Raw genomic sequence first — 70,614 nt, 5'->3', positions numbered from 1 at the left:
AAGAACAGTTATATTCCCTCCTGAGTCATCCCGTTTCTTGAACAATACTATTTGTCGAAAATTGAATTTAGGAATTTGAAGAGATGAATGGAACAGAATTATGGCAAATGTTTCTTCTTAGATTTTTGTATGTAATTAATTGATCTCTCTGTATAAATTGGATTCTTGATTCAATTTCTGATCAGGGATGTATTGTTTCTGATTTTTTGACAGTGGAGTGTTTTTTAGTCTAAGAAAAGAAAGAAAGGAAAAAAGGAAGAGTGGATTTGCATCATCTTAGTGAGGAAATTGCTACTCCTTTTGGGGGTTTGCATCTAAAGATATGCTGGAAGACCGGGCTTGTTGGGTGTCGAGGGACTATTCACGTAGTTGTGAGCGAAAAGGCAGGTGGCCTTACGTGAATTTGGGGTTGGAGAATGCCGGTATTCTGCAGATGAAGCGGCCATTAGAGGGTATAAATAGAGGTGAAGATATTGAAATTTGTGTCAGAAAGGTGCCTAAGCGACCCGTTGATCAAATGGATACCGTTTCTCCAATCGGTGGCATAGTAAATGCGGCCTTGGCCCAATCCGCCATGCAGTCTAGGAGTAGGCGGCACGCGGGTGAAAATTCTAATACGACTTCGTTAATTGGTGGCATTGGTTGCGACCTCTCCATTAGTTGTCTGATCAAGTGCTCTAGAGCTGATTATGGGGCGATTGCATCCTTGAATCGGAGCTTCCAGTCTCTTATTAGGACCGGGGAGCTGTACAGATTGAGACGGCAAAATAAGGTGGCCGAGCATTGGGTCTACCTGTCGTGCCAACTGTTGGAATGGGAGGCGTTCGACCCTAGCCGTCGCAGGTGGATGCGCTTGCCAAGAATGAACCCTGACGATTGTTTCGTGTTTGCAGATAAGGAATCCCTCGCGGTTGGAACTGAGCTTCTTGTTTTTGGTAGGGATCTCATGTCCCACGTGATTTACCGTTACAGCTTGCTAACCAACACATGGACTAAGGGGATGAGGATGAATGCGCCCCGGTGTTTGTTCGGGTCTGCAAGCCTCGGGGAGATCGCCATCTTGGCCGGCGGTTGTGACTTAAACGGCAGCATTCTTAGCTCGGTAGAGCTCTACAACTCCGAGTCGGGGACATGGACGACACTCCCGAGCATGAAAAAATCAAGGAAGATGTGCTCCGCCGTGTTCCTCGACGGGAAATTTTACGTCGTCGGAGGGATTGGAGGGGCCGACAACGTGCTTCTCACGTGCGGAGAGGAGTACAACTTGGATACTCAAACTTGGACTGAAATACCTAACATGTCCCCGGTGCGTACTGGTGCAGCACGGGACAACGAGCCACCTGCTACATCCGAGGCACCCCCGTTGATCGCTGTCGTAAATAATCAGCTATACGCTGCGGACTATGCGGATATGGAGATTCGGAGCTACGAGAAAGATAACAGGGTGTGGGTGATGGTAGGGAGGTTGCCCGAACGCGCTGATTCAATGTACGGCTGGGGTTTGGCGTTTAGGGCATGCGGTGATCGGCTCATGGTTATTGGGGGGCCTCGTAATGCCGGTGAAGGATTCATCGAGGTCAATTCGTGGGTCCCGAGCGAAGGTCCGCCGCAGTGGCATTTGCTTGATAGAAAGAGGTCTGGCAATTTTGTGTATAATTGTGCTGTGATGGGCTGCTGATTGGTTACAACAAACTCCTACCGGTTCCTGCAGAACGGCATTGCATCCATGGCTAATGGGGTAATTTATCAAAAAGTTTAAATTTTTATCTTTTTTTATTTTTTTATGTTGAATGGGGAGAGATTGAATTGAATTGAATGTTTTCCTTGAATAGTCCTTGATTACAGTTTTTCTTCATCGTTTTTTCCATTTTGTTAGAATTTTTTCCTTTGTATGATCTTCTCCCATCAAATAACATGACTGTTCATACTAGGTTTCACATATATCAAAAGAGAACGGAAACAATATGTGCTAGATTTTTCTATATGTCTTCCTATGTCTATTCTTGTAGCTATATAGAAGTTCTCTGCGATTCTCTCTTTTTTTCTCTTCTCGTGTTTGATCGAACTTTTCCATTTTGGACAGCATCATCGAATAACTTGTCTCGAATTTGCTTTTACCTATCCTATTTCTATATGTGAGACATCTATGTGATCAAATGCTGGTACATTGTTACAATTGGTGATATTTTGGATACTTCCTTCTTGGTATGATGGAATGGAATGAAGGCAGGAATGACAATTTCTTGGCATTTTCATTCCATTCCCTGGTTCATTCCATTATACCTAGCAAATGAATAAAATGGAATTAGGAAACATTGTTCCATTCCACCATTCCGTTCCATCATACCAAGAAGGGCATTAGAGGGGTAGGGCTAGATTTGCGATGACCATGGACACAATTTGGGAAGTAGCTATGCTTATGACCCCCTAAAGGAGCAATGTTTCCAAATGTGATTAACTGGTTAAAGATTTAAGGGTGTTTCATACTTTGCCTTTGGACCTTTATTTTGTTTTGCTTTTCATGATGAATGCATTGTTGCTATATATGTTCAGACACTCGTTCCTTGAGGTTTTGACATGTTCTTGCAATCGTGTTGTGCATCTTTTTTATTGTGTTTCATGGAAAGATACCCATTGGATTCAAGTTGGGGATTGTGGTTTGTTGGTGATGTCTTAACTGCAGAAATGATACTCTCTCCGTCCCACTGTAAGTGAGATTTCTTTTGGACACGGGCATTAAGAAAATGAAATATATTGAGTTAAAATGGAGAGAGTAAAGTATGAGAGAGGAAAAAGTAAGAGAGATAAAGAGAAAGTAAGAGACATGGAATAAAGTAAGAGATAGTTGAAATTTTGTTTTTAGCTAAAAAATAAATTGATCACTTGTGGTGGGACAACTCAAAATAGAATGTTGATCACTTGTGGTTGGACGGAGGGAGTATATTTTTTAAAAAAAAACTATAATTAGCATGCATTACAGTTGCAGGTGGTGGAGTATAATCACCTATTGAGGGCAAGGCTATGACATATATATGAAATATTTCCATCTTTATTTTAGATAGAATATAGCAGCATATTTTAGGGATAAGATTCATGAAAACTGGAGTATGCATTTGGATTCTGTGTTTATCTTAGTTTTGGCATTGGATTGTTGGTTTTGTAGGCTTATCTCTAAGCAACAATGTTCTTATATCTAAACATGACATGTGATGTTTCCCTTGTTATATGTTTGTAACTGTTGGAAAGAAATCATGGAATTAAGGTGATTGATTGAAATCATGGAAGTATAAATGGATATTTTCTGTTTTTTAGTGTGAGAAGGGCCTGCTTTTGTTATAGATTAAGTGTATTTATTGTTGATTAAGACATCCACTATCAAAATAATGAAGAAAGTACCAGAGAAGTGTAGTATTAATACTAAACTTAATACAATTAATTGGAGGTTAAACTATATATACAATGAATGAATACAATATAAAATTTGTCTTTGGGTCAATCTAATAATATGTATCCTGTTTTAAACAGTGTGCAGATATTTGCATCAATCATTTGTGGAGAAGAGAGATGGCGTGAATAAGAAGAAAACTTCATTTATGTATAGTAATTAGTATATATGTATTGTGTGTTATGAAATCATTTAATTCATAATTAGTGCGGAAGAATGGTGGGTGAAGTAATAGAAAGGAAACTCTACGATTCAACATCAAAGGGGGATGTAACAACACTTGTACACCTACTTCAAGAAGATCCATATCTTGTTCACGGAGTCTCATTTCCTTGTTCAAGAAATCTTCTACACATAGCGGCAATGCATGGACAAACAGCTATTGTTGATGAAGTGTTGAAGCTTAATCCGAGGTTAGCGCAGATTTCAGACACCCAAAAGTCGTCGCCTCTTCACATTGCAGCAGAAGAAGGGCACATCGAGATATGCCAAAAGTTGTTATCAGTATCCCCCGAGGCTTGCTGGTGGCGAGACTGTCATGATATGAACCCTCTTCATGTTACAGTCATGAAAGGCCATGTTGAGATCGTACTTCTTCTTCTTCAAGTGTCTATTTCTCCTGCGATGGAGAAGCTGCGTTGGGGAGAGACCGTGTTACACTTGTGTGTAAAACACGGCCAGCATACAGTGTTGAAGGTTTTGGTGGAGAGGCTGGGAACGGAGCTTGTGTATGCAGCTGATGAGAATGGGGAGACAATAGTGCATTTTGCTGTGAGGTGCAATCAACTTGAGGTAAGCACCAACTCCATCTTATGTGAGGTGCAATCAACTTGAGGTAAGCACCAACTCCATCTTATGATCTTATCCCCTCCGGTCCTCATTAAATGTCCAATATTTTTTTATTTGGATGATCCTCAATAAATGTTCCATTCACTTTTACAATTTTGGTAGTGGACCTTGCATCCCACTAATTCATTCTCTCACATTTTATTATAAACTAAATAAAAGTAGGATATTCAAATTATACTAACTTTTTTCACTCACTTTTACTAACAAATTAGGTCAAATAATTTTTTAAAACTCACGCCAGTCAAATATGAGACATTTAATGGGGACAATAAGAAGTATATCTCTCTTCATTGTTTGAATTAGTTTGATTTAGTCCAATATGATCAAATTAAATCACACACTTTACTATATTTGGTGGAAAGCAAAAATATAGAGAAGCGAACACCTAACTCCATGGCCAAAACACCAATAGAAATCTTGGATGAGAGCCCTCCGGACACAACTAGCAACTATTTGGAATTTAGAAGAATCTTGTCATGTATGTCAGGATGACGACCATCAATTACCAATATCCTCTCTCGTCTCTCACTTCCCATGTTGACCGAATCGACAATGGTGGTGGTTGTCCTGATAGCAACAATGGCACCGCCAACCCACTCGGGGGCGTGTGGCAGGATGACACGCCACAAAACAAGGCTGGTGATGAAGGAACTGGCAGCGGAAGCGTTCGATCATGATTTAATAATTAATCGAACAAATAAATCACATAATAATCAGATCTATTTAGCAGATTATTTAAACAAATTCTATTAGCGTAATTCTCACGTGTATCATGCTCATAACTTGAATTGATCATGTTTTAAGTATAATTGAAACCTAAAACATGCTTTTCTATACGGAGCAGAAATAATACCTTATTAATTCTCCAAAGAATTGACGATGGCTAGCGACTTCTCCACGTGACGCTTTGAATACTAGACCACGGATCTTCTCTTTGGTTCCCCAACTGTACTCCAATATCAGTATGGGCTGATCTCACCGGAATACTATGACTTAAATAAAAGAGACAGAACAAATCCTACTCCTAAAAGGAGAAAATTTCGAGCTCCTCAAGGACAGAGGGGGACGAAAATTTGAGTAATAAAAAAAATATTTTCTATCTCCTTTATTCTCCTATTTATATTAAGTTCCTTTTGGGTCCAGACAGTGAACTATGGAAGGTTTTGGATATGGGCTCACCCAATTTACTTTATACTAATTAAATAGAACCCACAATTTAATATAAGCTTTAATTGGAATATTACGAGCAACCACTGCATAAGTAATATTGAACTCTCCCCATCCAAATCCGAAATTATAAATAATCCGGGTTTCCGTTTTAACTTTCATTTCCCGCGCTTAAGATAAAAATGTCCATTAATTAATTAATGTCTGCTATTGACTTAATTAATTAACTTCCTATTAATTCCAAGAGTGGACTTAGCATGAAACGTTTATTTATTATTCTTAGAGTAATCAAACTCCAACTAGCTAGGTTCCGAATAATAAAACCTTGTTTCGCGCTCCTCTTGAGGACATTATCAAACGAGACTCACCTCACGCACGATTCAATATAATAGCAATCCTAGCACCGCTAGATATTAATCACCACTACCCAATATATCAGGATTATTGGGTTACGAAAAACCCGCACCATTTGATAAATCAAAGTAATGCATAATTAATATCGTATGCTCAATGCTAACCTACATTGATTAAGAAACAAATATTTATCAAGACCTCATCTTTCAGTAGATAGCACAAAGACACGTCTTGTTGTTAGATCCGTTCAGTGCTTTGCCACACCAATGTCATCTTATTTCAGTAAGGCTTAGAAATATGTGGACTGACATTGCAACCTTTCACGATGGATAGTCTAATTCCATCTAGGTCGTGAAATTCTTCTTTTTCTTTGTTTAGGACTGACCGTGTTACCTTAAAGTGGACGTCGCCCACAACCGGTCTATTAAAACAAAGACTTAGACTTTGTTAAGTTAACTTATACATTTAAACATGCAATTAACATCCATTAAATGTAAAACATAACAACATTATGACAAAAATAATTTGTTTTATTCCTTGGAAAATAAAATAAGAGTCTTACAATATTCAATCACTCGAAACGTAATTTCTAGTATACAAACTCTAACAGGTGATGTCGTAAAGGCTTATACTCGTCCCAATGAATTCCGTAGATTGATAACATATAACACCATAGCATTCGTGTCATCCCTAGGCACAATCATCTCCATCGTCGTTGGATTGCCATTACTAAACAGTTTTTGTTTGGCTATGACCTTGTGTGCTGCGGGTTTTTCGATTATTTACCTGCAGATTAGTTTTGAAACATCCAAATGGCTGATCAATCCAAATACAGAAGGCGAAACAATCGACTTCACAACTTTGACAGTGTTCACTGTGATCAGTGTAACCATAGTCGTTGGAATGGCCTTTAAAAAGGTAATATGGTTGTACGTTAACTGGGAGAGATTACGAAGGCATGAGGCGGATCTTGCAATTGATCATCTACCCAAACGTATCCTTTATAGGATTTTCCAATGTTTGGAGAGCTAGGGATGAAATATATATGATGTTTCAAATAATATTTGTCACTTTAACAAAATACACAAGACTCACTTTATCATGTATTCCCTCAGTCGTATTTTATTTTGGGTTGTCCTATCGTAGTTGAGTCTTTTTTTTTATGGGGCAAAAAATAACCTAATTTTTATCTCTTACTTTATTCTCTTTTCATATCTTACCTTTTTCTTTTCTTACTTTATTCTTCATTCACTTCACTCACTTTTAACACAATTTCTTAAATCTCATGCCGAAAAGAAACGTCTCTACTACATAGAGACAAAGAGAGTATAATTATATATTTCAAATAGTATTTGTCAATTAAATAAAATAATAAGCAAAGAAAATCTTAGATTAATATGGTTTTGCATCTTTATTTAGGCCTCCAGGTAGCCTAATGTTAGAGTTCTAGAGGTGGCAGAAAAGATTTTATTTCTGTTCAATTCTCTTCATATAATACGGGAAAGAATTGATAAAGAAATCCGAGAAGATAAATATATTCTAATCTATTATGACTCAAAAAATATCTTGCAAATAAAGCAAGATATCACCCAAAATAAACCATAAATATGAAAAAATAATACTCTCTTTATCTTAAGGTAGTTGAGTCGTATTCCTTTTACTTTATCTCAAAGTAGTTGAGTTATTTCCCTTTTTGGTAAAAACTTTATTCCTTCTCTTATTTTAGTCTTTCTTCATCTCTCTTATATTATTCTTTCTTATTTTACAACCTCTACTTTAATCTTTAACAAATTAGTTTCTTAAATCGTGTGTTCAAACGAAATGCTCCAACTACCTTAGGACGGAGGGAGTAAGATATTAAAAAGATCATATGTATATCTGGAGCTATAATTTTTGTGTCGAGCATTCCTTGATATTGTTCTCTTTAGGCGTGCACGAGCTGCTGCTGTCCAGGCAGCTTGACTTGCTAGTCGTACATGTGTCTCGGGCTCGGCCAATTAGGTTTGCTGGACTGGGCTCAGAGGTCGTAGTCATATCATATCATAACTGTTTTTCAGTTGAATAATGAAATATGCATTTCATACCGGTCATGTTACGTTACCTTAGGTTAACCTATTTAGTCAGTAATTCCCCTTAATTCAACATTGCCAGGCGCCTGTATTAACATTAATTTATACTAACTCTGACATTTATGATGTAATTTTGTAGTAATACAAGAAGTGGGCTTATCTATAATTAAATTGTACGATCGAACAAAAACACACAAGACAACAATTTTGTTACTCAATAAAAATATATTTTCTCTATCCCATCTCAAATGTATCTCTTAATACTTCATTTTCTCTTCATTTATTTGATACTATATATATATTATTTTTCTCTAACAACTGGCTAGATATTTTCTTCGCCCTAAAGAAGATGACCCCTTGAACGGCTCGCGATTTATCACTATTTGATTTGGTTTGGATTTTAAGAAATGTAATAAAATGTGAATTTAAAAAGTTAATGTAATATGAGTTCTACTTTTATATATTAACTATAACAAAATGTGAATGGAAATGAATTAATAGAAAAAGAAGTCACTATCGAAAATAGAAAAGTGAAAGGTGATAAATTTTTAGAGACTGATGAAAATGAAAATAAGCGTTAAATTTTTAAGGACGGAGAGAGTAATTTCTTGTGTCTCTCGGCTTCTAGACATTGATGAGACATTACTTCAATATTACAGTACGATCTATTCTTTTGACTTATGTATTGAATAATACTCCCTCCGTCCCGGATAATTCGGGTCATTTTGACCGGGCACGGGTTTTAAAAACTGTAATGAAAAGTGGGTTGAAAAAGTTGATGGAACGTTGGTCCTACCTTTATATATTAGTTTTATAATAAAATGTGAGTAGGAATGAGTTAGTGGAATATGGGGTTCACTACCAAAAATGGTAAAATTGAAATGGGACAAATTATGTGGGACGTACCGAAATAGAAAACTGGGACGAATTATCCGGGATTGAGGAAGTATTATTAGTCAAATCAATTGCAAAATAAGTCAAACCAAATTATAAATGCTAAAAGAGCTTCATTGTCTTGCGCAGGTCCAATTAATTATCTTATTTACACATTCATAAGTCAACAATAGTATTTATCATAATGTAAATGGTTTTGTAATTTTATCAGTAATGTGTGACAACAAAGAAAAGGAATGATTGGTTTGGATAGGTGGATAACAGGCCGTCAAATTATAGCCCAGCTTATGAGTAACTGGCTTGGAATGGTGGACAACGAGTATGGTTCTCCATTTACCATCGAGATAATTCAAATTTCCAACCTATTAAACTAAAAGGAAACGACATATGAATAGAGCTATACTTCATCATCACCTACATTGTTGTAACTCTACTAGGTCAAATTCCAATTCGGACACTTTTAAATAATACTCCCTCCGTTTCACTATAGTTGAGGCGGAACTTTTGGATACGGAGTCTGAGAAAGGGATGTTGGATGTGTTAAATAAATAGATAAAAAAGTAAGAGAGAAGAAAAGATAGAGAGAATAAAGTATAAAGTGAATAAAGTAGAAAAGAATAAAGTAAGAGAGAGTAAAGTACGAAAGAGAAAAAAAGTTATCATATATGGAAATGACTCAACTATGAAGAAACTTCTCGAAATGGAAAAATGACTCAACTATAATGAAACGGAGGGAGTAGTAATAGTAAACCTAGCTTGGTCTATTTCGTTAAAATTAAATTTTCACTTACATATTTTTACAAATACTACTTTGTTAGCTACAGTAGCATAAGTTCACCCAAGTCAAATTTGTTAAAATGTCTATATTTTGTCACACTTTGGAATCGAGTTTTGCAAGTCAATCCAAGCCAAAATGAATTCCAAAGATTGATATTTGGAGTCCAGTGCTCAAAATGTCCGGCCGCACGTTTCAATATGAATGTGCAATTTTCGTAAAACGGTCATAACTTTTTCATCCGAACTCTGATTGAGGGATGCAAGGTTAGCATGCCGGAGCTTATACAAGATATGGTGTGGCTCAAGGCCAGCTATGCCGATAAATCTCCGGATGCTAAGATGAAATTTATTCTCTTATTTGTACTCCAGTTAACTAGAAGAAAGTTTGATCTTCTGATGATGGAATTTGTTTTGCTCATTCAAATTCCATTTTTTTTTGGGAATTCCCTTGAGAGAGTAGTTTGTTTTTTCACATTTTGCAATAATATCACTGTCGTTTTATCTACTCCAGAGAAAAAAATACTGCATGCTCATTTGCCTATGATGAGTCTATGAAATAATTTTAGTTTGTCCTGAGATTCAAACTATCCAACATAGCAACATTCAAATACATATACAATCAATACATATATAAGCGTAACCTCTGGGGTTTAGTAAGTAGGAGTATAAGAATTTTTTTTTGCAAGTGTCTAAATAACAAAATCGTGAGAGTTCTATTTCTATATGTGAGACATCCATGCGATCCAATGTTGGTACATTGTTACGATTGATGATATTTTGGAGACTTCCTTCTTGGTATGATGGAATGAAATGACAATTTCTTTGCATTTTCATTTCATTACCTCATTCGTTCCATTGTGCCAAGCAAATGAATAAAGTGGAAGTAGGAAACAATGTTCCATTCCACCATTCCGTTCTATCATATCAAGAAGGGCATTAGAGGGGTAGGGCTAGATTGGGGATGACTGTGGACACAATTTGGGAAGTAGCTACGCACGACACCCTAAAGGAGCAATGTTTCCAAATGTGAACTGGCTAAAGATTTAGAGTGTTTCATACTTTGTCTTTGGACCTGATTTGCTTTTCATGATGAATGCATTGTTGCCTATTTATATGTCGAGGCTCTCGTTCCTTGAGGTTTTGACATGTTCTTGCAATCGTGTTGTGCATTATTTTCATGGATAGAAACCCGTTGGATTGAAGTTGGGGATTATGGTCTTGTTGTCCATGTCTTAACTGCTAGCCTACCTTCCTGCTCGATGTCTATGTGGTCACCATAAGCCGAGCAAAGTAGGGGAATGCCCTGAATCAGATTCGGATTGGCGAGAGAGACCATTCCATAAACTCTAGGAATATGATTTTGAAAGTCATGACGCAAAAATCTACGAACAAGCTGCTTTTTGGTCAGGCACAACATGACTTTGTGAGTTTTCTCTTCGGTTTGCTCAGCATTCCTTTAGGAAAGGTAGAGTGAGCAACTCTGGGGTTAGGGTAATAGATAATTACAGTAGACGGCATCGTTTAACTCAATGTGCATGTATGATGTCATTACAGTAGACGGCATTGTGTAACTAAATGTGCACGTATTATATTCGGACTCGAGATACAATTTCACATATTTGTGTTGGCATGAGATAATTGCCAGCAAATTTGAAATCCAAAGGTTTTCCGATTGATTTTTATTTTTGTTGGACAAAATAGAATTAGAATTGATCTAACTTGATGATTTATATTTTTTTTTCAATGTATAACTCTTTCTTAGAGCTTATTCATACAAACTTTGTACTACAATTACAATCAAAGTAGAGTGAATTACATATTTAGGACCTATACTTATCACGACGCACGTTTGCGGTCCCTATACTTGCAAAATATCATTTGCGGTCCCTATACTTGCAAAATATCATTTGCGGTCCCTATACTTGTATTTATGCACGTTTTAAGGTTCTTTTTCTTTTTTTTGACATTTTTAGGACTAAAATACCCCCAAATAAATGAAGGACAAATTTATATACTATTTTCTCTCCTTTTTCTTTCTTCTTCATTTTTTCTCTTTCTTCTTTCTGTAAATGACTTGTATAATTAAAAGAAAAATTGAGATGAGACATATTTGAAGAAGGAAATTAGACAAATCAAAAGTTCAGCTAAGAATTTATTTTACATTATTTTGTTAGAATTGCGAAGAGAAATTTTTGATGTGAGAAAAGGAAATAAGATTAACAAATCCATAATTTTAGTTCTAATTTTATTATAGACAAAGGAAAAAGAAAGAAGGAGGATGAAAGAGAGAAAATAGTGTACAAATTTTTTCTTTGGGGGTATTTTCGTCCAAAAAAAGATCAAAAAGCGAAAAGAACCTTAAAACGTGCATAAGTACAAGTATAAGGACCGCAAATGATATTTTGCAAGTATAGGGACCGCAAAAACGTTCGTTGTGATAAGTATAGGTCCTAAATATGTAATTCACTCATAAAAGTAAATGTAAGGTGTATTCTCACACAGCTTACCAATGGAAAAAGTTGTGGAAATGGTTATATTTTTTGTTGTAAAATATGTTAAATATAGTAAATATTACATCCGTCCACAAAATACAGACAAAGTTATGAATGACACTAGTTTTAATGCGCAATTGATAAAGTAAGAGAGAGAGGAAAAAAGGTTTAGAAGTAATATTAGTGGATTGTAGGGTCCACATATAGAATAACATGTAGGGTTAGTATTTTGTTTAAAACTTTTCATATTTGGAATAATGTGTATAGTTAGTATTTGTTTAAAACATTGGCGTAGAGGCTATTGACAATCTGCACAGGAGTATAGCAAATGAGCGTAAGAAGGTCCAAGTGAAGAGTACAAAGACAAGAGTCTATGTTAAACCTCAGCCAATCTAACGAGTTTTCCCGTCTCAATTTCGACCCTGATGTGAGAAACCATCATGTCAAGGAAGAAAGGATGCAAATGGTGACCAATAATTTGACTGTTTCACCGTTGTCTATGACCGCATGCTTCTCTGTGCTCAATGAGCTGAAGACTAGACGTGCATGTTGGGCTCAATGAGGTTTTGAATCAAGAATTTGGTACTGTTATACAAGTGTTGCGTGATGGGCAAGGGTGATGTCGGAAAGTTTTTATGAAGGGACTTATTTTACACATGAAATAAACACATGTAGGATAGGAGAAGCTTCGAGTGCGTCTAAACTCTAGAAAATTGGGTCGAGGGGAAAGGAAAGAGCCGTCAACAACGTTTCTAGGGAAAGAGATCGGAGAGAGAGTTAATTCCAAATCACATTGCCTTAGGTGATGAAATGTGTTCGGTTTGTGAAACCGAGCACATATTTTTTTTGTTTTCCAAATCTATCTTAAATAGTTGACTTTCACCAATTAATATACAAATCTACAAGAAACCATGCAAATTTATTTTGAAACTTTTCGATACCTGGAGGCTGTTTAAGAATCATCTCGAATTTGATAAACATGCCATCTGGCATTTACATTTCATGAGTCAGATCGGCTAGAAAACTGTTAAGGACCTTCTCCTTTAACTGCGATCTGCAGCGTGTTTGCGGCGATCAAAAAGTGTTCCGACGCCCTTCGTCAGGTCGGCGGAAATAATAGTTTCGAGTTGTGCGCGGGTTCCTCCCGTCGGGCAACGCGATAACTAGGCGGCTGATAGAATACTCCGGCTTCCAATCAGGATCGGCGGAGGGAATCCAAATTAGGATTGGAAAACATACGTTATCTTGGTTGGATGATCCCATTATGAAAATAGTCCCACATATTTATAATATGGGGAGATAAAAAAGATATCCTATCATCTCCTAAAATAAATGCATCAAATCTAATCTAATCTTAACCTATATATTATAAAGATACTAAGTAATAATAAAGAGAAATAAAGAAGATATATGTCTCCTATCAAAAACACATTCCATAAACTCCTAAAAGATGATTTTGAAAGCCATGATGCAAAAATATACTAGCAATACATTGCTCTTTCATTTTGAAAGTTGCATGATAAACTATAATTTGATCTAAATTTATGGTTTTTAATACACCCAAATAAGTTTATACATAAATCTAATAAGCCTCTTTTGAAGTTCAAGGGACTGTTCATACAAACTTTTGTAATTTACAATTATATTTAAAGTTTTAAGTTTTAACTACATGGGAGTATGAATTTTAGATGTTAATTGTTTTTATTTCATTCTCACTCAACTCAACGCCTCAACCTTACCGGACTTACATACCATGTATAACAAATGGTAAAATTTGTGGAAATGGTTAAATATCTTTTTATTTGTAAACTATGTTAAATCGTTATTTAAGATTTTTTTATATATAGTTGAAAGGTTCTTAAACATTTTATTAGAACAACTAATTAAATAAAGAAAAAAAACAATAAATTTTGAGATATACGGTTTTAATTTTTATTCGGTATTTTGTATTTACATAAATGAATTGAAATTAGTGCTAGTACTTTTTTTGGTTGCAAAATTGGCCATTTACTTTTCTCTCATTTTAAACTTGTCACTCAATTAACTTGCCACCGTCTGCAGCTGCGCCGCCCCCGCCCTCCCTCCGCCGCTTTCACCGAGTGCCGCTACTTGTTTATTCCTCCAGGAACTAGTTTAATCGTGCTCTCTTCCATTCTCAGTGAACACTTCAAAAGAATCTAAATTTTTTTTTAACTAACTAAATTTTACATTAATAAATACTATATAAATAATAGTATTAAACTAAAACAAAACAAAAAAAATTTTTGCAGCGCTGCGTTTTATTCAGTAAAAATTGCGTTTAACCCAGCTGTATTTGCTGTGATTTACAGCACTGCAGAGAATCCCATTCCGGATAGAATTTTCCTATTTAGGGAAACGATTTGAAATTTCATCTCAGTAGAGCTTATTTATGCTTCTTTTTACCTCACACGACTAAAAAGGCCATTTACTTCTCTCTCATTTTGAACAATTCACTCAATCTTCTTGCCACATTTTACGAGTTATCAACCAGGTAATTCTTAATCTCGATCTGAATATTTATAATTGGCTCTGATTTTGATTATCTATCAGCGTCGATGCTCGAATTTTTGAACTGAAAATCTTGTCTTGCTATTTGCTGTTTTTTTACTGAAGTGATGTTGAAAGGGATATAAATTTTTAATTTATTGAGCTTCTTGTTTGTTTAGACCGAAAACAACTTTAATTTATTTATTCTGATTAATGTACTGCTTTGATTTGCTATTTTCTTCGTCTACAGTATAAATTGTTAGATTGTCAACTAAATTTTAAAATTGCGCCTTGAAAGAAACGAAGATTTGAAGGGTTCTTTTTCCATTATGACCAGTTAAAAATAAAAAACATTTTCAAGTATTTCGGAAACTTATACTGGGGCTCTTTTGGTTTGCTTGACTTGACATTGCAAGTTACTCCCTCCGTTCCCTCATAGTTGAGGCGAAACTTTTCGGCACGGAGTTTAAGAAATGAATATTGAGTATGTTAAATAAATAGATATAAAAGTAAGAAAGAGAAAAAGGTAGAGAGAAAAAAGTAAAAAGTGAATAAAGTAGAGAGAATAAAGTAAGAGAGAGTAAAGTAAGAAAGAGAAAAAAGTTACTATAAATGGAAATGACTCAACTATAAGGAAACTTCTCGAAATGGAAAAATGACTCAACTATGAAGGAACGGAGGGAGTATGATATTATGTAGATTTAATAACTATGCTTTGAGATTATTATAAGGATTTTATTATTGACAATAGGAAACCAAACAAGTCCTAGTTAATCTTGCTCGATTTTTTATTGTTATTTCCTATCAAGGAATATTATAGCTAACTATTTTTGGCTTAATAAAAGGTGTTGCATAAAACCATGATGTGATCAGCCTGGTTTCGCCACTGCTTCGAGCAATAGAATGTCATGTTGAAAAGTACTAATTTGCATACTGAAGTTTGTTAAAACATTCATGCATCTGTCAATTCATGTACTCAATGAAGAGTCGCGTATCTCATTTATGTTTGATTCATGTATTGGACGAAGAATTGAAGTTCGGTAGTACAGGATCTTCACTTCCCATAGCCACATGTCGAAGGGCGAGGAATTGAAGTTGCATATCAAGGTTGTGGTGAACAAGCAGAGAACTAAGGTCCTGTTTGCAGAAGCTGGCAGCGATTTCACGGACGTTTTGCTAAGCTTCCTACTGCTGCCACTGGGAACGATCTTGAAGGTCCTTGAGAAGCAAAATGTAGACGATGCGCCTGCTATTGGAAGCTTGAGCACGCTGTACAGGGGCGTAGTGAATCTTGACATTGGTCATTTCCAGACAGAGGTTGCCAAGCAGAAGCTCCTCGCTCCAGCAAGTTGCTACGATGCTGAGTTGCGTAAACTGAGGCTCAACGTCTATAATGTTGTTCCTGCAAGTCCCAATTCTATCAATAGATACGACGGGGTCTTCACTGAAAGTGCAGCTTCTTTCATAATCGGTGATGATCTGAAGGTGATGCCTAATGTGATGGGTTCGTTCATGGAAACTCTCAGGGGTCTCGACATTGATGGGACCAATATTGATGGTGCCGAGACGATGAATGTGGCTTTTGGATCGAAAGAGGTACTCTGTTTTTTCTCTTAATTCTTATATATTTCTTGAGAATGTTACCTAAAAAAGAGTATTGTTTATGGTTTGTTTTTTATCAGATCGTGGACTTGTTGAGGCTATCATTGGTTTCCCGGAATCCACTGACGGCCTTCGTGCTGAGTGGTGGCCAAATAAGGTTGGCGTCGAAGAAATCCAGCGAGCAGGGGAATGCTTGGTTGCAATGCATCAACGAGAAAGTTGCATCTACCAACATCAAGAAGATGATTGTGAAGGCCACTATACAGAAATCGACTAACAAGTTCCTATTTGCTCAAGCAGATAACGATTTCATCAATTTCCTTTTTGGCATGCTCACGGTTCCTTTGGGATGTGTCATGTCGTATTTGGGGAGTAACAGTGGCCTAGTGGCTATTGCTAATCTGCACCTGAGTGTAGCAGACGAGTCTAAGAAGGTCCAATTGAAGAGTGCAAAGACAAGAGTCTATCTAACCATGTCAAACCTCAGCCAATCCAACGAGTTTTCCCGTCTCAATTTCGACCCTGATGTGAGAAACCATCATGTTAAAGGAGAGAGGATGCACATGGTGACCAATAATTTGACTGTTTCACCGTTGGCTATGACATCATGCATCTCCGTGCTCAATGAGCTGAAGATCTCCGTGTCTGATATTGAAGAGGTGGACGTGCAAGTTGGGCTCGAAGAGGTAAGATTTCACTATTTGTTTTGAATCAAGAATTTGGTATAATATACAAGTGTTGTGTTGTGGGCACGGGTAATGTAAGAAAAATTTTAGGGGAGAGGGTATTTTACGCATAAAATAAACACACGTAAGATATGGAACGCGGGGAGAGGAAAGAGCTGTCAACGTTATTTCTAGGAAAGAGATTGAGAGAGGGAGAGATAGAGTTGGAGACACAGTGGTGGGTTGGGAGTAGATTGCATGATTCTTCGTGCTTAATTCCCTTTTCATGTGTCTACCATTGGTCGTGGGACATGTTACTGATAACGTGATGCGAAAAATTGCAACTGAGAATCTCATACTCGATATTGCTGCTACAGGGTTTACGCATAGTGAAAGAGGCTCTTACATCGACGACGGCATTGGAAGATGGCCTCATCAAACCCATCTTGAAGGCGTCTCTGGCTGCTTCAAAACCCGTGAAACGGCCAAAGCTTGAATGCTGAATATGGATTCATCTCTCTTTGACTCTCTAATAGGAGTATTAGGACAAGATTGTGGCCGTTCAGAACTAGCAACATGCTAACTAAGTAACTTGATAGGAGTAAGTGAAGTCATGTTAGAACTTTTGTGTTCGCCATTTTTAACATATTTGTTTTGAAGCTTTGAAATGGCAGCACCACTTGTTGTAAGTCAAAAATATCAATCTACAGTTTACATTGAAATTGGGTTTGAATACTAAACTAAATTGGGCAAGAAATAATACACTTACGTTGCATTTTGTGGTTTGTGATTTGTTTTAATTTAATTTAATACTTCGTCACTACTTTTCCTAAGCAAACGAATTCAAATAAAACTAGGGGTGAGCATTCGGATTTTGGTTTTTTTTTGCCCAAACTGCACCAAAACCGAAAAACCGAATTTAGTCTAAAACTCAAACCGAAACCCAAATCGAAAAACCAAACTTCAAAAACCGAATAAACCCAAAAACCCAAAAAATAAAAAATAAAAATATATATATATATATATAGAATATATATATTTTTAACATATAAAATTGATATTAGTTATTAGTTATTACTGTAAATTAGTTAGTATTTGATCACACGCCTATATATTTATATATGTGTGATCAAATACTTATATAATTTATTTATTTTATATATACTAATAGAATATATATATATATAGGGGTGCACTAGGGTGCCACCATAGTTAGGATAACACCATACCACCAATATAGTCCGTTAGATCTCATTTATGGACGCCTAGGATTAAGTTTCGTGAAAAAACACGGGTTTGCAGTCTACTGTATTAGATATTGCAGTTGTGGTAAACTGCAATATTGTTGTGGTAAGACTGCAATGTTCAATGAACAAGCACTGCAATCTGGTAACGTAAAATTAGAAATTTCTTATTTTACCCCTCCGTGTTTTTACACGTGGCAGCATGACAAGACAAGATTTGAAATGGAATAAAGTGAAAAATGGGGAATAAAGTAAGAGAGAATTAAAGTTATTGTTTTTTTTAATATATATATGTATATATATACTCCCTCTGTCACGTCAGAAGTGATGAATTTCTTTTGGCACATGATTTTTGAAAATGATATATATTGAGTAAAAGTAAATCGAAAAAGTATGAGCAAAGCAAAAGTAAGAAAGATATGAAAGAATAAAGTGAAAAATGGGGAATAAAGTAAGAGAGAATTAAAGTTATTGTTTTTTTTAATATATATATGTATATATATACTCCCTCTGTCACGTCAGAAGTGATGAATTTCTTTTGGCACATGATTTTTGAAAATGATATATATTGAGTAAAAGTAAATAGAAAAAGTATGAGCGAAGCAAAAGTAAGAAAGATATGAAAGAATAAAGTGAAAAATGGGGAATAAAGTAAGAGAGAGTTAAAGTTATTGTTTTTTTATAATTATAATTAGAGGAGACTTTTGATTAAATGATTATGCTCTCAAGATTATAGCATCATCAGCGTCCAATATCAATCTCGGACCCCTCAGCTAAGAGTCAAAAATCCAAATATACATACCAATCCCACTTATTTTTTCTACCATTTTCATTTATAAAGTTAAATAATTTCGTAAACAAATGGGATTTCTAATGAGGACCGAATGGAGCATAAATTATGGATTGATATCCACTTCCACTATTTTGGACATTAAACCCGAATTTCTGATCTTTGTTGCTATGTGTTTGGTTGTTACCATTTTAAATTTCCACAGATATTTCGTCGACCCAATCTCTTGCGGGATGGTCTCCAAATGTGGACAATTCTTAATTTCTAGTTACTCAAGCATAGTCTTTGCACCTTCTTGTACTTGTACATTTCTCAGGTTCCACAACTCATTGATGAGTAGTACTGGAGCTGGGCAAACCCGTCGAACTGTATAGACATTTTTCTAGCCATGGAAGATTATTTAGTAATGGCATGGGATCTTCGTCAAGACAAGTATTTACCAAAGCCAAATATCTAATCCGTTGAGGGAAACTATTGTCACCCGGCAGCCTAGACAAAGGCCCATCCAGTTTGAGTGTCCAGAGTGTATCTAGAATACAATGTTGTCCAAACATGGTATTGTTTTGAAACGACACCCTTTGAAGATAAGGTGATGAAGGTGTTTCAATTCAGCTAGTGATGCAAAGAACTTGCCTACATCCAAATTTTCATCAACTTCTTCAACACCCAATTTTCGGAGAGAAACCATCTTTTCCAAACTCGAGACCTCATACATCCAATCATAAATCGAGATGTAGGTTAGGGTCTCAAGATTCTCTATCGCATCTACATTCAAAGGTTCCTTGCAAATCACATTAGACATGTAGATATGATGAAGGCTACCCATTTCCCATATTACTTGCAATCTCCACCATAAAGTTTAGAGCTACATCGAGAACCTCAAGCATTTTCAAGTTCCCAAATGAGTGTGGGATCTCTTGAAAATAATTGTTTCTCAATCCCAAATACCTTAACTCAATCAATGTGCCCATAGTTTCTGACAAAGTCTTCACCCCAAAATCTTCCAATAAGAGCGACCACCTCCATGGAAGATGAGAGAAACAAGATATTTGTCTTGATTCATGGACTGATTAAATTTTTCTAAGCATATTTCCTCCTCCGCTTTTTTGACTGATAACTTGTGCAGGAGAGGATTCATGCGACACCTTTTCATTTCACCGTTGACTTCGATTATGGATTCAGCAAATAACTTGTATGCCCATATGTTTATTCCCAATGTAGAATTGTTTAATCCACTTACAACCCAAATATGTACCAACTTTTCATTCCTCATTATTGCATTTTCCTTAAAAAAGGACATTTGCAAGAAACATGTCTTCATTTCTTCATCCAATACATCATACATCTGCTCCAATAACTTCAATGTTTCACCCAAATCAATTGTATCAAAAACCTTTTCCCATCCAAGGTTGTAAAGTATTTCATTTGCTTTCTGTCTTCCAGCATCTATTATAGCTATCGGCAAACCGCCACAATTTTTAGCCTCCAAGTCCACGCCTTGTAAATTTATCAATTGTTTCCAAAAACAATTTCCAGCTCTGATTTGAATCCAAGGCTTTCATCTCATGATATAATAGATATGTAGATCTGTAATCTCACGACGACTGATTATCCATTGCCTGATTTAAAACTTGTTAAGAACAGTTAATGACTAAAGGGAAAGTAAATGCTATTGAACTTTGAGATTTTGGATTATTAGACTATACTATTTGATATAGTCAGTTGATTTTTCGACCTTCCAAACTTACTCTTGCACATTTGCTTTTTTCCATTTTAGGTTCAACTAACCTCCAATCCATTAGTTACACTCTTATTCTATTATAAAACAAATGGTACATACTATATAAAAGTGAAGCACAAGCTCAAACAATTTCTAAAAATCCGTGGCAAGTTAAAATGGGAATATAAATGGCGAACGGAGGGAGTATTATGTATAAGCATTTAGATAGTTTAAGGCAATCTAATATGATGAATTTGTATTTCTAGTTAAAATTAATTCTAAGATAAGAAATAAAGACGAACATACCTAATAAAACGTAGAAAGAAAGATTCAGAGCTAAATTGTTGTCGAGAACTATGAAACATGGAAATCGTCGCAGGTGGTCGTAAATAACCTCCATGAGACTCTCGTTTTTCATATTCTTCGTCAACGAGGGATTTCCATCAAGTTCAATCAACTGTTGTATCAGTTCCAAAAACATCTCACCTCTACATTTGTCACTAGAAAGTGCTTGAATTTTCACACCAAGCATGCCTTTGATACACGATGTCACAAGGCCGGGCTCCTCGTTAAGAATCACTCTACCAAGCTGTTGGACGTTCTTATCCACGGAATCTTCTCCAACACTTTGTGGTCTGATTACCTTCTCACCATCTCCGAGCTCCCTCACACGCTTCCCTAACATCCTCAGCGGACCTAGGTCATATTCCATTTCATCAATGTTTCCCTACCATGATGATGAGGTCAGCTAACTGTCGAGCTGCATTGACATAGTCAGCTACCAAATGATTTAACAAGCTCCTCTCTCCCGAACTTTTGTCTGATCTCAACACATCCAACATTATTCTCAGCTCATTTATTACATTCCGATGGCAGCGTGCAGGATTTTTCCTCGTCTCTATTTCTCGTATTGCCTCTAAGATGATGGACTCCGACATGTATTGGGAGTTGGGACAAACTGTTCGTATGAAAATTGTTAGAATTTGCATAGAAATGAATGAAGAATCGGTATATGTAGACAAATGGATTGATAGGAATGATCTAATCTAATCCCACTATGTTTACTCCGATACTAGAATTAATCAATTTTGGGCTTTCACCACCTTATCATTTAACTACTCAATCTTACTCTTTCCGTCCCTCAATATATATCCCACTTTGACTCATCACGGGTTTTAAGAAATGTAAAGGAATGTATATTGAAAAAATTAATGGTATGTGAATCCTACTTTTATACTTTCTCCGTCCCCCATTATAGCTTTAAACAAAAATCATGAAAACCAAAAGTTCCAACTTCATTATAAATGGCAAAATTTAACATGTCAAAGGAACAAGTTCATCTAACTCTTAATATCTCAACAAAACCACTGATGATGTAAAGACAATTCATTGCTACAATGGAAAAGATGAATCAACCTGCTCCAACCAGTAAAACTATAAACTAAATGAACCTACACTTCACTCTTCATCATCCTCATCTCCATCACCACCAGAAGCCTTCTTTGAAGCTGCCTTTTGGTTCCTTCGCTTCACTCTTCCAGGGCGACCACCGCCAAATGGACTAGTGAGAGAGAAATCAATGTGTTTCTGGGAGTCAACTCTAACAAGGAAAGAAGGGACATTGACAACCTGCCTCCCAATCCTGGAGATGCATATAATTAGTTAATCCTAGTACTGGGCTAACACATAAAGGCAGTGTACACATAAATTTCTAGATATAAACATGAAAATGGATAATCTAGAATCAAATACATGTATGCAATTAAGCAAACTCCACAGAAACAAGATCAATCATTCGCACATTATTTGGAGCAGCTTCACTTAATGCTGAGGCTGGTGTTTTCGGATGTGTAAACAAAATATGGCAGTTACAAGGTTCTTCAAGACTAGGTATCAGTCATCTATTCTTACGATTTATGTTCCTACCTATTACCTAGTTATACCAAAGACAGATATATGGCACAATGAGGCTACTACAAAATATCTACAAATGAGTGGTGAAAGCTGGATGGTTTCTGATGGCCATATGGCTTAAGTATGAGTGCGCGAAAATAACATATGCAGATAGAACTTATGTGATGAGTTTGCATTGAAATGCTATGACGATGAGGTCTTAAATCATATACACACCCGAGCGACATAGAAAAGGCTTAACTAATGTCCTTTATAAAATTGGACACAGGCGAAATAATTGTTCAATATAGGAAGGATTAAAACAGGATTCAAATGATTCACCATCCATGCTAAGATCCAATTAACAAAAAATCTGGATTGCAAGGCAAGAAAAGGAAAAGACACATCATGACACACCAGATATAGCTAATAAACTTTTAGTAAAATTTAACTTTTGCAGGTATCCTCAACTGCCACCAGCTACAATCCAATACCTCAAAATATGCATGATGTAAAGGTGAAACAGAAGTGCATAAACTACAGTCCTAGTTCGCTGGAAGATTGCAAACAACTGTAAGTTGAAGCAAAGGGACACAAGTTTAAATATGACAATAACACCAGCACTGACACTAATTCAAAACACAAGCATATAGATAGTCAATACCTGATGTGCCTTTGCCTGATAAGCACTCTAGCATGGTGAATAGACTTGGCCATGCCTGCCTTGAAGACTAAAGTTTGGAGACGGCGCTCAAGAAAGTTCTCCACAGTGAGGGACAGGACATAATCAAGCTTGTTCTGGCTCTCATCCAGCAGGCCATACCTGTTCATCCTCCTCAATAGGGCCTCACCCTCGAAAATACGACGGGGATCCTTTTCATCAAGGGTCAAAAGATTTCTAGCATTGTTCCTGATACGACTCAAAGCGTACTGAACCCTCCATAGCTCCCTTTTGCACCTCAAACCATACTCTCCAACAAGCTTTAACTCAGCATCAAGTCTCTCCTTCTCATAAGGACGACGAGGCTTCTTAAATGTCTTCCCATCTGTTACAGGGTCATGTTAATTAAGTTTTGCTTAATCTTATTCACTGTCTGCTTCTTTTCCATATTGTAACTACATTAATTTGATCAATGCTCTTCTTAATCAGAACAAGTCGTTACTAAATTTCATTGAGGCTCAGAAAATATCCCAATTAACACGCATGAAAGATAGAAAAAGTAAAATCAGGTGAAGGCATAAAATACTGAGTTTGATCCTACAGTTTAGCAACTATTGAGATAACCGAATCTACAAATAAAAGAGAAATCTGCAAATTAGTCTCTTTCTAATCTATCAACGGAATCATCCATCAAGACACGCATATTTTGCTCACACTCTCAATTGAATTTACCAAACACGTCGTCGCTACTCGTCGATAAATAACGGACATACAAAGTGGCAACACACAAACACACAGAAATACAAGCACAGAAAAAATTGAGTGTGTATCGTGCAGGCATACAACGATAGAACCACAAAGAAGAGGTAGAGATGCTTACAATTGCGGTAAAACGAGACGTGCACCATGATCTGTGGCCTCCTACGCCGCCTGCTCTCTGCTGCAGCTGATCGTCGGTTGTATTGGGGAAAAGAGTGTTCAAAATTATTTGTGAGTGCTATTTATTATGAGGCCAAAACTCTAATGGGTAAGTGATTGGCTACTAGCAATATTGGGCTTCAATTCTCTACGGCGGCCCAAATTAAATAAGTTGTAACTTAATTTAGGAACGAGAGATTTCGGATAAAGGGTCAAATTTCGCAGGCCTTTCGAAATTAAGGATTTAATTAGTTTACCTTTCGAAATATGGATCATGGCATGCGAATTTTTCAGAATAAGGGATTTTCGAATTTTTATATACTTAATCATTTTTGTTATCAATATTTTTTGCACAATATTTATGAATGAACCAAATTATCCTTAATATTTTCACTTTAATTCTTTTTTCTCTAATTTTATTTTCACCTAAGTTGTAGATCACAGCTCATCACCGCCGCCTCCACCCTCATTCTCATCGTCCATTAGCTGCCGTCCACCCCTTTCTCTCTCACTTCCGATCCATATGGAAAAAATCAATTACAAAAACTCAAATTCCCCCACCCTCTTAACGCGATTGCGTCCTCTGTCCAGCAAGCTAGATTCTCAACATCCCTCTCGATCTCCTCTCTTAAAGGAAGATCTCGCCGCCTCTTCTTCTTCGCTACAGGTCACCTGCTGCTGTCCGGCGAGGGTAGCCGCTATTGCTAGCCGCGGTCAAACTGCCGTCGTCGCAGGTCGCCGCTTCCCGGTGCCATTCCAGCTCGGGCTACCCCATTTTTCCCAATAAGTTCTTAATTCAATTCCACATTCTTTAAGGTTTGACTCTAATTTTGGGTTGTTCGATTAATTCAATTCAGTTTACGGATTACATGGATGCAAGTACATGAAAGAAAATTGGAATTGGATGGTGGGAGAGATAAAGATATACCTTTGCAGTTCGATTACCAATTGAGTGGTTTATGCAATTGTGAAGAAATTTGGCCTTAGTGTGCAGAGGAATCGGACAGGGAGAGAGAGGGATTAAGAAATGGAGCTTTGGAGCTTTCAGTAGTTCGCTGGCGATGAAGTTGGAATTAAGAAAATAAATTGGAATAAAAAATACTCCATTAAAATTGAGGTGAGAATTTAGGGATAATATTGTCCATTCATATATATTGTGAAAGCAATAATAAGAAAAAATAAAACAAAACACATAAAAATTCGAAAATCCCTTATTGCGAAAAATTCGCATGCCACGACCCCATATTTCGAAAGGTCAGCGAATTTAATCCTAAATTTCGAAAGGCATGCGAATTGAGACCCTTTTTCCGAAATCTCTCTTTAGGAACAAACTTTGTTGTTGAAATTGTGAACCAACAAAACAATTCCCATCTACTTTATGTTCTATCATACATTCATAATTATGATTTTTGTAAGAATTATTTGTAGAAAAACTTTAATAGATTTTTAAATAGCCTCCTTGAAAGTGTTCAACCCTCCCCTTTTGGATTTGGTTTACTTTGTATTCCGTTGTCATGGTTATTGGTTGTTTTGTAGCTTAGCCACTAGGTAGAAGTGTGTCTCTAATGTGGTGTAGCTAGTGATGGAGCTTTTTACATGTTTTTTTTTTTAATGTTTCCATGAGTTAGCCTCGTGTTTTTGTAAAGTTTTTTTTTTTTCCATTGAAGGTCGTCAATTCAAACACTCCTCTTCTCATAGCGTCTTTCATTAAATTCTATGTTTGTTTCACTTTTCTATTAAGGGCTCGTTTGGTAGCTCATACAAAGTGATACAACCCCATAAAATCCTAAACAAGCTGCCTTTATTTCATCTTGTCAGGTATTTGGTAGCTAGAGAAATTCATCCCACAACCCGGTAAAAGAAGTTCGGATCTCCTACAAACCCAGAAACTAATCAGTGATGTTCGCATAACATTATCGGAGGAAGTTAGTGGTATAACCTTTTCTCCACTTCACCGACTTCAAGTTCGACCGATTTATGCCCAAATTGCCCCCGTTTTTTTCAAATCTACCCGTCACAAAGCGTATTTTGGCGGAGGAGGATTCGACGTCCGTTGTTGACTAGGTAAGCCGCTTCATGAAGCTGGAATGAAACCCGCAATTTGATTTTTTTTGGCTGTAAACATTTGGGTAATAGCCGATTATTCAGATCCACTCAAATTGAAGAAATTTATTTGATCTCTGACTGGAATTTGTTTGTTCAATTCCAGTTTTGTGAAAGGATTTGCATCGGCAGGCGTAGTACCGACTTCACCGACTGTAACAGGGGGAGACTTTGGAATCTCGAGCTCATAGTTGTTCTTTGAAATCTTTGGTGGAGACTCTGCCCTGATAAATGTCATCAATTTTATCCTTGAATGCATGGGGCATGTTGTTCAAGATCAAATCTTGGAAGGTTTTCTGCTGCAACATAGTGCTGGGATGTTTTCCAGGTTGCTTTCTAACTCAAATTCTGCAAATTATTTTTTTGGGGGAGCTTCTGTTTATGCTTATTCTTGAATTTTAAATAATGATTTGATGAGGCTTTTTGATTTTGTTACTCATATGTTATGGGAGATTTGGGGCTGATTTCTTGCAATTCATGATTAAGAATTAGCATTTCGTGATTTAAGGGTGAGTTTGTGAATGTGTGATTTGGGATTGGTACTAATTGATCAGTTATTTTGGTGTTTGTTGATGCTGTAGTTGGTTGCTGTGAAGATTGAGGTGTAAGTTAGAATAGTAGTATGAGTGATGTGTATAGATTTGCAAGTGCTAGTGCGAGCCCGAGTTCGAGTTTAATTAGTACAGTAGCACAAATGATACAGAGGATGATCGCACCATTGCTGAGATATTGGCTAAGGTGGGAAATGATCCAATGAGGTGGGAACCTTGATATGAGGTGGGAAATGATCCAATGGAGGGAGTTCTGCAGCTTTCTAAGTAACTTCATGTGGGAAAGTTTCTCCAAGCGTGAAAACGGCTTTAAATTAAGGCATAAAGGGTTCCCAGCATCATCTTTGGATCGCAACCTCAATGATTGGAGATCAGATAAGCTCGGAAATCCACTCCACCAAAGGATCTTGACATCTATCATGATCATCACCGAGCTTGATGCAACGGAAAGAAATGTCTAGCTCTCTTAGGTGTTTCAGCTTGCTCAGGCCATTCTTTATTGGGGTCTCGTGGCTGACTGATAACCCCATGAGAGTTAGGTGATTGGGCAAGGACTTGTGGAAGTGCAGAGGTGTGTCCTTGTCTAGATGAACTTCGTTGAAATTGAGAAGCTGGAGATTTCCGCGCCAATTTGATAAGATCTCCGCGCCATCCAGCAGATTTGCAAGGACTGCAGAGGGCAGTGGTGACATTTCATGTGAAAAAGCAAGGGCATATTTGTCAACTCAATGTGTAATAGCATTTTCAAGTATAAAGCCAAATCCCTACCAAATGATGTTATTACCTTTAATAAGATTTCTACCAAACAGCATATAAAATAATCGAAAAAGTCAAATATGTGGAAACTTAATAAAAGCAAGTCAAATATATGGAAACTTAATAAAAGCCATGAAAAGCTACCAAACATACCCTAAGTTGAAACTTATATCCTTATATTGTTTTTGTTGTTCCTTACAATAACAACTCTTTTGTATATTAAATCAACAATCGAACCATCACGAATACATAACCGCAAACTTTAAATGATGGCAAGTGTGAATGTGCACACAGAAATAATTTTATACCCACTATTTAATAAATTGATCATGCTAAACAACGATAATTGGGCCACTTAACCGTTTGGATATTCAATTTTTGAATTTTTGCTCACTTTCAATATATAACTGTGTTAAAGCAAATTAAAAATTATGACGCATAGTCAGACACCCCTCCTCCCTCCGGTAGGTAAAGTTTATTCTATCATTTTCAAAAAAGTGTGGTGCAGTGTTATGTCTAGTTAGTGTTGAGTGTTGTGTGCTGCAAAAGTGAGTGTTTGTGAATACGTGGAGTGTGTTAGGGTTTAAGTCCAAATTGTGTGTTGGTGAATATGTGGGATTTATTCTTTTTAGTTTTTTGGGGTGTGTGTTTTGCTTTGTAGTATGAATCGTTTGGTGCTGGGGACAAGAAAATTGGTGGGCACTAATAGTTTATTCACATTGCTCTTTGTAAGTGTTAAGGACTGATATGATATGTTTCAATACAGATGAGACCTTCACAACAAGACTGCAATACTCCTGTGTGATGGTAGAATCATGTGGAAAGTAGTACGTTGGTGGGGAGATACAGTACATAGACTATTGTGACTCAGATAGGTGGTTTAAACTAGAAGTGGATGATGTTATGGAGAAGCTTGGTGTTAATGTAAGTAGGTTAAAGTATTATTACTTTAAGCCCGGTATAAGCTTAGATGAAAGGTTAGTGAGATACGTGTAGTGTGTTAGAGTTTAAGTCCAGATTGTGTGTTGGTGAACATGTGGGGTTTATTCTTTTTGGTTTTTTGAGTATGTGTGTTCTGCTTTGTAGTGTGAATCGTTGGGGACAAGAAAGTTGGTGGGCACTAATGGTTTATTAATATTGCTCTTTGTAAGTGTTAAGGACCGATATGATATGTTTTCAGTACAGATGAGACCTTCACAACAAGACCACAATACTCCTGTGTGATGGTAGAATAATGTGGAAAGCAGTGCGTTGGTGGGAAGATGATGTACATAAACAATTGTGACCCAGATAGGTGGTTTAAACTGGAAGTGGATGATGTTCTGGAGAACCTTGGTGTTGATGTAAGTAGGTTAGAGTATTATTACTTGAAGCTCGGTATAGACTTAGATGAAAGGTTAGTGAGATTGTTTGACAACATCTCATCAACAGAGATAGCTGAAATAGTTGTAGAGAAAGGGGTAGTGGATGTGTATGTATTAGAAATGGGTCACTCACCCCTTAAAAGGCCTCATAAGGGGGAGGGTTATCCACACTTATATAGAGAAGTTAGGATCAACCAAGTCGATGTGGGACAGGGATTTGGAGAATTTAACAGTATGCGGTAGAAGCAGATGAGGTGTGTGTTAATCAACTAACACAAGAGAATATCATTGGTGGTGTGGGTACAGTAGATAATGTCGGTGTGGGTGCTTCAAGTACTGTGGGTGGCGATGTGGGTAGTGTGGATGCTTCAAGTGTTGGTGAATTTAGGGATGGAGATGGAGCAATGGCTTCTGGATGGTGAAATTAGAGTTGGAGATAGACAAGTTGGTACTTCTTTTGAGAATGGAAATGGCAAGGGTAAAGGCAAAGGTTGGTATAAACTCAAATGGAAAGGCAGTGAGTAGAATACTGAGAAGGGGACCGAGTAGGTGAATGACAAGGTCATCGGGAAGGGTAAGGCTGAAGAAGAAGGGTAAGCTTGGTGCGGCTGATGGAGTACGGTCTGGGCAGCAATCCGGGCAGCATTGTTGTCTTATAAGTCGCACCAAGCTTATCCTTCCCGTTTCCAGTAGCCTTACCCTTCTCAGTCACCTACTCGGTCCTCTTCTTAGTATTCCTACTCATTGCCTTCCCCTTTGAGTTACCACCAACCTCTGTCTTTTGGCCCTTACTCTTAAGAAAATGTACTTCCTCTGTTATATGAGCAATTTCTATTTCACACAGATTAAGAAGAAATAAATACCGTGTTAAGTGAAGGGACAAAAAGTAGAAGAGAATAAAATTAGAGCGACGAATAGAAAATAAAGTAGGAGAGAGAGTATTAATATTGCCAAAAATAAAAAGGACTAAATTATCGTAGAACTTTCCAAAATGGAAATATAATAGTTAATGGATGCCCTCACATGACCCATAAGTAAATGCTCATCAACAACAAAATCTAGTGATTTAGGTGATGGTTTCATTGCACTTGAAGAACGAAGAAGACATTCCCTTTTCTTTACAGAGTTTCAAGTTCGGAATCAGGACCTGATCAAAGAATCAATTCCAGCATGAGGCTACAACAAAACGACATTCTTCTACTTGGCTAACTGCACAACCACTACAGCTAAAGCTTGAGCCAAATATGCAAAATGGTCGCCTTTTGTGTGCTGCATATCACGAATACCTTTTTAGACTGCATATTCAACCCGTTGATGGGAAAGGAATTATAAATCAAGAAATTTTTCACCTTTACATCAACCTAACGTTGGTCAAATCTCTACATCTCTGCTCTATGATGAAACAACTTTGTGATTCCTCTGCGTTCACAATCCTGAAAAGTAACTTTCAGAATCATCAGATAAATATGACCAGGGAGGGAACTGAAGCGCAGCAGGTTTTGATGCACTGAACTTAAGTAGAAATTTTGGGAAAGTAACTACTCTATCTACCTATCGATTGCCTTAACTGACCTTGAACATATTCAAATACAAGGGTTTGTCAGGATTCAGCCTTCTCAACTTCAAGTAAGTATAAGCAAAGCTCAGCTGATCACGTGATGTAAATCGATCAACTTCATTGAACCAAAGGCATGAAAACAAGTTTGACATTGCTGTATGTGCCCTGACAATGAATGATCCTTCAGGAACAACTACAGAAGAATGAAAGTAAAAACAGTGAGATTGCAAAAACGAGCAAAAAAAGAGGCACTAATAGGGAGAAAAAGAATTCACTAATCAAACTCACAGCTTGGAAGATGAATATCCGGGTCTGACAAGTCATACTTGGTTAGACCATCAGACTGATAAAAATGGAACTGCTCATCAATAACAGAGTGATTGTACTTATTTAGCCGTTTATTTTGGAGCACCTCCTCCCAAACACAATGACGAGTATAATGATTTGAAATAGCATATTCTGAGCCCGCTCGCCACAAAAAGTACTCGATGATCAGCATTGGATCGGCATTAAGGCGCAACTTACTATCAACCCAAATAGAATACCTAACCATGAAAATGCCACAATCAAGATTTCAAATTAGTTATTCAAATTAACAAGATATTATCAGAAATGAAAATGAATCATGGATATTTCATGGCTAGAGGACCACCTAGAAGACGGGAAAAGGCGATGCGACAAAAATTTTGGCACCTTTCCAGTTTTCCGCATATCTTCATATGGTAAGTTCTTCACAACAACTATCCTCCATAACCCAATGTTACCTCTTTCGTCAGGGATATTTCCTTCGGATGAGAGCTTAGCTAGAGTTTGCGCATCAACAAACATAACAAAGCAAACATTTTTCTTGGAGTACTCACTTATCTGCAATTAGTATGCCAATGTCAGTCCAAGAAAGTTTGTATAGTTTAAGCAACCATATTGTCATGTAAAGGCATAACCAACCTACATAGTGCCAAGCAGGAAACGGCATATGCAACCTACAGCAAAAAAGATGCCTGAGATCTATAGAGTTTTATGCCTTAATTCTATAATGACAAACTCCATCTTAGATGATGTAGGGAATAATAACTAGTAACATTTTGCGGTGATGGTGAGCTCACCCTTTCCCCATTATATAACTTTTCCCCCTCGGAAATGGACAACCGATATACAGAAAAATTTCCTTCAATTTGTGAGAATGCACTCAGCTCCATAGGATTTGGAACAGCATGAACTAAAAAATACTACATTGTACAGTACTTACAGTTCCACATAAAACATAAAGTAACAAACTAACAAGACAACAATTTTTCAGAAAGGTATCAGTCCTTACCAATTTGCTAGTTGGTCTTCTCAAAAAGTCAAAGCTCCCAAAGATGCACGAGGATACAACAATTTTACAAGCATTCATAAACTTTTTATCCTCCTCATCCAAATCAAAACCAGTGCTTGGAAATCCATCAGGTCCTCTCACAAAGCCACAATGAATAGTTTGATTAGTTGCACGGAAGGATTTCTCTCTATCCATAAATTTCTGATGTCCTCCAAATCGTGCTTCACTAGGAAGGATCCCCTGCTCTCTTTCAAGATACCTCAAGGAAAAACGAGCGAGCTTCACATTATCCTCAGGCTCTTGGAGGTAAGTAACGGAATCAAGAAAAGGTACCTCACAAGGAGAGTAGCCTGAAATTTTAAATGAGGTTAAACAAAAGGATCAGCATAGTACCTCCCTGATTTAATGACCTTATTGACTATAATTAACATTTGAGAAACACTGGCTCAAAAATCAATATTCTTATTCAGGAACTATATAGACACCTCACAAGCAAAAACTTCCCTGTATAATCTGTTCTTAAATGAACATGAGCTGAACCTACTACACCTCAATATATCCATAAGTAACTGCTATGAAAGAAATCGCTAAATACTTACGCTGCCTATGCGGTTTTTTTGGTTGCTTTGTTACATAATTTGATACATTCTTCCATTGCTCTGGAACGCTATTCGCCTTGGTTTCTTCCTCAGCGTCTTCCAAAATAACTGTCTCTTTAAATGAATATACCAATAGCAGTATCAGTTCCGGTCATGAGAAAGTTAAACCAGTATGAGATTGTGTGTGAATAAAAAGACACTCAATATAAGAATATAAATTTCTATCATCACTTTTTAAGCAATCTATACACACCAAATTATCAGTTTTCAAGATTGACATTTGACAGTGAGATGTCTCTCTTTTATCAAGACCATCTGGGAAAAATATTACAACAAGAATAGAACCATCTAAAAGTTTCATAAAAAATGTTGACAATGTCGTCAAAAATCTGTAAGAGATCATGTAAGAAGAGGGTAGCGAGTGACAGCATTTAGTTTTTAAAAATCTAGTAGAGGACAAGTCTAAAGCACAAAACATGCATCAGAACACAACAAAGTTCCATCAATGTAGTGCATGGCAATAACTCACCATATAAATGCATCTTTACCCCAAAGTATACGAAATATATCAAGAAGAGGACAGCAAGTAACAACATTTTTGTAGAAATCCGACCAAACTTCCTTCCTCGGCCGGCGAGAAGCCAGCAAATGTTTCTCATTTTGAATCTGCAACTTGTTTCCAAACCACCAATGCATTTTCTCTTAGATGAAAGTTCAATGCTGCTCGTGCAAGCCATCAGGATACACATCCAAATTCTCAACTATGAAACAACTCATCTGCAAGATACAAAACGTCCATAATATATCATTCTACAACTACAATCACTGAAAGGATGTTTTCAAAAGAGAGTAACAAAAAAAAAAAACTCTTCAATTTATGCTAATTTATCACATCTAGGGTTCTAACCAGATGCTATGTGCTCCCTAATCTTCAGATTTTCACTGTGCAAACAATAATAACAAGTATAAAATGAATAATTAGCTTAGCCGGTAATTTTACAGATTGTTCACAGAATATACTATCTAAATTTACATTTGCAGTTAAGGAAAACCACAAAATCGCATTTCATAACATAAGTAATGCCGATTTCTAGAAATACCATGTACTATAACTAAGGGTTTAGCATTTGATTGCTAGAGAAAAAAAAAAGATGTTAGGAAAATTGACAGCGAAGAAACTGGAGTTGGTGGTTACCGATTGAATCTTCCGTAGTTGAATATTTTAGCGCGCGGATTAGGAGTTGTGAAGGGGAAGAAGATAAAGAGAAATGGCTGGGCGGATCTAAGCTGAATCTGCTGCGCTCAAATTGGCTTCATTTTAACTTAAATTTAGCAATCACTTTTATTTCAAGTAATTTTATACTACTATATGTCACTTATATTTAACTATAGTAGCATTAATTTTATATAGTCGTATTACATTATATTCCATCCATCAAAATGTATGACTATATTCTTAGTTACTTGCAAAATATCTGCTATTTTAATTGAAATTAATTTACACTATATAATGATAAAATTTGGCATGTGTCCAGCCTCGATAACAAATTAAGCTGCTTAATATCTAAAAATTAAAATTTCGCCAATTCAAATACTCAGGAATTTGTAGGGTACTAGTAATTTTTTTAAAATCCAAACTTCAATTACGAAATTGATTTTTTATTCAATTTTATGGGAACATAAGTTTTCACTTTTCATAGTGTCGGTAAACAGAGCTGACCAATGTGGACTAGTTTAGAATTGGGCCACGCATCATTTTCTCTTTAGATGCCAACCGCGATAGTCTTACATTGGGCCAATATAGCCTCAAACTCAAGCCTTACGGCTTACTCCCTCCACCCACAAATAATCATTCTGTGTTCTTTGTCTGTCCATCAATAAATATTTCATTTTTATTTAGTTTATTATTTTTTATAATAGATCTCATATTCTATTAACTTTATTTTGCTCATATTTCAATATAAAACTAATATACTCCATCTGTCCTCTAAAAATAGGAACTTTTGAAACAACACGAATTTAAGCAAAATCAGTAAATTAAGAGAGAGATAGAAAGAAAAGTGGCTTGGTGAAAAATGGGTCCCACTTTATTGAAGAGAACGAATTTTCCTAATATAGAAAGTTTCTATTTTTAGAGAACGGACCAAAAATGAAAGAATTTCTATTTTTAGGGGACGGAGGAAGTATGAAAGTGTGACTCACTTTCTACTACTTTTCTTAAAACTCGTGCTCAACCATAATTGGACTGTATTGGTGGACAAAAGGACTGAAGGAGTACCATTTCCTCTTCTGTTGCAAAGGGCAAAATTTCTGACATTAGGTCAACAATACATGCTTAGGAGATTTTCTTTTACCTCAAAAAAAGATGCTTTTCTATTTCGTATCTCTTGAAAGACGCATATATCTAACGCGTCTTTAGAAAACTAAAAAAAAAGTCGAATCGCACAAGTGGTTGAGGCGCGGTGGAAGATTTTAAGCGCATTCATCGTAGTTTGAATCCCTTGTGGACTGAATTCTTCTTTATTCTACTTAGAACTAAGGTGTGCACATTAAAGATCTTATAACATGCCTATAACCATTTGTACGGTTTGACTTTTTTGTTTCTCTAAATACGCGTTAGATATATGCGTCTCTGACTTTTTTTGTTTCTCTACATACGCGTTAAATATATGCGTCATCGGACCACGGGTTAATTGTTGGTTATGGTTCAAAACTGGAACTTGTTTCGTAGTGCAACCGGAACAATAATTTTGCTTCAGGCGGTCCGATTACAGTTTAGAAAATATTTTAATAAAAACATTGGTTTTAGAAGTCTCTTTTATTACCCATATCATCTCATATAGCTTATTTTTATGGAACGGAATGAGTATTTAGTTCGGTTTTGGATGTCTCTTTTATTACATTATAGTTATTGTAACTATACTAATTGCACTACCCCTAATTTACCTTTTATTACTAATTACTCCATCCGTTTCTTCATAGTTGAGTCATTTTACCATTTCGGAAAGTTTCTTCATAGTTGAGTCGTTTCCTTATATGGTAACTTTTTCCTCTCTCTTACTTTATTCACTTTATACTTTATTTTCTCTACCTTTTCCTCTCTCTTACTTTTTTATCTATTTATTTAACACACCCAACATTCATTTCTAAAACTCCGTGCCGAAAAGTTCCGCCTCAACTATGAAGAAATGAAGGGAGTAATCATTACTCTCTCCAAAGAATACGCACTTTGGGCTTGACACGAATTTTAATGCATAATTAGAAAGTAAAAGAGAGGTAGAGAGAAAAAGTAAATAAATATTGTTAGTGAAGAATCGATCCCACCTTATTAGAGCGAAAAAAATTCCAAAACTAGAAAATGCATATTTTTATACGAAGGACTAAAAAAGAAAAGACTGCATATTGACGTGGAACGAAGAAAGTAGGATTACGTGTTATTAGTCCCTTAATAATTACAGCAATATTGAAAAGTCAACGTAGAATTTTCTCAAGTCAGAACGATTAACTGTCGTGTTTATCAAAAAATTGATTGAATTGTTGTTATCTAGTGAGAGTATTTTTCAAGTATGTATAATGAATAATGAGCATATATATATTTAAGACATAGTGGGATCAACCCAGAACTCTTCAAGTGTGTGAGATTCTCACTTTTGAGGAGGGACTATTGACCCCAAATTGATCCGTCCAATCATCTCTACCTAGGGTTTCTTCATCGGAATTTCGATTCAATTTTTCGTCGTCATCTCCTCGATCGGCGATGTTAGGTATTGAGATGATGAATGGCGTCAAAGTCTCGGACGAAATATTGGGGACATTCGCGCCGATAATCGTCTACTGGCTGTATTCGGGGATTTACGTCTTGCTAGGCTCACTCGACGATTACAGGCTGCACACGCGCAAGGATGAAGATGAGAAGAATTTGGTGTCCAAGAGCGATGTCGTCAAAGGCGTGCTCCTCCAGCAGGCGGTTCAGGCCGTCGTCGCCTCCCTTCTCTTCGCCGTGAGTAGTCTTTCTATATTCATTTTTTTCTATTTCAATCGAGATTGCTGCGCGCGCGTGATTTTTGTTGCTGGTGAGCTTGTACTGCTTGCTTGGCTGCAGATTTGGAATCTGCCTTTGTGCGTTTTGGTTGAATTTTCCTGTGAATTTGTGGATTTGCTTGGCTGTCATAGCTGTGTTTATTGACGAGATGTATTGTGAATTTGTGATCATATTGAATGGTTGATCAAGGAGATGTAGTAGGTTATCCCTATGTTGTTGTATGGAAATTGCAATTGGAATTGATAATTGCTGTTGCCTTATTATCTGCAGTTTTTGTTGGATTACTAGTATGCTTTAATCCGAGGCATCAGATTGTTGAAATATTTCTTCGATCTCTCTGGATGTGGCTTTGTCTTCTTTCCGTGGTTGTGTTCTGTGTATCATACAACGAAATGCAGCTGTGTTTCCTTCTGCTGTCAGTAGATTTTAGATTATTGAATGCTTAGAGCAGTTTATTAGGGCAATTTGCTTCTTCAAGCTCAATGGAATGTTCTGGGGGAATGCGCTTATAAATGCTGCTTAAGTTGTTGGGCATGATTACGCCAAAGGACAAAGCATTTTCTTCATTTTAGGAAGCATTTATGGTATGATCCGCATTATATGAACCGGCAATTAATATTCCGTACCTCCGTGGCATGTCGAAGCTTATTGTGCATTGAATACTTGCCCTGTTTTGGCTAAATGAATTTTAGAATATATATACGCCTTTAGAAAACGATATATATTTAATATTCTTGGCCTACTAATTATTTCTTATGGCTGATTCTTATTAAAACAACCAACAAGTACTCCTAACTTTATAAATTTTGACTTAACCATATGAAGATGTCTTTTTAACGCTCACTCACATCATTTTTTTTTTGTTTCGTCATGGATAGGTAATCTACTTGGTCGTAGATAAAATAGAAAACGCAATTGAGTTGGCATAGTTATTTAAATATCTAGTTTAATGAATTGTATATTGGAATTTGGCCGCATGGTACATTGTCCTTGGATGCATTGTCCTTAGAAAGAAAGTCGCTATCCATTTTAAGATGCTTTGGTTACAAGTTGTCGTCTTCTGACAGTTTACCTAGTTGGATAGATTAAATGTGATAACTTGCGATTAATCTGTGATATAAGTGTAAAGTAATTTGAATGTAAAGACCAGCTGGTCGTAGATGCTCCCTTTGTCCCACCATAGTTGGGGCTCTTGGGCATGAAGATTAAGGGACGGGTCTTAAGTGATTTAAGTGGAGAGAGAATAAAAGTAGATAAGTGAGGGAGAACAAAGTAGAGGAGTAAATACAAACACAGAGAGAGTTAAGTACATAGAGAATAAATTAAGAGAGATTAAATGTGTTGATTTTTGTCATAAAGGGAAATGACTCAACTACAGTGGGACGACCAAAAAAGAAATACGACTCAACTACGGTGGGAAGGATGGAGTATTTAACTTTGGTAGTTTCAATTATAGTATTAGTACTTTCCGGAGATTGTTTCTTCATCCCCCAGATTCCACCTGGAATTTTAGTCACATGCTTCCGAATAATTTATCATTAAATAAGAATTACAGATGACCCATCTCATGATTATATTGTCGGGTCTGGTGGCATTAATCTCATACTGGTTGCAGTGGTGGTAACACTCTTTGATTATGATGTTGTGTCATGGGGATATCTTATCTGACCGAGTTATGGATTCACCTCTGGATCGTTACAACTTGCCTAGTCTAGGAAATTAAAGAGGCTGTTGTTTTCAATCATATTACTTAGTTAAGCTGTATTTGTCAAACGAGGTACCCTAGCCTTCCATCTCATTTGTTATTTATTTTGTCGATCCTGTTCATTATTTAAAGAGTCATTTTTGTCCAAATCTTTTGGAGGTTATCTACTTAGGTGGTGTTCGGTTTCCTAGATAAAATAATACCAAGATATAATCTAGGAATGAGTTGTGAGATTATTTTAGTCATAGGGGGTTAGCTATGACTAATTATCCTATGATTATCCATCTAGGGTTGAGTTGTGGAATTGAATCTCATGAACCAAACACACTACATATTTAATCTCGGGATACAATCTTGCAAACCGAACACCCCCTTAAGTGACCATTCTTGACATGATGTAGTATATTTTCTAACCAGAAAATCTTGCATTCTAGAACTGCCATATGTGAGATAACTAATGCTCAGTATCACCTTAGAAAATTTGCTGGTGGAATGTATTTCTTATAAAATGTGTAATTTGGTTATGTAGCATTTTCTCAGGCATGTTAAAGACTCGAAAATCAGAAAACTTTTTTGGCTGTGTAGTTGATGATCTTTTTTGGCCGCACAAATTTTGTTTATTTATCTGGATCTAACTCTGTTTGGATAATTTTGTAATGTTGATTTTGCTAGCTTAATATTTCAGTTTTACATCCTCATAATTATCATTATGTTAGCTAGTGTTGTTTTTTATAAATTTGTACCATGCAGATTACTGGAAGCGACAGTGATCCTGCGCACGCTCAGGTGACTTCCCTCATTGTTCTTGCTCGGCAATTCTTGGTTGGGATGATGGTGTTGGATACCTGGCAGTACTTCATGCACCGCTACATGCACCAAAACAAGTTCTTGTACAAGCACATCCATTCTCAACATCACCGGTTGGTTGTCCCCTATGCGTTTGGAGCTCTGTACAACCACCCAATTGAAGGCCTGCTTCTGGACACAGTAGGTGGTGCTCTATCCTTCCTTGTATCAGGCATGTCTCCTCGGGCTTCCATCTTCTTTTTTTCATTCGCTACCCTCAAAACAGTCGATGATCACTGTGGGCTATGGCTACCGGGCAATCTCTTCCACCTTCTCTTTAGAAACAACTCTGCCTATCACGATATCCACCACCAGCTCTACGGAAATAAGTACAACTTTTCGCAGCCATTCTTTGTGATGTGGGATAGGATCCTTGGTACTTACATGCCGTATTCGCTTGAGAAGAATGTCAACGGGGGCTTTGAAGCACGACCCTCAAAAGAATACAAGGAAGACTGATTTTAACGACAATCACTTGCTGTAACAATTTGTATCACTATAGGTTTTATTTATTTTTTTGAATTGTTACGCCGGCATTGTTTAGTGATTATGAGTGCTCTTTATATTCGTACATATACATACACAATGTGCATGTACAACGATTAGCTCTTCTTAATATAAGCATTTGAAGAATGGAAAAAGAAAAACAGTATGTTTCTATAGTACTACTATTAATACTACTTGATTTTATGCTTTCTGATTTTGGATGCTGTGATATAAAGCATAAATCTCTCTTTCTGATTTTGGTTGCTGTGATATAAAGCGTCTAATATTTTGTAGCTTCCAAAAATATTACTCCATCTGTTGTTCCCTGTAAATAAAATTGTAATCCTATTTAGGGCGTTCCAATATAATAGATGTACTTTACTATCTTTTTAAATTTTTTATTATTTTATTCTCTCTTCATTTATCTATTTTATTTTCTTCCTACTCAACACACTAAACAGATGCAGTAGTTTCTTTCGCAAACGTTGAAGTAGGTCAATAATATCAAGAGTTTTGTTCGGGATGCCAATTTTCTACCTGTAAGAGGTATCTTTGAGTATTTATACATTTTTTCCATTTTGAAGAGATATCTTTATCCTCATCAATGGAGGGGTAAAATATTATAGCTACCATATTTGCCTTCTTTTCATGAAAAATTATTCTCCAAATGGGAGGTATTTGAGAAAGTATTACATTTTATGTTTTTTAATGCATTTTGTACTACTCCATTTTATGTTTTAAAAATAATTTACCTTCCTATATAGTACTCCCTCCGTCCCATAAAAGATGTCACACTTGTGGAGGTTTTGTTTTGTGTGTTAGATGAAGAGAGAAAATATAATTTTTATATTAATGTGAGAGAGAACTTTTTCCAAAAATGGAAATGTGACATCTTTTGTGGGACAAACTAAAAAGGAAAGTGTGACATCTTTTATGGGACGGAGGGAGTACCTTTTTCTCTTTGGAATGTGTTACTTTTTGGAAGAATATATTTCATTTTTTAAAAAGATAAATAGATGATATATTCCTTTCATTTAACTTTCCTTCTTAGAGATAGTTCTAATAGATTTAGGGTTTAGATTTCTATAAAATGATGTAGAAGATGAGATGCTATTTTTTTGATTTCTCGCTTTTTGATCTTAATTTTGAATTCCTTTTGATCTAGGGGTGCCTATGGCGGCAATTTTGTTGGGCGATTGAGAATTCTGGCTTTGCTTTGTTAGTCATGGTCTTTCAAGCTAATTTCTATTCCTAGTCTTAATTAAATTTTACTAGTTGCTTATCGATTCGCTTTATATTTGTCGCTTGGCTTTGTGAATGTTTTTAAAATTGGAAACAAATTTTATTACCAATGCATTCAACTTATTAAATGGGTTTGGATAAGGTAGTAGTATGCCCTTCGTCCCATAAAAATATGTGCATTTAAAATGATACGAGAATTTAAGTACAACTAGCTAAAATAAGAAAGAGGGGAAAATAAGTTGAAATAATATCAAGTAAATAATAAGACCTACATTATTATTTATTTAAAGAGTTGTAATAATGGTCCATAGTTGTAAATAAAATAGTAACTTCATATAAATAAAAAAGCTAGCAATTTTTCAGGAACAAACATGAAACATAGATATTTTTATGGGACAATTGGTGTATTTTTGAAATCTCTTATCACGACATACTTCCTCTGTTCCATAGTAGATAGAGATGTTTATTTCAGCACACAATTTAAAAAAATTGTGTTAAATGAGTAAAGGAAAAAAGAACAAAGTAGGAAATGAAAAAGGAGAGAGAATAAAGTAAGAGCCAATCAAATCAATGAGAAGAAATGTGTTAATTTTTATTAAAAAAAAGTAACTACATTACTATAGAACATACTAAAATAAAAAAAAATTACACATAAATAACTATGAGATTTTGAAAACAGATGGTGGTCATGATACTAAATTTGTCTACATCTACTTTCATACTATTTGCCAGAGATAATTTCATTCTTAATTAGATTATAAGATCAAATATCTGGAAACATGTGCAGGAAATATAACATAACTTAATAAGACAAAATTTGAAGTGACATAAAAAGAATCCAAAATGAGTTGATAATCATCAAATAGCCAAAAACTGGAAATCCTAATTAGGCAGATATCTCGACAAACCGAAAGGTGAAATTCAAAAGAAGCAAAAGAAAATTACTGATATCAAGCTTAACACTCTCACTATAGTTCCATGATTCAAAACTAACTCAGCACAGAAATCACACTTAGCTCTTGCCAGCAACCTTTTCCTTTAGCTTCTGTATCTTCAACACCTTCTTCACGATCTTCTGTTCTTCCACCAAGAAAGCTCTGATAATCCTACAAAATCCAAAAAGAGACAAAGATAAGACAGTTTGCCTGAACTATTAACATGTGAAAGGAGGTAACCAAATGCAAGAACCAAAACTTGAACAAGTGAAAAGGTAGTAACTAAATGTGAGAAACAACAAACCTCTCTCTCACAGCACCACCAGACAAAACACCACCATAGGCACGGTTCACAGTCCTCCTGTTTCTGGAGAGTCTAGACCTCTTGTACTCAGCAGGTCTCAAGTGAGGAATCTGATAGTAAACAGCAAAGATTGAGATTAATTTCCCACAAACAAAAGCTTATTATTACTTTTCTTCTATCCTCAATTATAACACATACTACACCATACAACACAAAATTACAATTTTCCAACCAGCTCTATGCTAATAGATCAACTCTATTGTTTTCCACAAAATGATGCTTTAACTAAACATTACAGTACTTTATTTTATGGGCAATAAACCAGCTAAGTGCATACTTATATAACTTTAAGCCCCCTAGTTAAAAGGTATGCAACCAAGATTCTATTTATTTTTCTAAAATCCTTTCTTACAAAAATTTTCCCTTGTCAACATGCTTTACTCAGCATATAATCAGCAGTACAACAAACTAACAACAAGATCAATATTAGCAACATAATATTATTGCAACGATACTACCATATTCCCCTGTAGGAGTTAATTTGTAAGAGATCATTTCACTAAACATCAATGAAATGGGATTCATTTACAGGTGGAAGTAAGTGATCATCAAGCCATTCATAAAAAACAACTCAATATAAAATTTACGCAATTGGATAAAGGTCAAAAACACTCAAGATAGATGTTATTCTCCACTAATAAACTAGGGCAAACACTCAAAAATAGATGTTACCGTTCCCTGTCAAAACATAGACCACCATGGCAACATTGGCAAGCAATAGCATGCAGTACGAATTTTGCTTGTGGTGAAGTCATTGAGTATGCAATGTTGAAGTTGAGAGATTACACTGTCTTGCTTGAGTTGAAGTTAATTAGATTAATTCTAGTAAATCAAAAGCTACACTTTTACAATCAACTATAATCGAATCTCACAGACTACATTAACAAATAAACAATAAATCAAATAAAAAATCAAGCTATGCTTACCCCTTGGATTCTCTTTCCAGTAACGGGACACTTAGGGCCGCTTGCCCTCTTCTTCGTTGTCTGGTAAACTAGCTTTCCCCCTAAATTTCACACACAAATCATACTCAATCAATTCATGAATCCAAATAAATCGGTTGAAACACAAAACTTAAAAAGACTATCAACGTATTCCTCGAATCAATCAGAACAGCAAATCGAAAAAAAAAATAGAGCGAGAAGTTTGTGCAAACCGGGAGTTTTGACAACCCGATGCTGGTTGGACTTGGTGGCATAGCTGTGGCGCTTCCTGTAGGTGAGCCGCTGCACCATTTTTGTGTGTGAATGAGTTGCAGAGAGTGGCTGTGGCGGAGGAGGATGAGAAAATGAAGAGAGATGAGTATATAAGCTGCAGCCCTATTTTCTAGGGTTCAGATTTTCCTTTGAAATCCACGGCTCAGATTCTTTGTTGTGAAACGGGCTTTCGTTCATTCCGTTTATAAAGCCCAATGCTCACTATTTAATTCCCAATTTCTACGCCCTTTTTCTTAGGCCCGCTTTATTTTCACTTCTTTTTTCACAAAGGGGTCCATATGGAAAATAATTTATTTATTTTCAGCATTTGGTTTTAGATTTATTAGTTAATAATTGGTTCTTAGAATTGATTATCCTTGATTTGCGATAAAATTCAGTTTATAGTAATTGAATGGTTGGCGGGTATAGTTATGGGTGAAGAAAAATGCTGAAATATCAATATATCATATGTATTGTATCAAAAAATATTAAATTTTCGGTATGGTATAATACTTTACTAAATAATTTCGGTACGATACTGCATTATACCAAAAATCCAATACATATGTAATTTTGATATATCGTACTCCTCACGTCCGCCATTAGGAGTCTCATTTTTTGCTGGCACGAATTTTAAGAAATGTTAAGAAAGGTGAGTGAAAAAAATTATTGGAATATGAGTCTCACTTGTACTAGTTTTAAATGAAATGAGAGTGGAATGAGTTTAGACTTTAGTGGAATGTGAGGCTCTATTACCATTTATAGTAAAATAAACAAGGACTCTTATTCACGGACGAACTAAAATGAAAAAACGAGACTCCTATTCATGAACAGATGGAATAGTATATATCAACAGTAGTATATATCAACAGTAATATGCAAGTGTGCAACCATCGTTTATAACAATATGTTTGCTCGAGACATACCAAATATTATAAAAGTTTGGTGATTTGCATATACTTCCACTTCGAGATTTAGGTTTTTCCAGACTCTCTTCACAAAATATGAAACTCGATATAACAATTCTCACAAGTACGCTCTTCTAGTGCTCCCATGTGTGATTTTGGATTCGCCATATATTGTAAAAATATGACTGATCTAGATGTAGCATCACAATCACAAGATCTACATGGTAGTACTAGTAGGACTAAAGCTACTAGAGGATTAGATATGTACTTGCAATCGAGCTTTATTTTTCGTGATGCATGTCCTCTAGCCAACAATCGACGTCCTTCAATGGAGGTCAACACATGAGAAAGAGTTTTCAATACTCGCAGCAATGCCAATGATATTTTTGTTGTTGAGCAAGCTTTTAGCAATCGACGGTTATGTCTTAGACGACAAAAAGGAGTAGACTATCTGCCAAAAACATGGAGCAACTATGTTACTCGATGATTGGGCAAACATGCGAAAACAAGAGTCAGATTGGAATACTCATGAAGAGTGATAGCGAAGAGTTACCGATGGTGAGGTAGGACCCAACAAAATATGACGATGAGCTACGAGTACAACCGAGCCGAATATGTAAGCCATGTAAGAGAACTATGTAGGCATTGATTCCTCATACTCCATCCGTCTCATAAAAATATGTGCACTTTTCATTTCATCCATCCCATAAAATTATGCGCATTTCCATTTATGAATAACGGGGTCCCACTATCTATTAAGACTGCTTTAACTACCATTTTTCTTCTCTCTTACTTTACCAATTTTATGTTAATTTACGTGTCATATCATATGCCCATATTTTTCTAAAATGAAGGTAGTACTCCCTCCATCCCCAAAGAGTATGAACAATGAGTTTGGTACAGGTTTTAATAAATAAAGGAAAAAGTAAGAGAGAGAGAAAGAGAAGTTAGTGGAAATAATGTTAGTGGAGAATGAAGTCCACATTATTGTAGTGTTATTAGTTGTAAATAGTAATGATATAAGGAGTAAATAAAATGATGTGTAGGAGTAATATATTGTTTGACTTTTTCAAAATTAAAAAGTTCATACTTGTCAAAGATGAACGGAAAATGAAATAGTTTATATTCTCACATGAGTATAAACTATGGATACATAGACAAATCTAAAATATCTAACTTTAAAAGTTCAAAAGTTGAAGTCAAATCCTTTTCAATATATTTCTTATTTCGTGTTTTTAAACTTTGTATGTTGTTGGCACTTGTAAATCAATATGCATATTGTACAACTCCAATTTAATAAAATTGCAATTTTTCTTTCTTATCTACTTGTTTTCAATTTAATTTAAGTGTTGTCAAGGTTAAATTTATTTTATACATTATAATTACATAATTCAAAATCTAAAAAATCAATTCAAAAAACTCAAGAAACCTCCAAAATCTGAATTAAAACTGTCAAAAATCGGAATCGTCTAACAACTCTGTATTAACTTAACTAGTATCACGCATGTGCTGCGCACAGATTAATACTACCTCCGTCCCCCAAATTTTGACACGGTTTGACCCGACACGGGTTTTAAGAAATGTAATGAAAAGTGTGTTAAAAAAGTTGGTGGGATGTGGTCCTACTTTTAAAGTATTAGTTTTATAATAAATAAGAGTAGGAATGAGTTAGTGGAATATGAGGTCCACTACCAAAAATGGTAAAAAGTGAAGTGTGTCAAACTTTCAGGGACGGACCGAAATGGTAAACTGTGTCAAAATTTGGGGGACGGAGGTAGTATATTTTTAATACATTGATTTTCACTTTTAAATTAATTTAACAAAATTAGAATTAATATTAACAATGAACAATATGAGTTATAAATCTATACAAATCAACATTGAAGCATAATAAATTTGAAACAAATCACATAATATAACGTTTAAACATTAAATCATGGAATAAGAAGATAAAATTCTAGCACAATAAAGAATTAAACACAATAGATAATTATTCATCATTTTTAAAACTGCTTTATACACTGCATTAACTTTAAAAACTAAATCAATCTCATCATTTAAACTAAAACCTTCAATTATTCACAAATCGTCACTCTTCAACAGAACTCATAGGTAAAATAACTCGTTTGTCATCTTTAAAGCCGTCCGCATCACATAAAACTACAATAAAATAAGAAACAAAATCAATAATAAATATGTATGTAAAAGATCATCCGTAGAACAAAGCATAAGATGTGATACACTAAGTGAACATTTAACCACCATTGTCGGGATGTTGCTGCATTTGTTGCTGGTCGGAGTCGGCCCAAAATGGCGGCCAGTATGTGGCGTCGTCGCCGCCGCCGGAGTACAACGGTGATACGAACTGATTTGGTGGTTGTCTGGGAGTTGGAAAACTCATTCAACTTCTTTTAATTTCTCACTACGTAAAGTTTTGAATCTGAAATATGAAAGATGAAAATCATATGCAAAGTTTTGAACCTCGGTAATTTGTGACTACTTCAAATAAATCAAAGTTTTAAAGATTGTTTATGCCACTCCGGGCGATGAAACTGCTATACTACGACGACAAACTGGCTGGAACGGTGGAATGATGACTCTCCGGTGGACGACTGGAACTTCAGGTGATCATGGCTGTGGCGAGGAACGAGAAGAACCGGACAATGCTGAAGGAACTGATCTTCTAGAGAGAATTCTAACTAAGTGTAGTGGTTGGACTTTCGAATTGCGAACTCTTCTCTCTCTCCAAGTGGCTTCTTTTATAGGGAGGCTTGCCCTTGTTTTTAGGGTAGACTTCCTTTGCGAATTGACTTTTCTGCCCTTGTTATTGATCATCCCAGCTATCCTTCTTCTCCATCTCGAGCCTTTTCTCTGGCTTGCATCCTGGTCAGTATTGCACCCTTCTTGCGCTCTTTTCACCTGCGATGTTCGAACCATCTCCTGCTGACTTGGTGCCCTTTCTCCTGCACACTCAAGTAACTATTTTGCGGATAATACATGCAAATCACGACATACTGACCAGTAACCAAGGCTTAGAATACGACTTATCAGCAAACATGTAATTTTTTTGGGATATTGGCGCCTAATATTACAAAACTTTTCAAAACTTTATTTTTCCCACGAACTTTGAACTTGACATATTATAATATCACAAATTTAAATAGTTGTTGAATTTTTCTCACCGTCGACAAAATCTAATCTCTACTACATTAAAATGAGATGGATAACCAATCTGGCTTCTAGAGATTTTGTAATCACACACCACTATCATTTTTAAGTGGTAACCATATCTTATGTGATGTAATAACAAATTAAATGTAGCCGGATTTTGTCGTTGGTGGAAAAAATTCAACAACTATTTAAATTTGTGATATTATATGCCAAATTTAATATTTGTAGAAAAAACAATTTTTTGGGAAATTTCATAGTACTTAGATACCAATATCCCAATTTTTTTTTTTAACATCCTAAGTTTTACAAATGTAAAAATAATTTGAATATGTATATTAATATTGAAAATTTTAATTATAAAATCAAAATTAGAAGAAATTAAGAAGTATTTATTTTATATTTACTGAAGTATGTTAAATAAAATGATTTATTGATATATAAAAAATAAATTTAACCTTAAATGAAATTATAAGATGAGACATATTTTCTTAAGAACTAATACAAATAAAGAAATAAAAAGTCGAAAGCCTATTTTACAATCAAATATACAAAATTCAAGATATTTAATCTAGTAGTAGGAGTATTAATTTTAATCAAATACACGTAAGTCTATATGTTAGTATCCAATTATAGCTTGCTAGGTAAATAATAATACAAGGAATAGAAATCAATAATGACCAGAAAGACTTTTTTGTATTCACCATCTTCAACTTCTCTCCTCAACCACTGCGCAAAACCCAGTTCCGTTTCACTTTCTCAAACCTCTCCATCTCTTCATTCTCGACCACCGCCTCCCAATGCCTCACTTCTTCTCTCTATACTAGTCTCCTCATAATCTCACTGCATTGGGGCGGAATGCGAACATTGTGGTGTCGGAGGCTGATGAAAGAAGCTTTCCAGTGGAACTCCGAGGCCGATGGTGGGGTCAGCCGACCCCACCCGATCCCACCTGGATCCGCCGATGTTTTTAGTCCATCCTATAAAAATATGCAATTTCTAATTTTGAAAATTCTTTTATCTCTAATGAGGTAAGACTCAATCTCCACTAACAATAGTTTAATTACTTTTTCTCTTTACCTTTCTCTTATTTTACTAATTTTATATTAAAACTCATTCCGAACTCAAAGTGCATATTATTTTGGGACGGAGAAAGTATAATACCTTCGCCCCAAATATATAAATTTTCAATTAATGTTAAAGACACTTGAAATATATATGCATAGCTTAAACAATGGAAGTAGTTCGTTGTGGTTATCCATATTTATATATATCGAATCAATTACGATGATATTAAATTCAACCTCGCATATCATACTAATTTAAATACTACGGAGTAGTATTATGTACTAATATATTTGTGTATACGATTATACACTACTAAATTACACCTAAGTACTTCTCCTGGCCTTGATATACAAGTCGGAAGCTACCATAAATAAAAGAGAAGAAAATTCTAACAAGGGAAAAGCGAAAAACATGCATCCCTCCGAAGCTTCTTCCCCACAAAATTGATGTTGTTCAATTTCTTCTTACACCAAAGCAAGTGATCTTCTCTCAATCTTGACATATTCAAAACCCTCGAAACCAATCTCAAATCCACCTCAATTGCCATTATCTCTCTATCCAACCCTCTCTCTTGATGCTTCCTCAACTTCCTCACGATGCACTTTTCACCCCTCATTTGCTCCTTCATCCTCCTCCCCTTCTGCGAAATCGAACACCACCTAAATTAATCAAACAAACCACTTCCAACAAAGACTTTATATACGAAAAATAACAAACCTCGTCGAGGCTCGAGATAACTTCCAATAGAAGCCCATGTTGTAGGGCATCATCAACCTTGGCAATTAGGCCACCACAATTTGTCACCTTCTTGTCACCAAAAACGAATTCTTGAAAGATCACCATTGTCTCACTTATGGTCCCCACCAATGTTTCTAGTGTGATCGCGTCGTCCCTCTCCTCTCTCTCCTTCGTCTTTGCACAATCATCTATGATATATATCACACATCCAATAAGTAACGAACGTTAAATCGCCAAAAATATTTGACTCATCTTACCCTTGATGGTTGGGACTTGGAGGAGGCTCCGGATCATGCACCGACTCCTGACATAGTTGTCGATCCTATGCCCCTCAAACTGCTCGTCCTCCATGAACCGCTGCACGAGGACTTGAAACTGCTGGATCTCCTCAGCAGTGCGGTTGTAGGAATGCCTCCCTTCACCATCATGCTCGAGCAGCTCACGGACTCTTGCATCGAGCCACCACAGAATCTCCCACGACAGGCACATCTGGCCGACATACACCACCTCCAAATCGCGGTGCAACTCGCTTATAGTTTTGTGCATTGGATCAGCATAGACCCTCCTCACCTTCCCAGCCAAGAATCTTGGCAAAACAGAGTTGGCCTTTTTCTTGCCTGCTGTGAATGCCTCAGTTTCCTTCAGCTGCAAGAAACCTGCATCATTTCAACACATCTTTTACCTCATTAGTCATCGAGATTAAAATATGGAATAAAGATCAGGTTTTTAGGTCAAGAATGCACTCGTGAATAGTAACCATACTTTCCAAAAGGAATTTTATTTAATAAAGATCAACCTTTTAGGTCAATAATGCACTAACTGAAAAGCAAACCATACTTCCCAAAAAGAATTTGATTAAAAGAAGCCATTCCCATATTCAAAATGTGATCTTTTTTAGGCCTATAGACAATTGGGGGTAGCTTTTAGAGGAAGGATATACTATTCAATAAAGCCCAATAATGCAAATCCTTTCAGACAGCAATATAAAAAGGTATCTAACATGAAACATTAATCACATCAAGTAATATCAGATCCTACATATTTTGATCATGTTTTGCAACCAAAAATCAATCCTTGAACGTATAAAAAATTAAAATTAATAATAACTTACTAATAGCTTGTGATGTCTGGTAATTCAAGATGTCCAGTTTTCTCATTTTTTCTGTATAGCTCTTGTAGAATCTCTGGATTCCAACCATCACATCCTTGTACCCAATCTTGTGATCGATTTCAAGAGGCCTCAAATCTTCAATCATCTTAGGAGTTTCGGAGTCCTCAGATATCGTTGGAAGGCCTCTGATTCTGCAGCTCTTGAGCTCCATCTTCATCTGCTGCACCAAATTCTGGTGTTGGGACAAAACATCTACTCCATCATCTTCATCTTCATCATCTGAATCCCAACACTTCTGTTGTGAACTATTATTTGCATCAAGACATGATGGAGATGGAGATGGAGATGGAGATGGAGATGGAGATGGAGATGAATCACTCTCTCTCTCCAAATCCAAATCCAAATCATCACTCAGCTTCACAGATTGAGGCTCCATCTCTATGAACTCATCATCATCAAAAGTGGCCTTATTTTCATGATCATCATCTAATAGAGATGATTTTGATTCATCAGCCTCATCAAGAAAACTACCCATCCAGTTCAAGGAATCATTTTTTTCCATTTTCTGATGAGCATCAGATTCTTGATCAAGGCTTGAAGAATGGCTGCTGGGAATCAATTCGATTTCATAACAAAATTCTTCATCCACCATCTTCCCTTCAGCTCGAAAATCCTCCTCCTCTTCTTTCGCATTTTCGCCACAAACACCTTCCAAAGAAATAATCTTTTCCATTTCTGATGAACTCTCTTGATTAACCGAGAAAGAAGGATTCAACAATTTGAAATAAAAGGGCGAGGAGAAGTTTGATTCTTGTTCAAAATCCTCTGTTTTCTCTGATTCTTGATCATATTCCCCTGTTTTTTCTGATCCTTGATCAAATTCCTCCATCTTTTCTTCTAATCCCATGATTTCAGAGGCAATGATCAGATCACTCCCCACAATAAACTTATCTGATCCGACAAACAATTCTTGGACCACAAATCCCACTGCCTTGGGCTCTTCCAAGAATCCACTCACATTATTAGCCGACAAAATTTGGCATTTACTATCTTTAGCAACCAAACAGCTCCCAAATGAAACAGAGCTCTCATCCATGGAACCCTTCTCTTCTTCAGCAAGACTCGATTTTGACCTGCAAAATGCATAGAAATCACCCCTAAATAGATGATAGTTAAAAAAGATTGGATTTTTTATCTAGATTGAGATGAATATTTACATGTAAACGTGTCTGTGAATGAGGCCAAGAATCTTGAGCATCACACTAGAAAGAGAAGCCAAGAAAATACTACCCAAACTATACATAGTTTCTCCGCAATACCTCAAACAGCAGCAATCAACGGAGCGCAATCAACGAAGAAATTATTGTTTTTCATTTCGAAGTAAAGAGGAAGTTTGAAGTCTCTCTCAATTGGAAATTGGAATGAATATATTGGGGAATTTTACAAAAGTGGAGTGGGACGAGTGTCAACTAATAGAGGTAAAGAATTTTGTAAGATATTTATTCATAGAGGAGTAATTTTTTTAAATGGGAAGGGAATTAGGAATATTACGTCTTGCATCATGCTTGATATTTGCATTTAATTTTGTGGGAAATTATTCTATTTTTCTCAATAATTTAAGACCGTTGAGTTTGGCTCTTTATTTCTATTAGAAGTCTTCTGTCGGTTTGAGTTTTGGAAGAATTAAGAGTTGACACGTTTCTACCGAGGGAGGGAAGCTCACAAATCCAAGTGTAAATTTCTCTCTCTTAGCTTTTTGCGTATGGAAGTTTTGTGGTATTGCAATTGAAGACTTGGTCGAATAAATGCATTCATTGTTATTGAAATGGTCATTGCGTTTTATGGGATCCAAATAAATGTTTGAAGACGAGAACCAAATTATTCTTTCATTTGGAACTCCTGATAATTTATTAATTGAAATTTAAAAGAGAAACATTTTACAATTGAGTACGTGGTGAATTTGCAGATGTTCGTTAATATTTTAAGGTAAAACTTGTGGTAGATCTAATGTTTTACTCCCTCCGTCCCTAATAATTCGTCATCATTTGACCTGGTACGAGTTTTAAGAAATGTAATAGAAAGTAGGTTGAAAAAGTCGGTGGCACGTGAGTCTTACTTTTATATATTAGTTTTATAATAAAATGTGAGTGTGAATGAGTTAGTGGAATGTAGGATCTACTACCAAAAATGGTAAAGATGAAAAGTTATACTCTCATCCGTCCCAAAAAAGTTGAGTCGCATTCCTTTTTAGTCCGTCCCAACAAAGTTGAGTCATTTTCTTTTTTAACAAAAGACAAAATATCTAATCACTCTTTTTTTATTTCATCATTTACTTTACTCTCTCTTATCTTTCCTACTTTTTTCATTTCTCCTATTTATTTAATATAAATTCTTAACCTCCGTGTCTAAAAGTTTTGTCTCAACTTTTATGGGATGGAGGGAGTAAATTTTTAGATATGGATAAAAAAGAAAATATGTGATAAATTTCTAGGGACGGAGGAAGTAGTATTTTTTTTTCACGTGATAGGGTAATTGACTAATGAGTCAAACACTAATCAAGGAAGAAGACTAGCAACTAGAAGAATCTAAAACAGATGGAGGAATTTATTATCTTGCAGGTCGATCGTGTGATTTTTATTTAATGCTAACTCTTTGTCATTAGTAATGCTGTATGGATGAATATTTTTGTTAGAAATTATTTCTTATTTTAACAACATTTATGAATAAAAATTTCACTAGAAGTACATGATGTGGAAAGATTAGTGGCTAGCCACCAGCGTTAACATTGGCCTAAATAAATTATTTAATGAGGCTTGATTTTAATAAATTTATAATTTTGATCATTTTACTCGTAAATTGTGATTTAAGATGTAATGTTCATGGAATTAAAATAAAATGTCAAAATGAGAAAAATAACAGCAACAAAAAATGTAACACAATTTCAACACAACATCAACCGTTGACATCACGTTAATATTTTTTGTTGCTGTTATTTTATTATTTGTTGATATTTTTTAACGATCTAGATCATAGTTTAGAGTTTGTACAATATTTAGAGTTCGTACAATATTTAGAGTTTGTATTTGATCATATTCCTATATATCTATTTATATTGTGGAAAAGATTAGTGCTACCAGCATCAACATTGGTTTAAATAAATTATTAAATGATGCTTATTTTAATAAATTTATAAATTTGATAATTTTAATTGTAATAGTAAGTTATGATGTAATGGAAATAAGAAAAAGGAAAAAAAAATGCAAAGGTGAATCAAACATCAATTATGCCGATGATAGTTACAATGCAATATTGTTATAGTATACAACGATAACTTCAAGATACAAATATTTTTGGGTACAAAATCAATAGAAAGTGAACAATCTTATTTTACACTTGTTTCTGAACTCTTTGTATCATCGATCAGAAAACGGAATTTATCCCTATTGTCACATTAGAAAATATTATACTTAACGTCTTTGTGGAATGCAATTCCCATCATTTTTCCACAATCCACACTACAGAATATTCTCAACCTTTGACAAAATTGATCGAACAGAATTATTCTCAATGAATTTACGATGAACGTGGTGATTCTAAGGCATATATTTATTCTTTAAATCATGTGATATTGTCATGTACTATTATTCGTGTTAATAAATACTACAATAGATTAAGTCTATAGTTTGATTTATACTGTAAATAAAAAAATAATGAATACTAATATATTGTAATCCCTCCGTCCCATAATGATTGTACACTTTGGTTCCGGCACAGATTTTATAATAGAAAATGGATTGAAAAAGTTATGATATAGAGATCCAGTTTTGTATATTAGTTCTATAATAAAATATGGGTGACATGAATTAGTGAAATGTGAAATCTATTTACTATTTATGGTAAAAATTAAGTAGACAATTAATGGAGGATGAACGAAAATGACAAAAGTAAACAATTAATGAGGGACGCCGAGATGGAGAGAGTAATACACTATGAATTAAAGGATAATTTTGGATGATTTTACTAACCGGCGTTGTGCCTGATCTTGCTCTAACTTTCATAGGAACAAAATTTTCAATCTTCTAATAATTTATATCAATCTTGTTTAGTTTTTTTTATAAAATTGTCCAACTTATCTTTCAGAACTTAAATTTACTTTTTTTGCTATACCAATTGCGATATATATTATTAAAAATTAGCCATTTTTATATCGTGATGATCACAAATTATAATTAACTTTAATGAATATTATACGGAAAACGAAAGCCAAGAGTTTGGGCGGTGAATGGTGATATTAATTGCTGCATATCCACGCGTTTCATGTCACTCTTTAGTTGACTCTTTTAGTTCAAAGTTGAGGGCCAAAATTGTTAATTAGCTCAACTAAGATACTTTTATTTCTTTTATAATGTAGCTAATAATTAATTAGTTATTCAAGTTTCTCATACTCGTCTTCATCCCCCAAGAGACATTTCAAAAATCAAAATAAATAAATTTCGTGCTTGATATGAACTATGTTCAATAAATGACCCCTTAATATAACATACTATATTCTTACCTTTTCATAATCTCAACAGTTATAATTAATGCAATATTGGAGTATATAAAAGTATTGGCCGCACGCCCCCAAACAACCAATCTTAAATAGTTTTATTATACTATTGATTATAATAGTTGCAATATAATTTTTAAAGGCGGCAAGCCACTTAACAAGTAACAATTGCATATAATATTAGTCTTCAATGTCCTACGTAGATAGTGATAGTTCATCGAGCTATTAAACATTTCGATCTTGTCCTATAAAAACAGAAATTTTAATATAAAATTAATAAAGTAGAAGAAATAGAAAAAATATATAATTAAAGTATTATCAGCAAAAATTGAGACTATAGAAATTTCTTTTACCAAATATAAAAATTAAGGGAAGTGATCCAGTAATATTTAAACCTTCTTGAATCCATTTTTGTTCTTGAATTTCGGATAAAGCCTCCTTGAGGTATCAACTAAGAGCATCTCCAATAGCGGCAAGCGGGCCGGCTAGCCGTTTCCCGGCGCTAGCCGGTGCGCTTGCCGTACCATTGTGGCCAGCTAGCGCCAATTCGGCGAGAAAATAGGCGAGCGCTGGCCGATTGGCTCGCCGCCATTATAGGCTGGCGATCGACCAGCGGTGTTTTTTTTTATATTTCCGAAACACTATATATATGCGATTTGAACGTCATTTTCATTTGTACCGCTTGTTTTAACGAGTTTTCTCTCTCTAAATTTCTGTACAAGAGCAATAACGCGAAATGAATAACGCGGGTGGTAGTGGTGGGGATGCTAAGGAGGAGTTCGAATGGCAAGTGTTGGAAGAGTTAGAGGCCTATACGACCCGCGAGGCAGAGCGACTGTTAGAAAGGGCCTTGCAGCCGTGGGTACCTCGACCTCGACCCGTTGTCCACCGCCGAGCAGTGATTGATTGGGATCACGTAGCTGCACATCAGCGGCTATATGACGACTACTTCGCAGAGCAGCCGCGGTTTGGGAAAAACCTGTTCAGGAGGCATTTTAGGATGCGTAGGAAGCTGTTTATGCGTATCGTTGACGCTTTGGAGCGTCGATATCTGTGTTTCCGCTTCAGGCGGGATGCGGCTGGCAGACCTGGCCACTCGGCTATTCAAAAGTGCACTCGCGGCAATCAGGCGGTTGGCCTACGGAGGCGCGGCAGACATGTGGGACGAGTACCTCCACATCGGTGAGACGACTACCCTAGATTGTCTGAAGTATTTCTGTCAGGGCGTGATTGAAATATTCCGTGATCGGTATCTTTGAAGCCCTACCCTCCGAAGACTGTCAAGATCTGATGCAGATGCATGGGGAGAAGCATGAGTTCCCGGGGATGTTAGGCAGCATAGATTGTATGCATTGGGAGTGAAAGAACTGTCGCTGCCTGGAAGGGGTTCTACACCACCGGCTACAAGGGAAAGAATCCCACGATGATCCTCGAGGCCGTAGCTGATTACCGGTTGTGGATTTGGCATGCGTATTTTGGGGTAGCCGGGTCGAACAACGAACTCAACGTCCTCAACTCGTCGCCCCTTTTCAACGAGCAGTGCCACGGCGTCGGTCCGACCATCAGTTTTGTCGCCAACGGCAACCGGCATGATATGGGCTACTACTTGGCGGATGTGATATACCCTAGGTGGCCCGTCTTTTTGAAGACGATTAGATGCGCAAATGAGGACATGAATGTCTACTTTGCAGAATGGCAGGAGTCGGCGCGCAAGGACGTGGAGCGCGCATTTGGTGTGATCCAGGCTCGATGGGCGGCAATTAAGGGTCCAACGCGTTTGTGGCATGTCGACTGCATTGCTGATATAATGTACGCATGTATTATCCTGCACAACATGATTGTCGAAGATGAAGGCATACAACTGACTAGTTGGGCCAACGACGATAATGAAGCCGGTCCAAGCGACGGTGTGGCCGCCTCCAACGTACGACGGGGGGTACCTCACGATGAAACCGGCCGCCTCCAAGCACATGCCGACATGCGCCAAGTGGATGCTCATATTCAACTCCTAAAGGATTTAAATGAAGAGTTGTGGACGCGTAGGACTGCACGGCGATAGTTTTTTTTTGTTTTATGTACTTTTTTTAATTGTGTAATTTTTTTTCGGATGCACTTTTTTTAGTTTAAATGAAATTATTGCATTGTTCTGTATATGTGTCGTAAATTTAATTCCATATTTTGTGATAATTTTGTTTATTGTGGCTAGCCTATGGCTGACCTATTGCTTGTCTAGTTGCTTGTCCTGATGATGTGGCAAGATGAATTTTAGTGCAAACGATGTGGCAGGAGGAGTTTGTGGCTAGTCTATGGCTGGCCTATGGCTAGCCTATTGCTATTGGAGATGCTCTAATGGGGGAGAAACGATATTAGACAACTCAACCCCATATTTTTGAATGAGATGGATTATAATAAACGAAAATAGTAAATTATTTTTGTGGGAAAGAGGAAATAGAAGAATGCTCACAGTTGAACTTAAAACCCTCGTAGATGATCCAACACCGTAATCAACAATTGGTGGGATTTCTAAATTTCTTAAAGGCGAATACTCAAAAAATAATTCAATATGATGAGTAGAATTTTGAGCCTCATTGAACATAAACATCACACTTTCATCACTGTCAACCCCAGTACATATGTAACTCATACCGGTACCAAAGAGACAATGCCTCCATAATATTTCAATGGAATGTTGATTCATATCTATTCTTATCTTAGCACATATCTTTGCAACTAATTCAGAGAATGAAACACACAAATTCAATACGATGGAGCCTCTCGCACGAGGTGGATCATAACCAATACCTAATTGAGGAAGTTGAACTATTCTACCATTCCAATACAAACTCACAAACACTGGCATCATTTCTGCATAAATAAATGTACAAAATAACAACAATTAGAGACAATTTTTTTTCTATAAACCCTAATTTAGTAAATTTGACAAGTTTGGCATTAGGAACCCTAATGTTATGCAATAAACAACGAATAAGTAAGAAATGTTGAAAGATTGAACAAAACTTACTGAAAGATAAGAGGAAATGGCCGGAAATCGGCGAGAATCGCCGGAAATCGCCCAACAAATCGCCTGCCCCTTTTCTTTCTTTCTCTCAAGCTGAACTGAGCTTCTGCCTCGCTTCTATTTTAAGTTCGAAGAAGAGACGCATGACGCTTATGCGTCTTACAATAAGACGCATGACAGTCGTGCGTCTTCTAATAAAATAAAAATAATAATTAAAAGACGCATGAGCTCTATGCGTCTTACCCTAAAACGCATGACGCTCGTGCGTTTCATTAAAAGGAGACGCATAACCTTAATGTGTCTCTCCTAAAGTCGGATTTTAAAAAATGTCCAGTACAATCATGGAATGTAAGTTTTCCTCCATAAGTAAAAAAGAAATACCCAAAATGTTAGTATAAAAGATGCAAAAAGTTGCCGTAACGTAATATTCGAAAAGTATTGACTGAAGGTGAAATAATTGTTGGATAGTAAGTGTGGGAAGTAAATCATGTAGTACTAATTTTTTTTTTTCTCATTTCATATTTGTAATAGTAAAAAAATATTATCTTACATACTTTATGTATGTATTGTCTATTAGCATCCCTCTTGTTTACTTCACTAGTGTTAACACCCGTGCTATGCACGGGTCAAACGATTTTCAAAAAATGACGTTGAATAATAAAGAAAAAAAAGAGAATAACAATGGCGTTTATGATTAGAAAAATGTTTTAATTACATTAAGTATAAATATTTAATAACATTATCAAGAATTATAAAAGGAAAACGTGCTCCTTCGAACTCAATCTAAATAAAAAAATTATAAAATTGATATAATTCAATCTGAATATAGATAGAAAAATACCTCTAGATTGAAACAAACATGACGATGCAACAGTGCTCCCTTCCATATTAGACGTATCAAGTTCATCACGATCAACATCATTTATAAGCCAAAACCCAATTAATTCAACCCCAAAACCCAATCCTATTGTAAAAAAATTTAATATATAATATTAAATTTCGTAGAATACATATTAATTAATAAAATAATTAAAGAAGGGAAAAAATGTAAATAGTTTAATCTCATGGTACATGTTATATCTAATTACATAATTATGAATAAAACAAATAAAACAGATTTTTTGATAGATATAAAATTTATTAAATAAATAGAAACAACAATATATAATAAAAATAAAATTCTCATATTTACATATAAATATTAAAAACAATTATTATACATTCATTATAAAGCTCTAATTACACAATTAAATGGCCAACACATTAAAACACATACGCAAAAAAAGAATGGAATAAGCCCAATTCGATTTTTTAAATTGGCCCATGCATCTAAATAATGCAGGCCCAGAAAATCAAAAGTCCAATAACAATATTATCATTAGTTGGAACTAATTAACTTAATTAGACTATATCAAATATAATTAACACGCTTAGGAAACAAAACCATAATTTATACACCATATATAAGTCATTCACTCCTCTCTCTCCTCCCTCCTTGTCGGCGCAAACCCTAAACTTTCTCCATTACAATTCGCCGGAAAATCCGTCGTCTACCACCGAATCGTCGCCGGGGACGACACCAGCACACCTTACAACTCCTTGCCAACTTCTTACCACTGCTAATCCAAAGATTTGAACCTAAAGGACTACCAAAACAATCTCAAAACCTACAAATTCGACGATTTAGATGCCCGACTAAATTCTATTCGCCGAATGCTTATCGAGGTCATCGGTTTAACGAAGAAGACGAAGAGTGGTGTAAAATCCGTTTCAATACAGCAAAAATCCATTGATATTTCAGCAATTACATCGAAATCAGTTTCGGTTAAAGGTATATTCGTGAGAAAATCCATTTAATATTTTCCAATGTCGAACAATAGATCTATTCCGACTCTTTTCATTTTGGTTTTTTTTCAGATTCGGAGAAGTAGTAGAAGACTTTCTATGATTCAACAAATTGATCGAAAATATTGGAAAAAAAGACCACAAAAAATTCGAAAAACCCTATAATTACATGCCTATTCAGATAAGTTTCTCACACTAAGTTCGGTTCATCAGTATTTTGAGCAATTACAAGTTGAAATGTTGTTGACAGACTCTATTAGGTAGAGATCCACAGTTGTGACCAAATATATAAAAATTTTATATCACTCTGAGATTTCATTTTGATGCAACACCATTGGATAGAAGAGCATTTTATAGAATTTCAGAATCTGTATAAGACTTGCTATCTATTAGAAATTAAAGGTTTTATGACAATTTACATGATATAAATGCTTTTTCTACATGAATATACATTCTATAGATGCTGTGAAAGGAGATTATACAATACTGCAAGCTTTTTAACAAAAAAAAGTACTTACTTTTGTTTAATGCCAGGAAAGATATTTGAAAGACAATGATATATGCAAGAAGAAGAAGGATAAAAAGATTCTGCACTCAATTCAGCAAGCTAAACAGAGGTATAATACTAACCTGAAGCTTCAGTTGATAAAGTTATAGTTGTGGAACTCTTCAACTTTTTCATTGTAAACACACAAAAATGTAAAACACAAAATACTGCAACAGATGAGGATTTATTTATAGATGATTAAGGAGTGTTTACTTACCTTCCAAAGAAATCCAAAAATTTGTAAATGATTACTACTCAGCCTGCATGTAAAGTGAGAGTATTGAATCATGATTGAGAATTGAGGATCCATATAAGTAGATTCAGCACAAAAACCTTATGATTTTGAAATTCTGATTTTCAAACTATGGCATTTTATGTTAACATCATGTTATGCTTTACATAATTTCTCTGTAGTATTTGCAACTTTGTGGCCAGTTTGTTAATTTGAGGTCAGGTGCCAGTTAGTGGTCAATGTGTTAATTTGTAATCAATTTGTTTATCTCTTATGCCAAAACCTTTGAAAACTTAAGAGAAAATGGATTAAAAATATTTAAACATTCCTATTAAAATTAAAACATAAAATAAAAATGGAATAATGAACAACTGTAAAAAAAAAACTTAAATAGAATATCAAGGAAGAATAAAACATAACATTAAATAATAGTAAGTCATAAGATTAATAGTTCAATAATAAGCCAAAAAGATGATCCCAAAAAACAAAACTTAAACATCTGTTTTAACTTCAAAACACAAGCCAAATATCTTTATAAGGATCTACTCTCCACCATTCACTTTCTGCCTTTTAAGAGTCTCAAAATCAGTGTAATCTTCACATGCATCAAACTCCATATCCAAGCATCTCTTCACAGTGCCTTCCTCAATCCATTTAGAATTATTGTCATTCTCTATACTGGACAAGTCTGGTGTTCGAAAGCTTTTTTCAGAGACCTGTAAAGTAAAAAATTTAATAACAGAATAAAACACATAGAAGAAGAATAATAATTGAAATAAATACCTCAGCAAGATCATCTCCAAACAATAGATCTGACAGCTTCACCTGAGAACTAATAGGTTCGGAAACAAAACCTTCAGGGATATATTTTTCAACAATTTCATGAGTTTTACAGACTTTATTCACAGTAAATGGATGGATAACTGGATAATCAAAATGATCCTTCAGCTGGACTTTAAACAGAAAATTCTGTCCACAAAGCTTGTCCTCTATCCTCCTAAGAATGGAATCAGTTAAATGAATCTGCAACAAAAGTAAAACATATTATAAAATATATACAAATTATAAAAACTATAGCATTGTTTCTTATTATTAATACCTTATCTGCATCAACAATATCATCAACTTTCAAATCCAATAGCTGAATAGCCTCTCTATCCCAAAGCAGAAGTGAAACATTGCTAGTGTCATCTACAATATTTAGAACAAATCTGTACCTACAAAAGATTCAATTTTAAAAAATTTAAAAAATGCTATAATTCTGATTAATCAAACTAATCAAACCACTATAACAATAATAAAATGAAATACCTCATTTTGGCATAACCAAAAGTCTTCTTACAACGCACACAAAAATACTTCCCAGGGGCAACTTGTTCAAGCTTCTTCACACAAATCTTGTAGGACTCATAAAACCATTGACCATAGTGACATTCCACAGAAATAACCCTTCCAAAAACTCAATATGAACCACTCTGTGAATAAGAATAAGAAATAAACTAAGTTGAAATTTTAATCAGTAAAGTAACAATTAAAAAAAAGGCAAAATTTTATATAAAAAAAATATTCACTACCTCAAGACATAAGACATCCTCCCGACTCTTCAGTTGCAGGTCATCAAACTCACTATTTATCTTCTTTCCAACTTCACCTAATGACACCATACTCATGAAAGTTGGATCCCCGGATATCCTAAAACAATAAATTAATATAAGAATGTTAAAATCAATGACATAATATAATTACAATACAGTTAAAAAATTCAATAACAGTTGTTATAATACCTGCTTCTAAACTGCTTAACCTCACTTATATCAGCATTGATAACCCTAAACCCTAAAAACTTGGGTGGAATTAAAATGTGTAGAGACACGCATCTCACCTAAAAATAAAGTTATAAAATAATGATTAAAAAATCTAACAGAAATTAAATCAAATTAAAAAACTAATAGAAACACAAAAAAAATCTATAAAACAAACAGAAAAATAATTATTAGTTAAACATATTACCTTTAAACATATTTGGCCGGCAAAATTGAACAATTATAATAGGCAAAGTTCCTTTACTTTTCTCCAACTGTTGAAGATAAGAATCAACGTTTGCATCCTAAATTGTGCAAAAGATCCTGTTATGACTGCAATAAGAGGGGAAAAAAAGATTAATAAGATCAGAAACCTTGATTAGATATCTTCAACATTGTTTTCAAACTTACTTCTCATCTGCAATTTCAATCTCAATAAGTCTACATTTAGGCTGACATAGAACACTCCCAGGTGCAACAATCACTCCTATTACATCTGGAAAACTGAAAAGTTAATATCTGGAAAAATTTAAAGTAACAAAATACCAAAATATATGCAAACATAATACCAAAAAATGTTTCTTCAGCAGCTTTGTCAAGCCTTGCTATCTGATCAAAACTCTTAAATGCAAACCTAGAATATAGGAATTTAGAATATGTGACTTCAGATATTTCAGTTTTGGCAACCATGGTGAGCCTAAATTGGTGATTGGTAGTCTTGTTCTTGAGATTGTTTGGTCTCACAAGAAAATTCCTAATGCAAAATATCCTTCCTTCACTTAGTTTAGCAACAATACTCTGGCATGAATATCCTGGAAATGATGCTTGAATCCTGGAAATGACAATATATGTTAAAAAAACCTGAAAGTAATGAATAGTCAGTTTTTCTTATATTTTTTTTGTCTCCATTATAAGTGATATTTTTTTAATTATATATTCATTTTCAGAATGTGAAGAAGTCAGAAAACATGCCACGCGATCATGGAAGATAGCTTCCAAGGTCTTATCATTCTTATCTCCAGAATTGTTCTCATAAAGCTGGACACAACGGACCTTGATGACAGAGGTAGGCACTTTAGGTAGAAGATTATTAACCAAGGTAATTATAGGTGCCATTCTGCGGTGGAAACTTTCTGCAGTAAAAGAGATAACAAAAATACATAAGTGAATATAATCATATAAAGGATTTAATGGATATAGAAGATAATTAATGCTGTAACTTGTTTATGATTACAGTTTTATTATTCCAGTCAAGGAAGTAACTCAATGAATTCACTAACATTTTTTTGCAGTAATCATCTTAAAAAATTTCAAGAAGAATGGAAGCCAAGGCAAGGACCACATATTGCATGGAAAACTGGAATAAGAGGTCAGTGTACATTGTATATAAGCTCAAATGCATGAAATATAGAAAAACAAATAAATCTTCATTCCAAATTTTAAATGCAGGAGCAGTGCAAGGTATCAAGAGTCAAGAATAACATAAATGTAGAAATACAAAAAAAAACTAATGATTTTTCATTCTACATTTTGACTGCAGGGACAAAAAGTATAAAACCTCAACTTCATGAGCCATTCAAGGTTTCAAGCATAAAACAAATGGAAGGAATAACAAATTCAAGGTAAGAACACTTCGTTAATTGTGCACAGATTGTTCATCTTCAAAACATGATATAAGAGAAATGAAATGATTAAGAAAAGAGAGGGAACATTCAGAAAAGAATAGATAAATATGGTATAGGAAGATAAAGATCATGAAGAATATGAATATCGATTAGGGAAGAAGAAAGAAAGGGTTGAGAAACTGAACTGTTTGTGTGTGGATATTGCTTTCTGATTTCAATTGAGAGGAAGATGAAGTGACTGATTCTGGGAGTGTTAGAAGAGGGGTATTTATAGAGCATGCCTTCTTCACCATGCTGTTTAGAAACCATGTAAGTCCCCATAAAAACATCATCACGAGAGACCTTTCACGTAATAATCAGAAATAAGTATTAGAAAACAAAATATGATAATAAAAAGAACACTGAAAATACTCAATTAGACTATCAGTTATCAATACAGATATTTACTAACTAATATAAATATTAATCTAATAAAAAAATTCTAAATCGAATATATCATATATATGCACAAATATATAAGTTAATAGTATTTTTACTAAAATATTAAAAAAAATAGCTTGTCCAAAATTCGGCCCACTCAATTTTAGAAGTTTCCATTAATATAGCTTAAGTTAAGGCCCATTAAATTTATGCATTTATTAAATTATTATTCTTGTGTTATTTATATGAGACTAAATAAGTTTCCCCAATAAAGCTGAACCCTGATTTAGAGCATCCGCAATGGTGCTTAGGCCAGTCATAGGCCAGCCACTCTCCCCTGCCACGTCAGCAACACTAAAAAATCCACGACCCACATCAGATTTAGGCCAGCCGCAATAAAAAAATTCAAAATATACTACATTTACGGAATTAAAATTACGATTAAAATACGAATTAAATTTACGACACATATACGGGAAAAATAATCCATTCCATTAAAAAAGAAGTACAAAGATTTTTAAAAAAAAAAAGTACATGATTTTTTTTTTAAAAAAAAGGGCTTCAACACACGAGCCCCGCCACTCTCTACTCCTCATTGCCGTCGCCGTCGTCCTCGCCGCCGCCGCCGCCATTGCCGCCACCCGTGGTATCTCGAGCCCACGTCGGAACCCGCTAGCCGTGCCCTCGCGATCTCCAAATCAACACGCATGCTCTCGAGCATCTCGTGAAGAAACATCTTCTCCGTGGGGTCGGTGGCGTTCTTCCACTCTTGGAAGACCTTGTACATCTGAGCCGCGTTTGGTTACGCGAATGGAGAGTGTACTCGAGTGGGGCGGGTGGGAGGGCGGAGGATTGGACCTCGCGGGCGATAGGGGGGATCCGCCCCTCGCAGCCCGCTAACGCCCGCTTCTGTCCAACCGGGCGGGTGGCGACCGGTAAATGAAGGAGGGATGGAAACTCCTCGGCATCGGGGAGGTCGTGGGATCGCCGGCTTCTTCCTTGCCACATGTCGCCGCTATAGTTCGGTCAGCTGCTTCTTTGGCCACCCAGACGTCGCACTTGCCGGAACTTCTCGGAGTCCTTCAACAACAAAAAGCACTCTCAGAAGGTGAACTCCTTATACTTCCCCTCCAAGGAGGCCGGCGACTTGCGGCTATCCTCCGGGCGTTGTTCTCATTCTGCCCACTTCTGAGCTGACGGAGGCGTTGGCGTACAAATTCGCAAAGCGGCCTACCGCGGCCACAGTGCGCTCCCGCTTCCCCTTCCGGACCTCCTCGTTCGAAGTCCTTCCGTGCGGGCGGTGCCTCCTATAGGCATCTACGATCTTCGACCACATGTTGACGACCCCCGGTTGTTCGCAACCAGCTAGGATCGTCGCACACCTCCAACCACCCCTTGGCCACCACTGGCGTACTCATCCTCCGTCCACTTCTTAGGCCAGGGCGCGAGGGCTGCGATGACTCGCCGGCCGCCTTGCCCTCGTCTTCTTCTTCGGCGCGCGGCCCGCCTCGCTGGAACGGGAGTATCATCTTCCCCGAGATCGATCCCCTTATCATGCGGTAGCCCAGAAGGTCATCGCCGGTGAAGCTAACGTCTCCTTTGGGATCGAACGTGTGAGACGAAGCCGTCAAAAATCAAGCGAGGGTCGATATACCGTGTCCCCTCCCGGTGACCCCTGTCCCCTGCATCCCGGGATGTATACCGTGCTGCATCCTCCCCGCATCCCGCCCCGCCACATCCTCATCATCTCGCTGCAAGCATCATCTGCGTCTGCGCATCGGGGCATACCCCCCCACCCGGCGGCCCGACGCCGCATGCCTCCGCCCGGGCCGTCCCGAGCATCCCCCACGGCATACCATCCGGCATACCCCCCTGCGCCCCCCTGGCGCACCGGCCATCATCCCCATCATCTGATTCAAAGGGATGTTAAACCCCCGGCCCCATTTGCCCCCATCCACGCTAGCCGACCATTGCGGATGCTCTTATAACAGCCGCCTCTCTCACTCTCCAGTCTGCAGTTAAAGGAAGTAGAGAGAAGAAGAAGAAGATAAACAGCTGCCTCTAACTCCTCTATAATCATTACTCAAAAAGTTGCTCAAAAAGTAGGTGATAGTAGGCGTGGCTTCTCTACAACCTATTCTATTGCATAAGCAACATATCAACATATGAATACAAATAAATCAAGGTACGTAATACTCTATATATTGTCTAATGAGTGCAAATTTATTAACGTACCTACTAAGATTTCTATCATCTATTTCCTGATGTTTCAAAGGATAGTTCTCATAAACCAATGCTCCATCTATATCTATATTTTTCAAAATTTTCTTTAATTAGTTAGTCTCTGAACTTTTAAAAATTAGTCATTTTATCTAAGGTTTCAAATTTTATGTAATGGGTGCACATTAATTACCACACCTGCTATTATTTCTATCATATATGTATTTATTTTATATAACATATTTCAACAAAGTAAGCATAATGTATATTATATTAGAACTGCTTTGAAGGTGTTAATCTTTGGTGGAAAGCATAGCATATTTATAATGATTCACACAATCTGCAATTCACATTCTTAAACTTGAAATTCTTTTAAATTTAAAGCAGCTAGATTTCAATTAATTACTGCCCCACGTTCTGCCATTTTCTTTAGAGAAATGAATTTCATGGTTTAGTATGGTGCCCACTTTCTGCTATTTTTTGCATCTAAATATCACGTTCACACATCTTGACTATATACATAATTTTTTTTCCAGGGACAAATTGCAAAGGATGTAAATAATGGATTCCAAAGAGTATTATTTCAAAACTGCCTTATTATATTTAATTTTCCTTTAAAAATACGAATTGTATAGATATTTATAAGTTGATATTCATGAAAGGTTTTAAATATGCATTTAACATATGAAATATATCTTTTTTCAGAGACACAATGCATTGGAAACTGGAGTGTGTCAGACAGCTTTGGAAGAGTGGAATAAATAGATACTCCCTCCGTCCCAAGGAAGATGACCCCTTTCTTGGGCGGCACGGGATTTTATGCAGTTATATTTTGTGTGGTAAGAGGAGAGAGTAAAGTAAGAGAGAAGGAATAAAGTAGAGATAAAGATGTTTCTATTTTAAGTAATGGAGTCATCTTGATTGGGACAAACCAAAAGGAAAGTGGGTCATCTTCAATGGGACGGAGGGAGAACTATATTGTACTCCCTCCGTCCCCTATTAAGAGTCATACTTTGACCGTGCACGAGTTTTAAGAAATGTAAAAAAAAGTTGGTTCAAAAGTTAGTAGAATGTGGGGCCCACTTTTTTATATTGGTTTTATAATAAAATGTGAGTGAAGTGAGTTAGTGGAATGTGAGACCTACTTACCATTTATGGTAAAAAATGAAGTGTGACTCTTAATTGGGGACGGACCGAAATGGGAAAGTGTGACTCTTAATCGGGGACGGAGGGAGTAATAGAATAGTGGTATTTCTTATAAAGCCTATGCAAAGCTACATGAATAGGCTGCAGCCACACCATTAAAATCTCGGTCTAATCAGAAATAAGATCCATATTAAACAAACTGCATTTACAATAAGTTAATAAAATTTAACCCAATGTGTTGCCCAAATTTCATAACGTTTCCTGCCCAAATGTGGGCCCAATGGCACTTATGTAAATTTTCCAAACAAGTCTCTCTTTATTTTTCAAACAAGTCTCCCTTTATATGAGTATAGATATAGATTAGTGTTTTCTTATTTTGTTTATATATTTATTTTAATTAAAATTTCTAATAACTCAAAATTTATTGTTGGTGTTGTTAAATGTTAATTTGACATGAAACCTAAAATTAAAGCTCGATTTACCATTTCTCTATGTGCATGGAGACAAAGTCAATTTGAAATTTAATTTTTACTCTTAAAATGTAAAAATTATTAATGAACAATATCTAAAGGTATTAAATGTATGTATATCTAAAAAAATTATTACTATATATCAAGGTATAAATTAATATCGGTGTGCGTTAAATTCATTACTTCAAATTATAACTTTTAAAATAAAAGAAAATAAATATAATTAATTACTATAAAAAAAAAACTTAAAAACGGCCCAAAGAGGAACCGAACTCTTGTCTGTAACAAATAAACTGACATACGTAAGCTACCAACTGCGCCAACTATGTACTTGTAATTTCTCGATTACATATAGTAAATATATATGTACACTTCGAAATGTTGAGGGGGGCCCCCTGGCCCCACCGTGGCTCCGCCACTACCTCTGTCCCAAGATTTTAGTTAATCGACACAAATAGAAAAACAAAAATATTTTATTATGATAAGCGATAGTGTCTATGTTAACACTTACTCCCTCTGTCCGTGATTAGGAGTCCCGTTTTTTAATTTCAATCCATTTGCAAATAGGAATCCAGGTTCACTTTTACTATAAATTGTAATAGGCACCACATTCCACTAACTCATTCTACTCCCATTTCATTTAAAATTATTGCATACAAGTGGGACCCATATTTCCACTAACTTTTTTCTATCTACTTTTCTTAACATTTCTTAAAATTCGCGCGGCCAAGAAGTGAGACTCCTATTTGATGGACGGAGGGAGTAGCGACTACATTTGAATAAAGTGTAATCTAGCCAATAACCGCTAGATTAAAAATGAGAGATATTAAGAGCATCCACAACGCAGCTCGTCTCGTTGGGATGAGACGACGACGAGCTAACGTTGCAGATGATCTCTCCCGTCTCACCCCGCGGAGTGTCTCATTCCGGAGAGAAAGATGGCAAGCCATCTCGTGTCAACATGGCGCATTCCTATAGGGTGGTGAAGCCCACTCGCCCCCTGCCTTTGGGCTTCTTTTGTCCAATTAAAAAAAAATTTAAAATTAGATTTTATTAAAAAATATGTTTTTTAATCATAAAAGATTGGTTTTTAATTACTCCCTCAATCACATAAAAATAAGCATTTTCCACTTTTGGATGTCTCCTAAAAATATCCCCTTCTATTTTTGATAACTTCTCTCTCTAATAATGTGGGTATCATTATCGACCAAAAATATTATAATTATTTTTTCTTTCTATATCCCTCTTACTTTACCAATTATGCATTAATTTCCGTACCGTCCCAAATGTCCATATTTTTGTAGGATAGATAAAGTTTAAAGTTTTGATTTTATTTTAAAAAATCTATTTTCAAAAAAATTTAAATAAAATAACTGTAATTTTATAATGATCCATTTGAAAATTAATTTGAAATTTTAATAAAATTAATTCATATGTAATTATTTTTTTTAATAAATCTTGGATTTTAATTAAATTGAAAATGTAACTCAATGAAATTTTTATCATAAATAAATTAAAATTGACAAAAAAAAAGAAATTGTGAGACTCATGATGAAAAATTGGAGTTGTCATCTCTTAATTAAGAATAAAAAGTATTGTCAAAACTCAAAATAATATGCCCTGTCATTTATATACAATGCCACCATGTGGGCTATATTAATTGGTCCAGCTGAGGGGTTTGGGCTCAAATATATATATTTTTTGGGTCGAGCATGAGTCGGTAATGTACCAATTTGATCATAATCAATAGATAAAATGATTTCTTTTGTTTTTGGATACTGTATGACCATAACATATTTTTTATCATTTGTTTCATTAAGTGTTGATGTGTTGGCTCAATAAATTTTTCTAAAATACTCTCTTTGTCCACTATTTAAAGAGTCATTTTGACTTGATACAAGCTTTAAGAAATTGTTTGTCTTTATGAAAAAAAATAAAGACAGAAAGTGAGTGAAATGTGAGACCGGACCCATTTAAAGTATTAGTTTTATATTGGATTATGAATATAAAAAGTTGGTGGGATATGAGATTCGCATACTAAAAGTGGAATAAAGTAAATGGTTTTATAAAGCGTGGACAAACCAAAATGGCAAAAAGGTTCTTTAAATCGTGGACGGAGGGTGAATATAAAAAGTTGGTGGGATATGAGATTCGCATACTAAAAGTGGAATAAAGTAAATGGTTTTATAAAGCGTGGACAAACCAAAATGGCAAAAAGGTTCTTTAAATCGTGGACGGAGGGAGTAATATACTCCATTTTGTAGGTTTAACTTTCCTGAAAGAAAATCAATGATTTTATTTTATTCTAAAATTACTTATCAGTACTTTATTCATCACAAAATTCTTTTCATACCAAAAAACTCTCACTTATTTTTTTTTTTTATTTTATTTTTATTTGCATTCTCAATTCAAGTATGATTGACTTGAGAGGGGAAATGATTTGAATCCTTACACAAAAACTGAAGGAGAAAAACTTGCTGCTGCCGCGAATCCTCCTCCCGCACAAATAACCCAACACTACATCCATAGAGCGGGAGTAGGCCTGTCAAATCAAGTACCTGCGGATATCCGATCCCGAATTTCCCAAAATCTAATACCTGATACCCGATCCGAAAATGATTTCGGGTACCCAGATA

The 70,614-nt window shown here is 35.8% G+C and overlaps 7 protein-coding genes and 2 long non-coding RNA genes across 13 annotated transcripts in view; 5 read left to right on the top strand and 4 right to left on the bottom strand.

Annotated features, from left to right (window-relative positions):
• LOC125223027 (F-box/kelch-repeat protein SKIP11-like) overlaps positions 1 to 4,349 on the top strand; it is a 5,145-nt gene extending 796 nt beyond the window's left edge. The window contains exons 2-3 of one of the 2 annotated variants that reach the window (XR_007176656.1): positions 214 to 1,738; positions 3,526 to 4,349. Coding sequence is in view for 1 of the 2 variants with exons in the window: in XM_048125975.1 (XP_047981932.1) it covers positions 323 to 1,678 (1,356 nt within the window). In the remaining variant the exon portion in view is untranslated. Of the gene's footprint in view, positions 1 to 213; positions 1,983 to 3,525 lie in introns of those variants that run through there. The other variant, XM_048125975.1, reaches the window with a different exon arrangement.
• Positions 4,350 to 14,467: 10,118 nt separating this feature from the next.
• Positions 14,468 to 17,567, top strand: LOC125224446. The gene is made up of 4 exons (XM_048127843.1): positions 14,468 to 14,559; positions 15,605 to 16,151; positions 16,238 to 16,843; positions 17,200 to 17,567. Exons 2-4 carry the CDS (start codon positions 15,627 to 15,629, stop codon positions 17,323 to 17,325), a joined length of 1,257 nt encoding a protein of 418 aa, XP_047983800.1. The 5' UTR covers positions 14,468 to 14,559; positions 15,605 to 15,626; the 3' UTR covers positions 17,326 to 17,567.
• A 4,283-nt stretch (positions 17,568 to 21,850) lies between these two features.
• On the bottom strand, positions 21,851 to 24,140 carry LOC125218794 (40S ribosomal protein S9-2). Its single transcript, XM_048120566.1, has 3 exons — positions 24,011 to 24,140; positions 23,134 to 23,515; positions 21,851 to 22,218 (listed from the first exon to the last, which is right to left on the bottom strand). Exons 1-3 carry the CDS (start codon positions 24,036 to 24,038, stop codon positions 22,035 to 22,037), a joined length of 594 nt encoding a protein of 197 aa, XP_047976523.1. The 5' UTR covers positions 24,039 to 24,140; the 3' UTR covers positions 21,851 to 22,034.
• A 1,587-nt stretch (positions 24,141 to 25,727) lies between these two features.
• Positions 25,728 to 27,474, top strand: LOC125219195. The gene is made up of 3 exons (XR_007176085.1): positions 25,728 to 26,112; positions 26,258 to 26,479; positions 26,733 to 27,474. It is a non-coding gene; the product is annotated as an uncharacterized LOC125219195 (long non-coding RNA).
• Positions 27,475 to 29,769: 2,295 nt separating this feature from the next.
• On the bottom strand, positions 29,770 to 33,617 carry LOC125218930 (probable hexosyltransferase MUCI70). Of its 2 annotated transcripts, none has more exons than XM_048120738.1 (9): positions 33,490 to 33,617; positions 32,824 to 33,071; positions 32,295 to 32,408; positions 31,696 to 32,045; positions 31,033 to 31,244; positions 30,669 to 30,925; positions 30,395 to 30,573; positions 30,172 to 30,255; positions 29,770 to 30,091 (listed from the first exon to the last, which is right to left on the bottom strand). In XM_048120738.1, the coding sequence occupies exons 2-8, from the start codon at positions 33,041 to 33,043 to the stop codon at positions 30,202 to 30,204; spliced, it is 1,386 nt and encodes a 461-aa protein (XP_047976695.1). In that variant the 5' UTR covers positions 33,044 to 33,071; positions 33,490 to 33,617; the 3' UTR covers positions 29,770 to 30,091; positions 30,172 to 30,201. The 2 variants fall into 2 exon arrangements, with proteins under 2 accessions (XP_047976695.1, XP_047976696.1); XM_048120739.1 differs by having other exon boundaries at positions 32,295 to 32,402.
• Positions 33,618 to 35,894: 2,277 nt separating this feature from the next.
• LOC125223780 (sphinganine C4-monooxygenase 1-like) lies at positions 35,895 to 39,584 on the top strand. The gene is made up of 2 exons (XM_048127076.1): positions 35,895 to 36,294; positions 38,792 to 39,584. The coding sequence occupies exons 1-2, from the start codon at positions 36,052 to 36,054 to the stop codon at positions 39,344 to 39,346; spliced, it is 798 nt and encodes a 265-aa protein (XP_047983033.1). The 5' UTR covers positions 35,895 to 36,051; the 3' UTR covers positions 39,347 to 39,584.
• A 1,837-nt stretch (positions 39,585 to 41,421) lies between these two features.
• Positions 41,422 to 43,223, bottom strand: LOC125223421 (60S ribosomal protein L34-like). Its single transcript, XM_048126560.1, has 4 exons — positions 43,071 to 43,223; positions 42,841 to 42,920; positions 41,855 to 41,964; positions 41,422 to 41,721 (listed from the first exon to the last, which is right to left on the bottom strand). Exons 1-4 carry the CDS (start codon positions 43,147 to 43,149, stop codon positions 41,628 to 41,630), a joined length of 363 nt encoding a protein of 120 aa, XP_047982517.1. The 5' UTR covers positions 43,150 to 43,223; the 3' UTR covers positions 41,422 to 41,627.
• Positions 43,224 to 48,468: 5,245 nt separating this feature from the next.
• On the bottom strand, positions 48,469 to 51,608 carry LOC125217531. 2 transcript variants are annotated; one of them, XM_048119051.1, is made up of 5 exons: positions 51,321 to 51,608; positions 50,104 to 51,236; positions 49,250 to 49,648; positions 48,972 to 49,180; positions 48,469 to 48,894 (listed from the first exon to the last, which is right to left on the bottom strand). In XM_048119051.1, exons 1-5 carry the CDS (start codon positions 51,404 to 51,406, stop codon positions 48,643 to 48,645), a joined length of 2,079 nt encoding a protein of 692 aa, XP_047975008.1. In that variant the 5' UTR covers positions 51,407 to 51,608; the 3' UTR covers positions 48,469 to 48,642. The 2 variants fall into 2 exon arrangements, with proteins under 2 accessions (XP_047975008.1, XP_047975009.1); XM_048119052.1 differs by having other exon boundaries at positions 51,423 to 51,606.
• A 7,534-nt stretch (positions 51,609 to 59,142) lies between these two features.
• On the top strand, positions 59,143 to 67,149 carry LOC125221813. 2 transcript variants are annotated; one of them, XR_007176432.1, is made up of 8 exons: positions 59,143 to 59,502; positions 59,589 to 60,133; positions 63,045 to 63,163; positions 63,390 to 63,466; positions 63,547 to 63,558; positions 63,638 to 63,719; positions 66,899 to 66,937; positions 67,068 to 67,149. It is a non-coding gene; the product is annotated as an uncharacterized LOC125221813 (long non-coding RNA). The 2 variants fall into 2 exon arrangements; XR_007176431.1 differs by lacking the exon at positions 63,547 to 63,558 and having other exon boundaries at positions 59,148 to 59,502.
• The last annotated feature ends 3,465 nt before the right edge of the window (positions 67,150 to 70,614 follow it).

This window comes from Salvia hispanica, chromosome 4 (genome assembly GCF_023119035.1).
Source record: "Salvia hispanica cultivar TCC Black 2014 chromosome 4, UniMelb_Shisp_WGS_1.0, whole genome shotgun sequence".
Lineage (NCBI taxonomy): Eukaryota > Viridiplantae > Streptophyta > Magnoliopsida > Lamiales > Lamiaceae > Salvia > Salvia hispanica.
Note: the sequence above shows the minus strand (reverse complement) of the source record. Positions and strands in the feature narration are given on the sequence as shown.

Excerpts from the sequence above, each read along its gene's own strand:
- LOC125224446 (XM_048127843.1), top strand. The coding sequence starts at position 15,627 with ATGTCGAAGGGCGAGGAATTGAAGTTGCATATCAAGGTTGTGGTGAAC. Across the intron at positions 16,152-16,237 it reads TGGCTTTTGGATCGAAAGAG|ATCGTGGACTTGTTGAGGCT; the intron begins GTACTCTGTTTT and ends GTTTTTTATCAG. Across the intron at positions 16,844-17,199 it reads TGCAAGTTGGGCTCGAAGAG|GGTTTACGCATAGTGAAAGA; the intron begins GTAAGATTTCAC and ends TTGCTGCTACAG.
- LOC125218794 (XM_048120566.1), bottom strand. The coding sequence starts at position 24,038 with ATGGTGCACGTCTCGTTTTACCGCAATT. Across the intron at positions 23,516-24,010 it reads CGTCTCGTTTTACCGCAATT|ATGGGAAGACATTTAAGAAG; the intron begins GTAAGCATCTCT and ends ACCCTGTAACAG. Across the intron at positions 22,219-23,133 it reads ATCAGGCAAAGGCACATCAG|GATTGGGAGGCAGGTTGTCA; the intron begins GTATTGACTATC and ends ATGCATCTCCAG.
- LOC125218930 (XM_048120738.1), bottom strand. The coding sequence starts at position 33,043 with ATGTGTATCCTGATGGCTTGCACGAGCAGCATTGAACTTTCATCTAAG. Across the intron at positions 32,409-32,823 it reads GGTAAAGATGCATTTATATG|AGACAGTTATTTTGGAAGAC; the intron begins GTGAGTTATTGC and ends ATTCATTTAAAG. Across the intron at positions 30,574-30,668 it reads GGATATTCATCTTCCAAGCT|TTGTTCCTGAAGGATCATTC; the intron begins GTGAGTTTGATT and ends ATTCTTCTGTAG.
- LOC125223780 (XM_048127076.1), top strand. The coding sequence starts at position 36,052 with ATGTTAGGTATTGAGATGATGAATGGCGTCAAAGTCTCGGACGAAATA. Across the intron at positions 36,295-38,791 it reads TCGCCTCCCTTCTCTTCGCC|ATTACTGGAAGCGACAGTGA; the intron begins GTGAGTAGTCTT and ends TGTACCATGCAG.
- LOC125223421 (XM_048126560.1), bottom strand. The coding sequence starts at position 43,149 with ATGGTGCAGCGGCTCACCTACAGGAAGCGCCACAGCTATGCCACCAAG. Across the intron at positions 42,921-43,070 it reads TCGGGTTGTCAAAACTCCCG|GGGGAAAGCTAGTTTACCAG; the intron begins GTTTGCACAAAC and ends TGTGAAATTTAG. Across the intron at positions 41,965-42,840 it reads CTGGAAAGAGAATCCAAGGG|ATTCCTCACTTGAGACCTGC; the intron begins GTAAGCATAGCT and ends GTTTACTATCAG.
- LOC125217531 (XM_048119051.1), bottom strand. The coding sequence starts at position 51,406 with ATGTATAGTTTGGGTAGTATTTTCTTGGCTTCTCTTTCTAGTGTGATG. Across the intron at positions 51,237-51,320 it reads ATTCACAGACACGTTTACAT|GTCAAAATCGAGTCTTGCTG; the intron begins GTAAATATTCAT and ends TGCATTTTGCAG. Across the intron at positions 48,895-48,971 it reads TTATCTCGAGCCTCGACGAG|AAGGGGAGGAGGATGAAGGA; the intron begins GTTTGTTATTTT and ends TCGATTTCGCAG.